At 40.2% G+C, this 72,089-nt stretch overlaps 1 long non-coding RNA gene across 1 annotated transcript; it reads left to right on the top strand.

The window, feature by feature from the left end:
• The first annotated feature begins 39,898 nt into the window (after positions 1 to 39,898).
• On the top strand, positions 39,899 to 59,396 carry LOC118767771. The gene is made up of 4 exons (XR_005003686.1): positions 39,899 to 39,908; positions 51,026 to 51,029; positions 55,689 to 55,699; positions 59,296 to 59,396. It is a non-coding gene; the product is annotated as an uncharacterized LOC118767771 (long non-coding RNA).
• Positions 59,397 to 72,089: the final 12,693 nt, after the last annotated feature.

Here is a 72,089-nt window from a genome sequence, read left to right as displayed (position 1 = left end):
TACACTTGCGTCAGAAATTAATTAGCACTTCTCAAATTTCTACATTAAATAGGTTAAATCAATTAACCTACGAGCTGTTCAAAACGTCTTACGCGATGAGAAAACTTAGTATGGTGTGATTTCGGTCCTTGCGAGGCGCTACCTATATCTATTAAACAAAGGAAGATTTGTCTGCATCCGCACTCCAAGTTGTTGTTGCACTGCTATGTCAACATCATTAGGCTGTAGACTCTCAAACTGCTCTGCAAACAAAGTTACGTCATCGTTCTGCGCAACAGTGATATGGCCACTAGGTGACAGCACATACCTTGAGTGAAGAGCAAATCAAGGGTGCTAATTAATTTCTGACGGTAGTGTATTTCGTCTGCCGTTATGTTCTGAGTCCAAATTCCGCTGAGGTTGACTTTGCCTTTTATCCTTTCGGGGTTGATAAATTAAGTACCAGTTACACACTGGAGTCAATGTAATCGACTCAATCCCTTTGTCTGTCATTGTTTGTCCCCTCTATGTTTAGCCCCTTGTGGGTAATGTTTGATAACCTCATTGAACAATGTATCACTTTATTATTAGCTTTGAAAACAAATTAAAATCAAAGTTATATGATGATACTGTAAGGAAAAAATTATTGTAAAAAAAAATTAGCTTTAGGCGCAGGAGTGGCTGTGTGGTAAGTAGCTTGTTTACCAACCACATGGTTCAGGGTTCAGTCCCACTACGTGGCACCTTGGGCAAGTGTCTTCTGCTAGAGTCTTGGGCCAACCAATGCCTTGTGAGCGGATTTGGTAGACTGAAACTGAAAGAAGCCTGTCGTATATATGTGTATATATGTATATATGTGTGTGTGTATGTTTGTGTGTCTGTGTTTGTCCCCCTAGCATTGCTTGACAACCGATGCTGGTGTGTTTACGTCCCCGTCACTTAGCAGTTCGGCAAAAGTTACCGATAGAATAAGTACTGGGCTTACAAAGAACAAGTCCCGGGGTCGAGTTGCTCAACTAAAGGTGGTGCTCCAGCATGGCCGCAGTCAAATGACTGAGACAAGTAAAAGAGTAAAAGAGAGAGATGGTGCAGAGTCCTGTTGCCAGACATAGGGTCTTCCAGCAGCCACCCTTTTGACCCAGGGCAACATTACCTGCTTCAGGAACTTGATGCAAGCCTCTGTGTTGTGTCTGAGGCCATGTGGGAAGATGAATGGCGGCATAATGTTGTCATCACTAATGATCACTCTAAACACCATGGTGTTTAGAGTGCACCTTGGGCAAGTGTCTTCTACTATAGTGTCGGGCCGACCAAATGCCTTGTGAGTGGATTTGGTAGACGGAAACTGAAAGAAGCCCATAGTATATATATGTATATATATATATATATGTATGTATGTGTGTGTGTGTTTGTGTGTCTGTGTTTGTCCCCCTAGCATTGCTTGACAACCGATGCTGGTGTGTTTACGTCCCCGTAACTTAGCGGTTCGGCAAAAGAGACCGATAGAATAAGTACTAGACTTACAATGAATAAGTCCTAGGGTCGATTTTCTCGACTAAAGGTGGTGTTCCAGCATGGCCACAGTCAAATGACTGAAACAAGTAAAAGAGTAAAGAGTAAAGAGAGTTTAGGAATTTTAAGTTAATTTAAATATACAACTTCTCGCCATGAAAATGAGCATGCAACTACGATGCCAAACCTGGCACACACCCTTTGCCGTTAATTTTTTGCTATTCTCCCATTATCCTACAATTTGCCGGGTGCCAAATTATGATACAATGTGCTGTGAGGTGTGCAGTGTTATTTCAGGACACTGCAACCAAATTTCAATTAAGGGTATAACAAAAGTTTTCCATTATGATTTATGATTAAATTAATGAGTAAGATTAATATTCATAATGAATTTGCCATTTTCAATGGGTATGCAGTGCATACCTAGCACACCCAGAACACATGCCCCTAATATATATATATATCATCATCATCATCATCATTTAGCATCCGCTTTCCATGCTAGCATGGGTTGGATGGTTCAAAGGCGGTGAGCTGGCAGAATCGTTAGCACGTCGGGCGAAATGCTTAGCGGTATTTCGTCTGCCGTTACGTTGTGAGTTCAAATTCCGCCGAGGTGGACTTTGCCTTTCATCATTTCGAGGTCGATAAATTAAGTACCAGTTATGCAGTGGGGTCGATGTAATCGATTTAATACCTATGTCTGTCCTTGTTTGTCCCCTCTATGTTTAGCCCCTTGTGGGTAATAAAGAAATAGGTTCAACTGGGGTCTGAGAAGCCAGAAGGCTGCACCAGGCCCAGTCTGATCTGGCAGTGTTTCTACAGCTGGATGCCCTTTCTAACGCCAACCACTCCGCGAGTGTAGTGGGTGTTTTTTACGTGCCACCGGCACAGGTGCCAGGACTTTTATGTCCCCTTTTATCAGGAACAGCTTGATGTATTGGTGAATAGTCAATGGCATTGGAAAGCATAAAAATTAAAGTTGTAGTTGAGAAAAGTGTCAGCTGACATGGAGGACAAAAAAAAAGACTCCGCCGGTTACGACGACGAGGGTCCCAGCTGATACGATCAACGGAACAGCTTGCTCGTGAAATTAACGTGCAAATGGCTGAGCATTCCACAGACACGTGTACCCTTAACGTAGTTCTCGGGGATAATCAGCATGACACAGAGAGTGACAAGGCTGACCCTTTGAAATACAAGTACAACTCATTTTTGCCAGCTGAGTGGACTGGAGCAACGTGAAATAAAGTGTCTTGCTCAAGGACACAACGCGTCGCCGGGAATCGAACTCACAACCTTACGATCATGAGCCGAATGCCCTAACCCCTAAGCCACGCGCCCTCACACATGGAGGACAGGAAGCTATCTGAATATTAGAAAAGAGTTACCTGTATCGTGATGATTTGCAGTAGGTATCAAAACTCTGACATCATGACCGCTGCTCAATGTTCAATGAACACTGTAAAGACACTGTACTATGATGAGCACGGTAAGATGTGACATGGACAGCTGCAATAGAGACTACGAAGCTGTGGTCAGTTTGAAGGGACACAGCAGGAATTCTGACTATGTCTGCATGCTAGAATTAGAATTCATCCATAAAATACTTATATTTTTGAATAAGATATCGTGTTTTCTTTTCTTTTTAAGGAGTGGCTGTGTGGTAAGTAGCTTGTTTACGAACCACATGGTTCTGGGTTCAGTCCCACTGTGTGGCACCTTGGGCAAGTGTCTTCTACTATAGCCTCGGGCCGACCAAAGCCTTGTGAGTGGATTTGGTAGACGGAAACTGAAAGAAGCCCATAGTATATATATGTATATATATATATATATGTGTGTGTGTGTGTGTGTATGTTTGTGTGTCTGTGTTTGTTCCCCCAACATCGCTTGACAACCGATGCTGGTGTGTTTACCTCACCGTAACTTAGCGGTTCGGCAAAAGAGACCGACAGAATAAGTACAAGGCTTACAAAGAATGAGTCCTGGGGTCGATTTGCTCGACTAAAGGCGGTGCTCCAGCATGGCCACAGCCAAATGACTGAAACAAGTAAAAGAGTAAAGAGTAAACTGTCAAATTTAACCTAAACATCCTGTATGAAACAGAATCTGATCTGGTTTAACTTCCTTTCTAATTAACTGGGTTATAACTCTTTCAGTGACTTTCGTAACCTGGTCCAGTAATTTGATATCGCTATCATTACTTCATCCTAAGGCATCTCTTTACTCTTCTAGCAGTTGGACTATGATGCTACTACACCAGTCATTGGGTATGATGCCTTCCTGTACAACCTGATTAACTTTATTGCCAAGGTCATATCCTACAATACCAGCAGCCTTGTTCCCTCCTCATTTCTAAAGCCATAACTGTGGGATGACGTCAGCAGCTGGGGAGCTGACTGGAACTTGGGGCTGACCGGAAGGGGCCGCAGTGATGCGTGTGCAGGTAGGGCAGGATTCGGGCTTTTTCGAGCATGGTTGCCGAGCGGTTAAGACGTGCCAGCACGTTGTTAAGGTTGGGAGAAGCAGCTGCTATTTCTAGCGTTCGGGTCGGGCTGTGTTGAAGGATCCGTTACTGCTGAAGGGTCTCCATCTGAGCGAAGAGAAGGTAGGTGCCTTTATTTTGAATCTCTCGCATACACCACAATAACCACAGCATCATACTTGGTCTGGTTGGAATTTTGCACCAACTGCAAATCTAGTCTATTGAACTGAGTAGATTTTCTCATAAGAATTTCCAATTGCCCCCTATATGTAAAGAAACCAACACTGGTTGTCAAGTGGTGACGGGGGACAAACACAAACACACATATGAACACACACATGCATACACACACATACACACTTACACACACACACACACTCACACACACACACACACAGACACACACACACACACACATACACACTTACACACACACACACCACTCACACACACACACACACACATACACACTTACACACACACACACACATACACACTTACACACACACACACTCACACACACACACACACTTACACACACACACACACACTTACACACACACACACTCACACACACACACACACACACTTACACACACACACACACACACACACACACACACACACACCACACACTCACACACACTCACAAGCATTTGACAGTTTTATAGATATTTCACAATTCTGATGCTATGATGCTAGGAAGACCATGTCAACAGCAGCCACAACAAACATCAGCATCAAGATCGATAATGAAGAGATCGAAGTGGTTGATGATTTCATCTTCCTTGGCTCCAAAATAAATCGAGATGGTGACTGCACTCCAGAAATAAGACGGCGGAAAGTACTAGGCAGAGAGGCAATGGTCAGCATGAGCAGGGTCTGGAAGAGTAGAGACATCAGACTCGCTACCAAATGCAGATTTGTGAATGCAATTGTCTTCCCAATAGCAACATATGGATGCAAGACCTGGACACTAAAGAAAGCTGACCAGAAGAGAATTAATGCATTCGAGCTTTGGTGTTGGAGAAGACTTTTACAGATTCCATGGACAGCGAGGCTCACCAATGGAGAAGTTCTTAAGCAGATCAGGCCAAAAATGTTGCCTGAAGCTAGGATCACCAAGCATAGATTGGCATATTTCGATCATATTATGCGGAGAAAATCCCTGTAGAAGGACATCATGCTCGGAATGGTCAGTGGCAAGAGAGGAAGAGGCCGACCAAGAACCCGCTGGCTTGACACCATCAAGAGTGATACCAGAATGGACATAGCCAATCTGAAAGAAGCAGCCCAGGATAGAACTGACTGGAGGACACTGATCCAACGAGTAACCGAGAGTCGACTTCGACTGAGCGGATAGATAGATGATGCTAGGTGTTTCCATTATTTTGGACAGAGCTTGGACAGTAATTGAGTCCCAATCATTCGTTGAATATTTTCTTATTTGTTTTCTATTTTATTGATAGATATATATGCACAATATGTTCTCAAGTTCTTTACAAACATTTGCATATACCATGTCACCTTCAATGTCACAGATATTAAATACCACAACTAGTCAGATAGGTAATCCTATTGATCAATAGTTATTATAGATGGTACCAACACTAATGGGATCACTTTGTAACTTGTAACACTATTGATCAACAGAAATTATGTATTTTTGTATGTTATAGCTTGGATTGATTTTTCAGTTTGTTTCTCAAACTTTTATCCTCAGGTTTCTTTTAATTGCATTTTATGGTTATTTTATATTTCATAGTTTGCAGCTGTTATTGAGGAAATAATTTTTCCTGATAATGATATGATGTGGAAAGTTAATCATATCCATATTTAGATGATGTGATATGTATTTGCCTAAATACATACATAAGGGGTTGGAGAGAAAATAATGGAAACACCTAGCATCATAGCATCATAATTTTGAAATATCTATAAAACTGTCAAAAGCTTGTGAGTGTGTGTGTGTGTATGCATGTGTGTGTTCATATGTGTGTTTGTGTCTGTCCCCCGTCACCACTTGACAACCAGTGTTGGTTTCTTTACATCCTTCCATCCTGTCCTCCACTTCTCCTGCACTATCTCCAACACCTGTGTCTCTTTTCTTGACATTTCGGTCAGCATTCATCACTCCACTCTTACCACCTCCATTCACTACAAACACAGACTCACACCCATACCTAAACTTCTCTTCCTCCCACCCCAAACACACCAAGCTATCCATCCCCTATTCCCAATTCCTCCGTCTACGCAGGCTCTGTAGTGATGACCATGACTATGAGACTCAGTCTCAACTCATGGCTCGCCACTTCATCCTACGTGGATACCCCCTCACCACTATCCACACCGCCCTTGCCAGAGCACGTTCCGTAGACCGTGCATCTGCTCTCTCCCACCGAACCCGCCCTGCAGTCTCCCCCTCCCTTTTCCCCTCACTTACCACCCACCATCCTACGCCTCCAACGCACCATTCTTCGAGCTTTCCGGCATCTCCAGTCAGACCCGTCCACTTCACAACTCTTCCTTAAACTGACCCCTCCCCTCCTTCAAATGAGCCCATAACCTACAAGACCTCTTGGTCCACAGCTTCTTCCCCAACTCTACCTCCCAACCTGGCTCGTTCCCTGCTCCCGCCCACGCTGCCGCACTTGCCCATACCTCTCCAACACCACCCTCCTCACCGGCACCCATCATCGACCCTATCGCATCATCTACTCCTTCACCTGCACCTCCAGCAATATCATTTATTGCATCTCCTGCTCTCTCTGCCATTTCCTGTACATCGGACAAACGGGACGCCGCTTGGCTGACCGGTTCGTGGAACACCTCTGAGACATCCACCTCGCCAATGACACTCCAGTCTCACGCCATTTCCGCTCCACCGGTCACTCCTTGCAACACTTGTCTGTGTTCGGATTGTTCTTGCACAGAGGCCATCCGGATTCCTGCTTGCGCCGTGAACAGGGATTAATCTTCTCTCTTTGCTCTTTTACGACATTTGGGCTCAACTCTCCCCCCCTTTTCATCTAACCTCCTCCCCGACTCCTACTTCTCTTCACTCCTACATCTTTTCACCCCTACACCCCTACTCTATTTCCCTCTTCTTCCCCCTCCTCCTCCCCCTCCCCCTCCCCCTCCTCATCCCCTCCCCTCGCCCCCTCATCCACCTCTCTCCCCCATCCACCGTCCCCCTCTCTTCTCTTCTCTCCTTCTCTCTCTCCTCATATGCCCACCTTCCCCTCCCCCTATAAACCCACCTTCCCTATCCTACCCACCCCTTCCCCCCACTCTTCCCCCACACCTCACCCCTATCCCACACCTCTCCCCCACATACCTCACCCCTATCCCATACCCCTCCGCCACATACCTCGCCTATAACCCCACCCTCTACCTACCCACATGTGTGTGTATGTATGTATGTATATGGACACACACATATATATGTCAGTGACTATGGTGATTATTGTCATTGGGTGTGCTGCCTCACTGACCATACTGTGACTAACATTAGTATTACTCAAATTAAGTATAGAAACTGTGTATTTCTATCCAAAATGTGAGATCCAAAATGTAAATAGCCTAAACGTAATCCAGTTGGGATACAGATATGTGGCACTAAAGTAAACTGTATTAATAATACTCTATAAATAGTAACCATTCTAAAACAAGCCATAATCTTTTGATGCACACACAGTGAAGAATAAGAAACTATATAATTTTACTAATTAAGGTGGCGAGCTGGCAGAATCGTTAGCATGCCGGGTGAAATGCGTGGCCGTATTTCGTCTGCCGTTGCGTTCTGAGTTCAAATTCCGCCGAGGTCGACTTTGACTTTCATCCTTTCAGGGTCGATAAATTAAGTACCAGTTGCACACTGGGATCGATGTAATCGACTTAATCCATTTGTCTGTTCTTGTTTGTCCTCTCTGTGTTTAGCCCCTTGTGGGTAATAAAGAAATATATATAATTTTACTGAAATTATCTATATGTAAGTTCTACACTTGCGTCAGAAATTAATTAGCAATTCTCAAATTTCTACATTAAATAGGTTAAATCAATTAACCTACGAGCTGTTCAAAACGTCTTACGCGATGAGAAAACTTAGTATTGGTGTGATTTCGGTCCTTGCGAGGCGCTACCTATATCTATTAAACAAAGGAAGATTTGTCTGCTTCCGCACTCCAAGTTGTTGTTGCACTGCTATGTCAACATCATTAGGCTGTAGACTCTCAAACTGCTCTGCAAACAAAGTTACGTCATCGTTCTGCGCAACAGTGAACTCGCAACAAAGCAATAGTTTGAGATATGGCCACTAGGTGACAGCACATACCTTGAGTGAAGAGCAAATCAAGGGTGCTAATTAATTTCTGACGGTAGTGTATTTCGTCTGCCGTTATGTTCTGAGTCCAAATTCCGCTGAGGTTGACTTTGCCTTTTATCCTTTCGGGGTTGATAAATTAAGTACCAGTTACATACTGGAGTCAATGTAATCAACTCAATCCCTTTGTCTGTCATTGTTTGTCCCCTCTATGTTTAGCCCCTTGTGGGTAATGTTTGATAACCTCATTGAACAATGTATCACTTTATCATTAGCTTTGAAAACAAATTAAAATGAAAGTTATATGATGATACTGTAAGGAAAAAATTATTGTAAAAAAAAATTAGCTTTAGGCGCAGGAGTGGCTGTGTGGTAAGTAGCTTGTTTACCAACCACATGGTTCAGGGTTCAGTCCCACTACGTGGCACCTTGGGCAAGTGTCTTCTGCTAGAGTCTTGGGCCAACCAATGCCTTGTGAGCGGATTTGGTAGACTGAAACTGAAAGAAGCCTGTCGTATATATGTGTATATATGTATATATGTGTGTGTATATGTTTCTGTGTCTGTGTTTGTCCCCCTAGCATTGCTTGACAACCGATGCTGGTGTGTTTACGTCCCCGTCACTTAGCAGTTCGGCAAAAGTTACCGATAGAATAAGTACTGGGCTTACAAAGAACAAGTCCCGGGGTCGAGTTGCTCAACTAAAGGTGGTGCTCCAGCATGGCCGCAGTCAAATGACTGAGACAAGTAAAAGAGTAAAAGAGAGAGATGGTGCAGAGTCCTGTTGCCATATGTAGGGTCTTCCAGCAGCCACCCTTTTGACCCAGGGCAACATTACCTGCTTCAGGAACTTGATGCAAGCCTCTGTGTTGTGTCTGAGGCCATGTGGGAAGATGAATGGTGGCATAATGTTGCCATCACTAATGATCACTCTAAACACCATGGTGTTTAGAGTGCACCTTGGGCAAGTGTCTTCTACTATAGTGTCGGGCCGACCAAATGCCTTGTGAGTGGATTTGGTAGATGGAAACTGAAAGAAGCCTGTCGTATATATGTATATATATATATATATATGTATGTATGCGTGTGTGTGTTTGTGTGTCTGTGTTTGTCCCCCTAGCATTGCTTGACAACTGATGCTGGTGTGTTTACGTCCCCGTAACTTAGCGGTTCGGCAAAAGAGACCGATAGAATAAGTACTAGACTTACAATGAATAAGTCCTAGGGTCGATTTTCTCGACTAAAGGTGGTGCTCCAGCATGGCCACAGTCAAATGACTGAAACAAGTAAAAGAGTAAAGAGTAAAGAGAGTTTAGGAATTTTAAGTTAATTTAAATATACAACTTATCGCCATAAAAATGAGCATGCAACTACGATGCCAAACCTGGCACACACCCTTTGCCGTTAATTTTTTGCTATTCTCCCATTATCCTACGATTTGCCGGGTGCCAAATTACGATACAATGCGCTGTGAGGTGTGCAGTGTTATTTCAGGACACTGCAACCAAATTTCAATTAAGGGTATAACAAAAGTTTTCCATTATGATTTATGATTAAATTAATGAGTAAGATTAATATTCATAATGAATTTGCCATTTTCAATGGGTATGCAGTGCATACCTAGCACACCCAGAACACATGCCCCTAATATATATATATATCATCATCATCATCATCATCATCATCATTTAGCATCCGCTTTCCATGCTAGCATGGGTTGGATGGTTCAAAGGCGGCGAGCTGGCAGAATCGTTAGCACGTCGGGCGAAATGCTTAGCGGTATTTCGTCTGCCGTTACGTTGTGAGTTCAAATTCCGCCGAGGTGGACTTTGCCTTTCATCATTTCGAGGTCGATAAATTAAGTACCAGTTATGCAGTGGGGTTGATGTAATCGATTTAATACCTATGTCTGTCCTTGTTTGACCCCTCTATGTTTAGCCCCTTGTGGGTAATAAAGAAATAGGTTCAACTGGGGTCTGAGAAGCCAGAAGGCTGCACCAGGCCCAGTCTGATCTGGCAGTGTTTCTACAGCTGGATGCCCTTTCTAACGCCAACCACTCCGCGAGTGTAGTGGGTGCTTTTTACGTGCCACTGGCACAGGTGCCAGGACTTTTATGTCCCCTTTTATCAGGAACAGCTTGATGTATTGGTGAATAGTCAATGGCATTGGAAAGCATAAAAATTAAAGTTGTAGTTGAGAAAAGTGTCAGCTGACATGGAGGACAAAAAAAAAAGACTCCGCCGGTTACGACGACGAGGGTCCCAGCTGATACGATCAACGGAACAGCTTGCTCGTGAAATTAACGTGCAAATGGCTGAGCATTCCACAGACACGTGTACCCTTAACGTAGTTCTCGGGGATAATCAGCTTGACACAGAGAGTGACAAGGCTGACCCTTTGAAATACAAGTACAACTCATTTTTGCCAGCTGAGTGGACTGGAGCAACGTGAAATAAAGTGTCTTGCTCAAGGACACAACGCGTCGCCGGGAATCGAACTCACAACCTTACGATCATGAGCCGAATGCCCTAACCACTAAGCCACGCGCCCTCACACATGGAGGACAGGAAGCTATCTGAATATTAGAAAAGAGTTACCTGTATCGTGATGATTTGCAGTAGGTATCAAAACTCTGACATCATGACCGCTGCTCAATGTTCAATGAACACTGTAAAGACACTGTACTATGATGAGCACGGTAAGATGTGACATGGACAGCTGCAATAGAGACTACGAAGCTGTGGTCAGTTTGAAGGGACACAGCAGGAATTCTGACTATGTCTGCATGCTAGAATTAGAATTCATCCATAAAATACTTATATTTTTGAATAAGATATCGTGTTTTCTTTTCTTTTTAAGGAGTGGCTGTGTGGTAAGTAGCTTGTTTACGAACCACATGGTTCTTGGTTCAGTCCCACTGCGTGGCACCTTGGGCAAGTGTCTTCTACTATAGCCTCGGGCCGACCAAAGCCTTGTGAGTGGATTTGGTAGACGGAAACTGAAAGAAGCCCATAGTATATATATGTATATATATATATATATGTGTGTGTGTGTGTGTATGTTTGTGTGTCTGTGTTTGTTCCCCCAACATCGCTTGACAACTGATGCTGGTGTGTTTACCTCACCGTAACTTAGCGGTTCGGCAAAAGAGACCGACAGAATAAGTACAAGGCTTACAAAGAATGAGTCCTGGGGTCGATTTGCTCGACTAAAGGCGGTGCTCCAGCATGGCCACAGCCAAATGACTGAAACAAGTAAAAGAGTAAAGAGTAAACTGTCAAATTTAACCTAAACATCCTGTATAAAACAGAATCTGATCTGGTTTAACTTTCTTTCTAATTAACTGGGTTATAACTCCTTCAGTGACTTTCGTAACCTGGTCCAGTAATTTGATATCGCTATCATTACTTCATCCTAAGGCATCTCTTTACTCTTCTAGCAGTTGGACTATGATGCTACTACACCAGTCATTGGGTATGATGCCTTCCTGTACAACCTGATTAACTTTATTGCCAAGGTCATATCCTACAATACCAGCAGCCTTGTTCCCTCCTCATTTCTAAAGCCATAACTGTGGGATGACGTCAGCAGCTGGGGAGCTGACTGGAACTTGGGGCTGACCGGAAGGGGCCGCAGTGATGCGTGTGCAGGTAGGGCAGGATTCGGGCTTTTTCGAGCATGGTTGCCGAGCGGTTAAGACGTGCCAGCACGTTGTTAAGGTTGGGAGAAGCAGCTGCTATTTCTAGCGTTCGGGTCGGGCTGTGTTGAAGGATCCGTTACTGCTGAAGGGTCTCCATCTGAGCAGAGAATCTAAGAGAAGGTAGGTGCCTTTATTTTGAATCTCTCGCATACACCACAATAACCACAGCATCATACTTGGTCTGGTTGGAATTTTGCACCAACTGCAAATCTAGTCTATTGAACTGAGTAGATTTTCTCATAAGAATTTCCAATTGCCCCCTATATGTAAAGAAACCAACACTGGTTGTCAAGTGGTGACGGGGGACAAACACAAACACACATATGAACACACACATGCATACACACACATACACACTTACACACACACACACTCACACACACACACACACACACACACACACACACACACACACACACACACATACACACTTACACACACACACACACTCACACACACACACACACATACACACTTACACACACACACACACATACACACTTACACACACACACACTCACACACACACACACACTTACACACACACACACACACACTTACACACACACACACTCACACACACACACACACTTACACACACACACTTACACACACACACACACACACACACACACACACACACACACACACTCACACACACTCACAAGCATTTGACAGTTTTATAGATATTTCACAATTCTGATGCTATGATGCTAGGAAGATCATGTCAACAGCAGCCACAACAAACATCAGCATCAAGATCGATAATGAAGAGATCGAAGTGGTTGATGATTTCATCTTCCTTGGCTCCAAAATAAATCGAGATGGTGACTGCACTCCAGAAATAAGACGGCGAAAAGTACTAGGCAGAGAGGCAATGGTCAGCATGAGCAGGGTCTGGAAGAGTAGAGACATCAGACTCGCTACCAAATGCAGATTTGTGAATGCAATTGTCTTCCCAATAGCAACATATGGATGCAAGACCTGGACACTAAAGAAAGCTGACCAGAAGAGAATTAATGCATTCGAGCTTTGGTGTTGGAGAAGACTTTTACAGATTCCATGGACAGCGAGGCTCACCAATGGAGAAGTTCTTAAGCAGATCAGGCCAAAAGTGTTGCCTGAAGCTAGGATCACCAAGCATAGATTGGCATATTTCGATCATATTATGCGGAGAAAATCCCTGTAGAAGGACATCATGCTCGGAATGGTCAGTGGCAAGAGAGGAAGAGGCCGACCAAGAACCCGCTGGCTTGACACCATCAAGAGTGATACCAGAATGGACATAGCCAATCTGAAAGAAGCGGCCCAGGATAGAACTGACTGGAGGACACTGATCCAACGAGTAACCGAGAGTCGACTTCGACTGAGCGGATAGATAGATAGATGATGCTAGGTGTTTCCATTATTTTGGACAGGGCTTGGACAGTAATTGAGTCCCAAATCATTCGTTGAATATTTTCTTATTTGTTTTCTATTTTATTGATAGATATATATGCACAAATATGTTCTCAAGTTCTTTACAAACATTTGCATATACCATGTCACCTTCAATGTCACAGATATTAAATACCACAACTAGTCAGATAGGTAATCCTATTGATCAATAGTTATTATAGATGGTACCAACACTAATGGGATCACTTTGTAACTTGTAACACTATTGATCAACAGAAATTATGTATTTTTGTATGTTATAGCTTGGATTGATTTTTCAGTTTGATTCTCAAACTTTTATCCTCAGGTTTCTTTTAATTGCATTTTATGGTTATTTTATATTTCATAGTTTGCAGCTGTTACTGAGGAAATAATTTTTTCCTGATAATGATATGATGTGGAAAGTTAATCTATATCCATATTTAGATGATGTGATATGTATTTGCCTAAATACATACATAAGGGGTTGGAGAAAATAATGGAAACACCTAGCATCATAGCATCATAATTTTGAAATATCTATAAAACTGTCAAAAGCTTGTGAGTGTGTGTGTGTGTGAGTGTGTGTGTGTGTATGCATGTGTGTGTTCATATGTGTGTTTGTGTCTGTCCCCCGTCACCACTTGACAACCAGTGTTGGTTTCTTTACATCCTTCCATCCTGTCCTCCACTTCTCCTGCACTATCTCCAACACCTGTGTCTCTTTTCTTGACATTTCGGTCAGCATTCATCACTCCACTCTTACCACCTCCATTCACTACAAACACACAGACTCACACCCATACCTAAACTTCTCTTCCTCCCACCCCAAACACACCAAGCTATCCATCCCCTATTCCCAATTCCTCCGTCTACGCAGGCTCTGTAGTGATGACCATGACTATGAGACTCAGTCTCAACTCATGGCTTGCCACTTCATCCTACGTGGATACCCCCTCACCACTATCCACACCGCCCTTGCCAGAGCACGTTCCGTAGACCGTGCATCTGCTCTCTCCCACCGAACCCGCCCTGCAGTCTCCCGCCTCCCTTTCCCCTCACTTACCACCCCACCATCCTACCTCTCCAACGCACCATTCTTCGAGCTTTCCGGCATCTCCAGTCCGACCCGTCCACTTCACACCTCTTCCTTAACTGACCCCTCCCCTCCTTCAAATGAGCCCATAACCTACAAGACCTCTTGGTCCACAGCTTCTTCCCCAACTCTACCTCCCAACCTGGCTCGTTCCCCTGCTCCCGCCCACGCTGCCGCACTTGCCCATACCTCTCCAACACCACCCTCCTCACCGGCACCCATCATCGACCCTATCGCATCATCTACTCCTTCACCTGCACCTCCAGCAATATCATTTATTGCATCTCCTGCTCTCTCTGCCATTTCCTGTACATCGGACAAACGGGACGCCGCTTGGCTGACCGGTTCGTGGAACACCTCTGAGACATCCACCTCGCCAATGACACTCCAGTCTCACGCCATTTCCGCTCCACCGGTCACTCCTTGCAACACCTGTCTGTGTTCGGATTGTTCTTGCACAGAGGCCATCCGGATTCCTGCTTGCGCCGTGAACAGGGATTAATCTTCTCTCTTTGCTCTTTTACGACATTTGGGCTCAACTCTCCCCCCCTTTTCATCTAACCTCCTCCCCGACTCCTACTTCTCTTCACTCCTACATCTTTTCACCCCTACACCCCTACTCTATTTCCCTCTTCTTCCCCCTCCTCCTCCCCCTCCCCCTCCTCATCCCCTCCCCTCTCTTCTCTCCCCTCGCCCCCTCATCCACCTCTCTCCCCCATCCACCGTCCCCCTCTCTTCTCTTCTCTCCTTCTCTCTCTCCTCATATGCCCACCTTCCCCTCCCCCTATAAACCCACCTTCCCTATCCTACCCACCCCTTCCCCCCACTCTTCCCCCACACCTCACCCCTATCCCACACCTCTCCCCCACATACCTCACCCCTATCCCATACCCCTCCCCCACATACCTCGCCTATAACCCCACCCTCTACCTACCCACACCCCCACCCTACCCCAACCCCTAGCCAAACCCACACCCCACCGTTGCTTTCCCCACTCTCGCCTCCCACACTACACTACACCATACAACATTACACATCACAACACACCACCCACACACCCACAACACACCACCCATACACCCATCCCCACATCCCCACACCCACACACACACATGTCCAAACCACCAGCCCTCTTTCACACGCACATACATACTCTCTTATACACACACGCACCTTTGTGTTGGAGGCAACTTCGTATTGGAAGTCACTTGACCCTGTTATCTCCCCTACTGTCCCTCTCGCATCTGACCATTGTCCGAAGTCAAGACGCCGTGATAGATCGCTAGCTCCTACACGCATTTTTTTCTCTCCTTGTTTTTTTATGTGTATCTTTCTGTCGAAGAGCGTAGGCTCGAAACGTAAAAGACTTTTTCTATTCCTGAGCGCTATACTAATACATCTGTTTTTTTGTACTCCACCTACCTTTGTCTTTTGTTTATTTTCGTAATCTTTCCCTTTATATATATATATATATATATATATATATATATATATATATATATATATATATGTATATATGTATATATGTATATATGTATATATATATATATATATATAATATAAGGGACATTAGCCAACTGAATATGGCTAGGGACAGGGCAGGGTGGTGGGGGTGTCACTGTTGCATTTAGCCCCAGGCGAACATCAACGTCACCAGATAGGCCGGAATCAGTAAATGTATTTACTTGAAAATCTTTATATATATCTTGCACGGTGAGTCGTTCGTCGAGAAGCGGTGCCTACCACACGTTGATAATAGGCAATACACCTTGAAACCTAGGTCCGTGTGTGGCATCCGCTTCTTGGGGAATGATCTCCCTTTGCAAGATAGAGGACGCCGTGATGGCGTCGGCCTATCTGGTGACGTTGATGTTCGCCTGGGGCTAAATGCAACAGTGACACCCCCACCATCCTGCCCTGTCCCTAGCCATATTCAGTTGGCTAATGTCCCTTATATTATGGAGCAGTCACTGTCTATATCTCATTTAGAGATTTATTATATATATAATATATATATATATTATATATATATATTAAGGTATGTAGAAAAATACAACATGGACAAGAACGTATAACTCATAGAAGACGATACAATAAACAAGGACAGGACATTCGAACCCCTCAGTCTTCAGTCAAGAACCGGATCATCGTAGTAATTTCGGCTGATTAATCTTGAGATTACTAGATCACGGCCAGCCCTCCAAGAAAAACTAAGCTGGAAGCGTAGATTTCCTGGAAGAAGGATCGAATGCATACGAACACCAGGACAGTAAAAGGGACAGATATAAAAAAAAAAACAAAAAACAATAATGGAATACAGAAGCATTAACGGTGAAAACAACAAGTGTCTTACGACTGATAACAAGCAAACAAATTTTTTCTCTGGCGCATTGGAAAAAGCCTTTATAGCGGCGGACGAGGAACAACGATGTTAACACGACGAAAGTCAGGAGCTGAAAGGCAGATTTCGGCCAACAGTCACATGACAGAGAAGAGGGAAAAGAAAAGAAAGAGAGAGAGAGAAAAGGGGGACAAAACGCAACAAAGAGAGAGAAGAGAGAGAAAGAAGGAATCAGAGAGGAGAAGGGATGGGTGTCGAAGAATGACCTGTGAGTGCAGAGCGAGACAAAGAAATAGGAGGGTAGTGGAAGACTAGACCAAAGGATCAGAAGAGAAGATGAATAGAGAGAAAGTAAAAATGAGAGAGAGAGGGAGACAAACAGGGAGTCGTACCAATTATTAAGAATATGTGTTCACATTAATGATAAAGGGGGTACGGGGCGCCTGGAATATATGTTAAGGTATGTAGAAAAATACAACATGGACAAGAACGTATAACTCATAGAAGACGATACAATAAACAAGGACAGGACATTCGAACCCCTCAGTCTTCAGTCAAGAACCGGATCATCGTAGTAATTTCGGCTGATTAATCTTGAGATTACTAGATCACGGCCAGCCCTCCAAGAAAAACTAAGCTGGAAGCGTAGATTTCCTGGAAGAAGGATCGAATGCATACGAACACCAGGACAGTAAAAGGGACAGATATAAAAAAAAAAACAAAAAACAATAATGGAATACAGAAGCATTAACGGTGAAAACAACAAGTGTCTTACGACTGATAACAAGCAAACAAATTTTTTCTCTGGCGCATTGGAAAAAGCCTTTATAGCGGCGGACGAGGAACAACGATGTTAACACGACGAAAGTCAGGAGCTGAAAGGCAGATTTCGGCCAACAGTCACGTGACAGAGAAGAGGGAAAAGAAAAGAAAGAGAGAGAGAGAAAAGGGGGACAAAACGCAAAACGCAACAAAGAGAGAGAAGAGAGAGAAAGAAGGAATCAGAGAGGAGAAGGGATGGGTGTCGAAGAATGACCTGTGAGTGCAGAGCGAGACAAAGAAATAGGAGGGTAGTGGAAGACTAGACCAAAGGATCAGAAGAGAAGATGAATAGAGAGAAAGTAAAAATGAGAGAGAGAGGGAGACAAACAGAGAGTCGTACCAATTATTAAGAATATGTGTTCACATTAATGATAAAGGGGGTACGGGGCGCCTGGAATATATGTTAAGGTATGTAGAAAAATACAACATGGACAAGAACGTATAACTCATAGAAGACGATACAATAAACAAGGACAGGACATTCGAACCCCTCAGTCTTCAGTCAAGAACCGGATCATCGTAGTAATTTCGGCTGATTAATCTTGAGATTACTAGATCACGGCCAATATATATATATATATATATATGTATATATATATATATATATATATATATATATTATATATATATATATATATATTATATATATATATATAATATATATATATATACAAAATAAGAAAATGGAGGAATACACCTTATTGATTAAGGTCTATTCTTCCATTTTCTTATTTTGTATTATGAATTTGTGGTAAAACATTTTACCTATGCCCATATAATACAATAAATGAATTAATTGCATCGCAATTCTTAACATTTATGTATTAACATTGTTGGGTGCTTTACTGGCAGTATATTGGATATATGTTATCCCATGGTGGGTTGCACTCACAACCCCTATCTCAATTTATATATATATATATACATGGTGCGATGGGTAAATTGTCATCTTTTTATATCTTTGATTTTGTGAATTCCTATTGTTTCTTTTTGATATTGTCAACAGCACAGTGTAGTAGGGTTAGTTGGGTACCATTTGTGAGAAAAACGGCACAATGATGCAATTCACTCTGCCAGAAATTTGGAAATGATATGCTGTACTACTTGGCTTTCAGTACGAATATTTCAGAGTGTTTGGGTATCAATCTGAGGACATATACCGAGAGTGATAAAAATCAAACGTCCAGTCAACACCATGGTGTTTGGAGTGATCATTGGTGATGGCAACATTATGCCGCCATTCATCTTCCCACATGGCCTCAGACACAACACAGAGGCTTGCATCAAGTTCCTGAAGCAGGTAATGTTGCCCTGGGTCAAAAGGGTGGCTGCTGGAAGACCCTATGTCTGGCAACAGGACTCTGCACCATCTCTCTCTTTTACTCTTTTACTTGTCGCAGTCATTTGACTGCGGCCATGCTGGAGCACCGCCTGTAGTTGAGCAACTCGACCCCGGGACTTGTTCTTTGTAAGCCCAGTACTTATTCTATCGGTAACTTTTGCCGAACTGCTAAGTGACGGGGACGTAAACACACCAGCATCGGTTGTCAAGCAATGCTAGGGGGACAAACACAGACACACATATATATATATATATACATATATACGACAGGCAAACATATACACACACATACATATATACATATATACACATATATACGACAGGCTTCTTTCAGTTTCCGTCTACCAAATCCGCTCACAAGGCATTGGTCGGCCCAAGGCTCTAGCAGAAGACACTTGCCCAAGATGCCACACAGTGGGACTGAACCCGGAACCATGTGGTTGGTAAGCAAGCTACTTACCACACAGCCACTCCTGCGCATATGTCACACAAGTAGGAGAACCCAGTCATGGTTGTCAGACAATTTCTGCAACCACATCACCCCTAACATCTGGCCACCTAACTCCTTAATTATTGTGTGTGGGGTGCGCTTGAGAGAGGGATCAACAAAACTCCTTGTACCCCCAAAGATGAACTGAAGGCAAGGATTTATGGCAGCATTCACCAACTTAAACAAGGAAACTGTTCAGAAGAGTTGCAAGGGATTCCGAAGTCATCTGAAGGTCATGGTGGAAGCCAATGAGGATTTAATTGAATAAATTTACTCTTTAGTATTTCAAGATATTTTTATGTAATTTTGGTAAATATTAGGCATAGGAGTGGCTGTGTGGTAAGTAGTTTGCTTATGAGCCACATGGTTCTGGGTTCAGTTCATCTGCATGGCACCTTTGGTAAGTGTCTTCTGCTATAGCCTCAGGCCGACCAAAGCCTTGTGAGTGGACTTGGTAGACGGAAACTGAAAGAAGCCCGTGGTATATATGTATATATATATATGCATGTGTGTGTATATGTTTGTGTGTCTGTGTTTGTTCCCCCAACATCGCTTGACAACTGATGCTGGTGTGCATATGTCTCCGTAACTTAGCAGTTCGGCAAAAGAGACCGATAGAATAAGTACTAGGCTTACAAAGAATAAGTCCTGGGGTCGATTTGCTAGACTAAAGGTGGTGCTCCAGCATGGCCACAGTCAAATGACTGAAGCAAGTAAAAGAGTAAAAGAGTAGGAGTAAATATATGTCTGTTAAAATGAGATGCCAGTATTATTTTAATTTTTGAGTAATTTAGATGACAGGTTATTCACCATACCCTGTGTGTGTGTGTGTGAGTGAGTGTGAGTGTGTGTGTGCATACACATGTGTGTGTGTGTGTGTATGCATATGTATGTATTTATATATGCATTGAGTCGAACCAGGGACAGCTGATGAAGGGGAATTTTCCTTGTATTGTTTGTCCTGTACTCTGTTTTTTCGTTGTTAAAAAAAAGTCCGTTTCCTTGTTTGATTTTATGTTTTCGTTTCTCGTTGTGTTCTACGTTTATTTGTGGTGTCCTGTACTCATATATGCATGTATATATACATATAGATGTAAGTATGTACATATATGTTTGTATATATTCTCTTTTACTCTTTTACTTGTTTCAGTCATTTGACTGCGGCCATGCTGGAGCACCACCTTTAATCGAGCAACTCGACCCCAGGACTTATTCTTTTGCAAGCCCAGTACTTATTCTATCGGTCTCTTTTGCCGAACCGCTAAGTAACGGGGAACATAAACACACCAGCATCGGTTGTCAAGCAATGCTAGGGGGACAAACACAGACACACAAACACACACATGCATATATATATATATATATATATATATATATATAATATATATATATATATATACATATATACGATGGGCTTCTTTCAGTTTCCGTCTACCAAATCCACTCACAAGGCTTTGGTCGGCCCGAGGCTATAGTAGAAGACACTTGCCCAAGGTGCCACGCAGTGGGATTGAACCCGGAACCATGTGGTTGGTAAACAAGCTACTTACCACACATCCACTCCTGCGCCTATGCATATGTTTTATTTATTATATTGTTATTTATATATGCATTTATATATGCATGTATTTATGGTATGTTTGAAAAAAAAAATGAATGTGAATGACTGTTACTGATAATTTTTTCCTATTTTAATGGTTAGCTTTGTTTTCTTTGTGTAACAGTACAATCCTACCTTCCCCAATTCCTGCTCTAATCTTCTCAGCACCTCCTGTGCCTGATCTGTCCTCCCTGTTAGTAATGTCAGGTCATCAGCATAATCTAGGTCAGTTACTGTTACTGCTTGATGCTATCTGCTTCTTTGTCTATGCAGTTTGAATCTCAGGCTTCTCACTTGCCTTTGTATGTTCTACTCATTACATAATAAGTATTCAACCACAAAATATCCAGCTAGCCTCATCCTTCTATGCAGTATCTTCACAAAATGCCTGGTGTCAGTGATAGTAAGAGACAGTAAGTTGCTGGAGGTAGTTGAAAATTTCAAATACCTTAATGTGTGGACACAGAAAAAGACATCGTAGCAAGGAAAGCTCTTGCCTGGACTGCATGCCATAAATTGAGAAATTTCAATGGAAATTGTAGTTGTGATACCAGTGCCGGTGGCACATAAGAGAACCATCGAAACGTGGCCGTTGCCAGTGCGGCCCCGACTGGCCTTCGTGCCGGTGGCACGTAAAAAGCACCATCCAATCATGGCCGTTGCCAGCCTCGTCTGGCCCCCGTGCTGGTGGCACATAAAAAGCACCATCCGATCGTGGCCGTTTGCCAGCCTTGTCTGGCCCCCATGCTAGTGGCACGTAAAAAGCACCATCCGATCGTGGCCGTTTGCCAGCCTCGTCTGGCACTTGTGCAGGTGGCACTTGTGCAGGTGGCACTTGTGTAGGTGGCACTTAAAAGCACCCACTACACTCACGGAGTGGTTGGCATTAGGAAGGGAATCCAGCTGTAGAAACATTGCCAAATCAGACTGGGCCTGGCGCAGCCTACTGGCTCCCCAGACCCCAGTTGAACCGTCCAACCCATGCTAGCATGGAAAACGGACGTTAAACGATGATGATGATGATGATGATGATGATAATGTATGGAGTTCAAAGTTAGCAAGGAAATTGAAAATGCGGTTGTTTCAGGCAACAGTGGAGTCTGTTCTTCTATACAGGGCTGAAACATAGATGCTCGCTAAAGCATTGAAGAAGCAGTTTGACGGTTGTCATACAAGGATGCTTAGAATGGCACTCAATGTCTCCTGAAAGAGTCATACAACAAATGCCGACTTATACCAGGGACTACCGAAAGTAACATTGAAGGTACAGCATAGAAAGATGAGGCTAGCTGGACACTGCATCAGACACACCGAGGAAACTGCTAACAAGCTAGTGCTCTGGGAAACAACGAAAGGAAGAACCAGGAGAGGAAGGAGGAAGACGACCTATCTCTTTCTTACTCTTTTTTCTCTTTGAAAACTTGTTTCAGTCATTTGACTGCCGCCATGCTGGAGCACCGCCTTTAGTTGAGCAAATCGACCCCAGGACTTATTCTTTGTAAGCCCAGTACTTATTCTATCGGTCTCTTTTGCCGAACCACTAAGTGACGGGGACATAAACACACCAGCATCGGTTGTCAAGCAATGCTAGGGGGACAAACACAGACACACCAACATATACACACACATACATATATACATACATATATACAACAGGCTTCTTTCAGTTTCCGTCTACCAAATCCACTCACAAGGCATTGGTCGGCCTGAGGCCATAGCAGAAGACACTTGCCCAAGATGCCACGCAGTGGGACTGAACCCGGAACCATGTGGTTGGTAAGTAAGCTACTTACCACACAGCCACTCCTGCACCTATATCGACAACTTGCTGAAGGATACTTATATGGAAGGGGTACAGGAGCTGAGGACTATTATGGAAGATTAAGATGAATGAGGAAAATGTGCAGAAACAGTCTTTGGGCAACCAAGATAGATAGATTAATGGTTAGATGCTTATAAATCTCTTAAGATGACTGATTTTCTTACACACACACATAGACACAGATATATTTTATATAACAATTCTAGATTTTCTTGGATACTGTATCTCATAATAGCCTCAACCCTGACCCAGAAAGGCTTGCTCCACTCCTCAATCTTCCTACACCAACAAGCCAGAAATCATTAAAATGCATAGTCAGTATGTTTTCTTATTATGCTAAGTGGATCTCCAAATTTTCTGACAAAATATATCTTCTCAATAACGTATTGAAATTTCCTCTGAACAGCCAACAAGTAAAGGCAATTGTGCCATTGAAGATAGTACTAGCTAATGCTGTCGTTAAAATAGTAGATGGGAACATTCCATTTACTGTTGAGATGGATGCTTCAGATTTTACTATATCTGCAACACTAAGCCAAGATGGAAGACCAGTCACATTCCATTCTTGCACGCTACAGGGTAGCAAACAGTACCACTCCTCTGTTGAAAAGGAAGCTCAAGCAATTGTTGAGTCAATTCAACATAGGAGATTCTTTCTTCTCAGAAGACATTTCTTGGTAGACAATTACTGATCAACATTCTATTGCATTCATGTATACTCTTTTACTTGTTTCAGTCATTTGACTGCAGCCATGCTGGAGCACCGCCTTTAGTGGAGCAAATCGACCCCAGGACTTATTCTTTGTAAACCCAGTACTTATTCTATCGGTCTCTTTTGCCGAACCGCTAAGTGACGGGGACGTAAACACACCAGCATCGGTTGTCAAGCAATGCTAGGGGGACAAACACAGGCATACAAACACATACACACACACACACACACACACACACACACACACACACACACACACACATATATACGACAGGCTTTTTTCAGTTTCCGTCTACCAAATCCACTCACAAGGCATTGGTCAGCCCAGGGCTATAGCAGAAGACATTTACCCAATGTGCCACACAGTGGGGCTGAACCCAGAACCATGTGGTTGGTTAGCAAGCTACTTACCACACAGCCATTCCTGCGCCTATGTATAATTATAAAGCAACGAGCAAAGTTAAAAATGATAAAATTATGAGATGGTGCATTGCTTTATCCCCATACTCATATGATATTCACTATCGCCCAGGATCCAGTAACATCACTCCAGATGCATTCACTAGGGTACGCTGTTCAGCAATCAGTTCACATTCACTTTATGAATTACATGCACCACTGTGCCATCCTGGTGTAATATGCCTTCTTCATTTCGTCCGCACTAGAAATCTTCCATATTCATTGGAAAAGGTGGAACAAATTTGTAGGAATTGCTCTATAGGCGCAGAATTGCAATATAGGTGCAGGAGTGGCTGTGTGGTAAGTAGCTTGTTTACCAACCACATGGTTCCGGGTTCAGTCCCACTGCGTGGCACCTTGGGCAAGTGTCTTCTACTATAGCCTCGGGCCGACCAAAGCCTTGTGAGTGGATTTGGTAGGTGGAAACTGAAAGAAGCCCATCGTATATATGTATATATATATGTGTGTGTGTGTGTGTGTGTTTGTATGTCTGCGTTTGTCCCCCTAGCATTGCTTGACAACCGATGCTGGTGTGTTTATGTTCCCCGTCACTTAGCGGTTCGGCAAAAGAGACCAATAGAATAAGTACTGGGCTTACAAAGAATAAGTCCCGGGTCGAGTTGCTCGATTAAAGGTGGTGCTCCAGCATGGCCGCAGTCAAATGACTGAAACAAGTAAAAAAGTAAAAGAGTAAAAGAGAGAGTATATGTCAAGAAGTGAAACCACAATATTATAAACCAAACTTAGTTAGCTACATTAGCAACTGTACATGGATTATGTAAATATCCTCGCCTATCTTCACTCCAGTCCACGTGGCACATGTGTGATGTGTGATTCCAATGATCTGACTTTGAATTTCAATCGATTTCAAAGGCCCGACTCCTTCCACAAAGCATCCTTATCTTCTAACAATCATTGACAAATACTCTCAGTTTCCGTTTGGTTATCCAGCATCTGACACATCAGCTCAGACTGTTAAAAGATGTTTTACAGACTTGTTTTCAGTTTTTGGTGTGCCCGATTATGTAACATTCCAATTGTGGAACTGCCTTCATGTCTACAGAGTTGAGAGAACGGTTCCTTAGTAAGTAGGACAACACTGTACAATCCCACCAGAAATAGTCAAGTAAAAAGATATAATGGTACTATCTGGTACTATTCTCTTTGAAAACTTGTGCTCTTCAAGTATATTCATAAGAAACAGATCTTCCAGATGTGCTGAATTCAATCAGATCTCTACTTTGTACGTCCACCAATGCTACTCCTCATGAACATCTCTCTTTTACTCTTTTACTCTTTTACTTGTTTCAGTCATTTGACTGCGGCCATGCTGGAGCACCGGCTTTTAGTCATGCAAATCGACCCCGGGACTTATTCTTTGTAAGCCCAGTACTTATTCTATCGGTCTCTTTTGCCGAACCCCTAAGTGAAGGGGACGTAAACACACCAGCATCATCGGTTGTCAAGCAATGCTATGGGGACAAACACAGACACACAAACACACACACACACACATATGTATATATATACATATATACGACAGGCTTCTTTCAGTTTCCGTCTACCAAATCCACTCACAAGGCATTGGTCGGCCTGGGGCTATAGCAGAAGACACTTGCCCAAGATGCCACGCAGTGGGACTGAACCCGGAACCTTGTGGTTGGTTAGCAAGCTACTTACCACACAGCCACTCCTGCGCCTTTAACTATCTCTTTAACTATCAAAGATGTTCAGCTTCAGGAACACCTATGTCATCATGGCTGCTCAACCCAGGACTTGTGCTTGTGTAAAGGAACAATGAAACTAGCAAGTATGACCCTATCATTGACCAAGTTGATTTAATCGAAACCAATCCCCAATATGCTCACATTCATTACCCAGACGGTTGTGAAACCACACTATCCATGAAAAACTTGGCGTCACTGGGGAAAATGAACAAAGTAACTATGAAGCAATTGACATCACCAGAAAAAATTAACCCTACTATTGAATTAACCCAAACATTTGTAGTCCCTCAAGAGCTAGACAGAGATGTAACTGAAATGTCTTTATTTCCTAGAGATAACCCTCTAAAGCAGTGCTTTTCAAACTTTTTGCTGGAGCGGAACCCCAAGGAAACATTCCACTGGCTCGAGGAACCCCTGTGCAATAATTTAATAGTATTATGCACACATATCTACACAGGAGAATTAAAAATTACTGCCGATTTTAGCAGTTTTGTAACTTCTTGCGGAACCCCTGGACTGTACTGGCAGAACACTAAGGTTCCGTGGAACCCTGGTTGAAAACCACTGCACTAAAGCAACAAGAATCCCCTCATCTGTGTTGATCTTGTAGTGACGCTATTGTGGAAGTTTCAGCATGCATGTGCAGAGTTGGATTACTTCCGGTAGGCCGCCGGAAGTTCCCTCATGCACATGCACAGGAACTGCAAACTGAAAGTGTCTCGGCTAAATCTGTCTTTTTTGGGAGAGCAGCCCTAACGAACGGACGTGACTAAAACTTCTCTCAGGGAAAACCCTACGCATAGAGAAGCTCTCGTCGAAGTGGGAACGGAGACCGTATCTTCTTGGCTCACCCGAGTGAACATTTGTAAACAGTCCTGTGGACTTGGCTGCCGGTTCGCCCTTAAGAAAAATATATGTATATATTTTACCTGTGAACCCGAAGAATAAAGTGTTATTTATTGTTATCAAAGACAGCCGGATTTTTGGTTCCTTTTCTTTGACTTGTATGTGACAGACACCCCTCAAATGTTCCTGAAACTCTCATCTCATTACAATCTCAAAGAATTTGGAAAGCTCTGGGAAGTGGGGTTGAATGTTATGCAAATTGTGCCATGATTTCAGTGATTTCCCTTGATATAAAGGGTGTGTACATTTGATGATCTGGGAGAGAGAGTGAGCATTTTGAATAACATACATTTAATCAAGACTTTACTGTTTTAGACTATGATTTGTGATTGGTTACTTTGAGCCAGAAATATTAGTCATTCATAACAATAGATCATCTGAGGGTGAAGTGACATATCTATTTCTGTGTGAATAAAAATACATACATTCACACACACACACGTGTATAAATACTCATATGTACATACACACACACATAAATATATAGAGCATTAAATGCAGAAACAGCAATGAGAAGATATAAGGATTGTGAGTTATTCTTAATATGTGAACTTGGCATCTTAGACAATATTTGTGTTTATGTAACGTGAGAAATATACATATAGACAAGTGTACACACCCACATACCCACACCCACACACACACAAACATATACATACATACATATAGATATACACATATACATATACACATACACACACGCACATATATATAATAATAATAATAATAATAATAATAATAATGATAATGATAATAATAATAATAATAATAATAATAATAATAATAACTAGCCATTAACAAAGTAGCACCAACACTAGCCATTAACAAAGTAGCACCAACAATCATAAAATTCATAGAGCACTCTATGAATAAATGGCAAACAGTCCTACACCTCCAAACAAAAGAGGGACTCATGAAAACCAAAGACATCCCCATTAGAAGAGGAATATTCCAGGGAGACACGCTCTCTCCACTCCTTTTCTGCTTGGCACTGTCACCTCTATCTGCTATGCTAAATAGAACTGGATGCGGATATAAATGTTACGGCAAAACGATCAGCCACCTTTTATATATGGAGGACCTAAAACTATACGCTGCAAATGACAAACAGCTGGAAACACTATTAAAGACAGTTCATGGATTTACCAAAGAAATAGATATGAAATTTGGATTAGAAAAATGCGCCAAAGTAACCATGAAAAGAGGAAAACTAGTTAAGAGTAACAACATCACACTAGATAAAACCAATGAAATAAAAGAATTAGACCAAAGCCAAACTTACAAATACTTAGGAATCCATGAACTAGATAAGACACAACACACACAAATGAAAGAAAAAATAAAAAAAGAATATTATAGACGAGTTAGATCAATACTAAAAACAGAGCTCAATGCTAAAAACAAGATAATAGGTATCAACACTTTAGCTGTCCCAGTTATAAGTTACAGCTACAATATCCTTAACTGGACACGAAATGAACTGTCCAAAATAGATAGGAAAACAAGAAAAATACTGACAGGATCTAGGATGCATCACCCAAAATCTGACATAGAAAGACTATATATACAACGTATAGAAGGTGGTAGAGGCCTTATACAGCTGGAAAACTACTATAAAATAACCACCATAGGACTGCAAAAATACCTACTTCAGAAGGAAGGAAAACTGATCCAGATAGCAGCAAAACACGAGCAAAACAAAAAACTGTTCTCAGTATTTAAGGAAGCTGACAAATACAAACAAGAAATCATACCACCTAATAAACACAAAGAAGAAAAAGAAGATGATGAAGAAACAACAAAAGCTATAAAACAAATGAAATCCAAACTAAAAATAGAACAGCAACGAGCCATGATAAAACGATGGCAAGAAAAACCCCTTCATGGTAAATACTGCACTAAACTAAACGCAAAAGAAATAGACAAAGAAAAATCCCAGCAATGGTTGAGAAGCTCAGGACTCAAAGCAGAAACAGAGGGATTTTTAATTGCAGCACAAGACCAAAGCCTCCCCACCAGAAATTACCAAAAACATATAATGAAAAGAAATATTACAAGTAACTGCAGAATATGTGGAGATGGACAAGAAACAATAAATCATATTATCTCTAGCTGCCCAGTCCTGGCTAAGAAGGAATATATTCACAGACATGACAGAGTTGGAACCTACATACATTGGAAGCTATGCCAACATTATGGAATAACAACAGAAAAAAGATGGTATAGGCACACACCAGAAAAGGTCACAGAAAACGAGAAAGCAACCATACTCTGGGATATGCCGATACACACAGATAGAGAAATTAAGGCCAACAGACCAGATATAGTTGTCAGAGATCATGAAGAAAAAAAATGCTTTCTAATTGATGTATCAATACCGGCAGATGACAACGTGTCTCTAAAAGAAATGGAGAAACTCTCAAAATACAAAGACCTGGAAATAGAGGTAACTAGAATGTGGAACCTGAAAACAGAAACAATTCCTATCATAGTAGGTGCATTAGGCATGATAAAAAAATATTCAGACAAATACATAACAAAAACACCAGGACTTACAAACACATATAACATACAGAAAATTGCACTACTAGGCACTGCACACATCCTACGCAGAACACTTTCCATACAATAACCATCAGAGCATCACAACAAATCACAGCACATACCCAAGGCACACAGAGCTGCGCTCGGTAGTGAAGTGAAAGCACGCTATAAAAATAAAACTACTGAATAATAATAATGATAATAACCAGGCAGTGGCTCTCATGGCTTCTGATCTTAACTGATTGGAAGTGTTATCATGTACATTGTTTTGTCTTGGTATAAAAGATGGGCTACAGCAAATATTCTGCTCAATACCACAGATTTGCTTGTCAGTTGTTTGACCTTAACCAGTTGAGCATGTCCCTTAGTGGCTGACGATATGTACATCTCTGATCATGAGCAGAAGTAGTGGGGGAGCATCATAGCCATATGTCAAGAGGGATTCTTTGGGGTTTGAATAATTCACCTCTGGAAACATGGGTGGTTCTTTCAACATCCTTAAACAACCCTTATTCAGGGACCTTTTGAGCGGGATGAGCTACTCAACCTGAAGAAAATTCTAACTGGGCCCCACCTGCAAGGTCATGTGCTGTTTATCTTGATATGAGATCACCATGTCGCACACATATGGTTGTGATGCATGTGCCTGGTGTACCCTTATCAGACGGGTAGTCATGATGGGTATATTGGGCTTCGTATATTTTACCCCAGTGTCACTTTGATGGCATGCACTGCTCTCTCACTCAATAATAATAATAACCAGGCAGTGACTCTCATGGCTTCTGATCTTAACTGATTGGAAGTGTTATCATGTACATTGTTTTGTCTTGGTATAAAAGATGGGCTACAGCAAATATTCTGCTCAATACCACAGATTTGCTTGTCAGTTGTTTGACCTTAACCAGTTGAGCATGTCCCTTAGTGGCTGACGATTTATGCATCTCTGATCATGAGCAGAAGTAGTGGGGGAGCATCATAGCCGTGTGTTGAAAGGAATTCTTAGAGGTTTGGATAATTCACCTTTGGAAACATGGGTGGTTCGTTCAACATCCTTAAACAACCCTTATTCAGAGACCTTTTCAGCAGGATGGGCTACTCAATCAGAAGAAAATTTCTTCAGATCATGAATTGTAGCAGGTGATGATGCTATGTTGTTATTGCCATTGTTGTTGTTGTTGTCATCCATTTAACTTAATGCTATAGCATTACCTATGGACTTTTTGTTCTGTCCAATAAAAAGAGGTGTGAAAAAACACTTGCTAATAAGATTCTGTTTACTCGATGTCCTGAGTGGTCAGTTATTTTGATGACATCAATATTTGAGTGAACTGTGTTTGTGTTGTGTTGTTGTTGTTTTTACATTGGGTTCATTGATCTGGGTTTAATTTCTGGGTGTTTTGTGACTATTTTACTTGTTTCAGTCATTTGACTGTGGCCATGCTGGAGCACTGCCTTTAGTCGAGCAAATCGACCCCAGGACTTATTCTATGTAAGCCTAGTACTTATTCTATTGGTCTCTTATGCCGAACCGCTAAGTTATGTGGATGTAAACACACCAGTATCGGTTGTCAGGTGATGGGGGGGGGGGCAAGCACAGACACACAAACGTATACATACACAAATACACACACATACACATATATACATACATATATATATACATATATATGACAGGCATCTTTCAGTTTCCATCTACCAAATCCACTCACAAGGCTCTGGTCAGTCTGAGGCTATAGTAGAAGACACTTGCCCAAAATGCCATGCAGTGAGACTGAATCCAGAACCATGTGGTTGGTAAGCAAGCTACTTACCACACAGCCACTCCTATGCCTATCAAATATTTGACTCTTTTACTCTTTTACTCTTTTACATGTTTCAGTCATTTGACTGCGGCCATGCTGGAGCACCCCCTTTAGTCGAGCAAATCAACCCCGGGACTTATTCTTTGTAAGCCCAGTACTTATTCTATCGGTCTCTTTTGCCGAACCGCTAAGTGACGGGGACGTAAACACACCAGCATCGGTTGTCAAGCAATGCTAGGGGGACAAACACAGACACACAAACACATACATACATATACATATATACGACAGGCTTCTTTCAGTTTCCGTCTACCAAATCCACTCACACGGCATTGGTCGGCCCGAGGCTATAGCAGAAGACACTTGCCCAAGATGCCACGCAGTGGGACTGAACCTGGAACCATGTGGTTGGTTAGCAAGCTACTTACCACACAGCCACTCCTGCGCCTGTCAAATATTCCTGCTAAAGGATTGCCTTTCCATTGAAATGACCTTAAGCAGTGATTTGAATGAAGTAAGAATAACACAGGAAGTGCAAATGTGAAGTGTGCTTGGGAATATGCATTAGAAACAGAGCATCAGTTAAATCTTATTGATAGCAAGTAGGTGATCTAGCTGAAAAGGACTGGAGTCCTGACAGAAGATATTTTCTGTGCACATTGCTATGCTGCTTATATGTGAAATACGGTACAAACTTGAAGTGCAAAAATTTGCATAGATAAAAGCATTAAAACTATATCTGTTAAAACAGGATTTGATATAACAGTTTTAATCTTTGGCACACTTTTTCTGATAAGGACATCATTTATACATTTGGCATGTTTTAGCCTCTAGCCAGCAGACCAGCAGCAGTGTTCATAACAAGTCAAGAAATGAACAATGATGACAGCGGTGATGACAGCAGTAGATACAACACAGCAACATGACCTATTATTGATAATGGCTTGTGAGAACCATACAAGGTGTATATGAAGGGGCAATCAATAAGGGGAGAGTTGATGAGTTCAGTAGTGAATTTAACATGCTGATAGGAGTCCATCAGGACTCACCCCTCAGCCTTCTCCTGTTTATTATAGTCCTCCAAGCCATGATAGACAAGTTTAAGTCCAGGTGTTCGTGGGAACTCCTGTATGTTGTTCTCACCCGTCTAACACCCGTGGACATATTTACAAAGTCAGAAAGCAGCACAGCTCCCATGACTTTAGGAAACATTTTTTCACGCTAAGAGTTGCTGAAGCATGGAACAAACTGCCGGCATCAGTTGTTAGTTGTCGGAGCACTGCGTCCTTCAAAACTTCCATGCTTCCTGAGATTCGCCAACACTACACCTGATTTTCTCCCCTCCATACACACGCAAGCATGTATCTGACTCATACATTGTTCGCTTTCCAGACATGTGTACATTACTGCATATACTTTATACGCACTTTCTGACAAGTTGTGGTGCACCTGAGCACTGTATACAATAATTTCATTATTATTATTATTATTATTATTATTATTATAGTAGAATCTGTGGAAGAAAAAAATTCCAAACATGGAAGCAAGGTTTAATGAAAGCTTAGCTAAGATTAAAGCTATGCTAAGTAGAAAAGAAGATAGGACACTTGTACCAGCAGGGAAATGACTATGCTTAGTATGTGAAAAAGGAGTTAGTAGAAACTCCGTATAGTGTGCTCAATGTAAACAATAGACACTTAACAGATGTAGTGGGATCACAAGCAAACAGTAAAGACAGGAATTAGATCCTAGCAACTGCTTAGACGGCTCCTTAGAAGCAATATCTTGGTGCTATATCATACCTCATATGTTGATAGTATTTTAATGAAAATGTTAAACAACTACTTATGTTGGTTACAGCTTATGTGTTAAGTTCATAATCTCTATATTAATTTCACATTTTGAAGTCTTATTGTACATCTGTTATCATATCTAATTGTCTTATCTACAAGCTTATTATTGGCGTCATCAAATATTTCATTGTTATTTCCTGTTTCTGAATAGCAAACCTTTAACCCTTCAAAGAAAGAGCTAATATTACAGCTCTTGGTAGAGTGGCCGGCTGGCAGAACTGTGGCATGCAGGGCAAAATGCTTAGTGGCAATTCATTCATCTGTACATTCTGACTTTAAATTCTGCTGGGGTCAACTTCACTTTTCATTCTTTGGGGGTTGATAAAATAAGCCCCAGTTGAACACTGAGATCGATATAATCAACTTAATCCCTTCCCCCAAAATTGCTGGCCTTGTACCAAAATTTGAAACCAGTATTATAGTTGTTGGTCTAAACTTACTTTGATCATCTCTGTTACTGTTACTTAGAATTTTTCTAACAAACATCATCATCATCATCATCTTCGTTTAGCGTCCGCTCTCCATGCTAGCGTGGGTTGGACGGTTCAACTGGTGTCTGGGAAGCCAGAAGGCTGCACCAGGCCCAGTCTGATCTGGCAATGTTTCTATGGCTGGATGCCCTTCCTAACGCCAACCACTCCTTGAATGTAGTGGGTGCTTTTTATGTGCCAGACGAGGCTGGCAAATGGCCACGATCGGATGGTGCTTTTTACGTGCCACCAGTATGAGGCCACTCGGGACAGTGCTGGCAACAGCCACGTTCGGATGGTGCTTTTTACGTACCACCGGCACTGGTATCACAGCTGCAATTTCCATTGATGTTGATCGACTTCGATTTTCACTTGCCTCAACAGGTCTTCACAAGTAGAGTTTTGTGTCCCAAAAAGGAAAGGAAACACCAAACATTATCTTCTGTTGATAAACAGAAGACCTTGTATGTTGTTCTGTTGCGGTGGAGCTGTACAACTATCCTAAGAGTGCATCCCTGGTCATGAGTTAGGGAGTACTTTCTGAGGAGCTTCTCTCTAAATCTCATGATGTTAGCAAACGTCATGTATGCAGATGCGATCAGTCGATGCACTTCGACATTTGCTGGTTTGTAAATGTTATTGAACAGATGTCATGTGACATTCAAAGACTGTTTGAATCCATGTTAAATATCTACTTCATTTGTGTGTGTGTACGTGTGTGTGTACGTGTGTGTGTGTGTGTGTGTGTGTGTGTGTGTGTGTGTGTGTGTGAGTGTTTTAGGTAGAGCCAGTAAATCATTTTGACTTAGAAATCACAGAAATTCATAGACTTGAGGTATTGACATTAATACCGTGGATCTCATCTTGTATCCAACTAAGTAACCAAAATATTGGTGTGACTTGAACTACAGTTAGCACTTGGTAGGCAATGGTACCATTTTATGCAGAGAGTTATGCGGATTTTGTTATTTATTCAGTATAATATTTCCTCTCTGCATATTTTTGCTACAAATGCCTTCACAGGATAGGCTTCCATCTAACCCTAGGTAGTGATAGTGGATACTGGACAAATAGTGTGTGTGTGTGTGTGTGTGGTGTGTGTGCGTGTGTGTGTGTGTGCATGTATGTATGTATGTATGTATGGATCACCATCATCATCATTGTTTAACGTCCGCTTTCCATGCTGGTATGGGTTGGACAGTTTGACGGAGAACTGGTAAGCCAGGAGGCTGCACCGGGCTCCACTCTGATTTAGCATGGTTTCTACAACTGGATGCCCTTCCTAATGCCAACCACTCTGAAAGTGTAGTGGGTGATATTTACATGCCACTGGCACGGGTACCAGTCAGGTGGCACTGGCATTTGCCATGCTCGAATGGTACTTTTTATGTACCACCGGCATGGGTGTCAGTCAGGCAACACTGGCATTTGCCATGCTCGAATGGTACTTTTTATGTACCACCAGCACGGGTGTCAGTCAGGCAACACTGGCATTTGCCATGCTCGAATGGTACTTTTTATGTACCACCGGCATGGGTGTCAGTCAGGCAACACTGGCATTTGCCATGCTCGAATGGTGCATTTTACACGCCACCGGCATGGGTGCCAGTCAAGTGGCACTAGGCAGTGTCTACGCTTGACTGGTGCTTTTTATGTGCCAGTCAGGATGCATTGAGATTTGATCCAGTAGAAAAAAGTTTACATCAAAATTTGTAGGAACGTTGTAGGAGATTAAATAACACCACCAATCAAGTTTAGATCTGAATAACTTTTTTATTTTAAAAGCCAAGTATATTTATCTTAGCTTCAATGATAGAAGAAAGCTAGAAGAATTTCATAGTTTTGTTGCCATGCAACAAAAATTTGTATAAAAAAAGATGTGATGTAAGATATCATTAAAAAAATATAAGTAAGGCAAAAAATTGGATTTAAGTATAATTAATATTTTTATTTTAAAAACAAACTATATTTTAATTAAGCTTAAATGATAGAGCTCAATTCAAGGAATTTCACAGTATCAGTCTCATGCAATGAAGTTTTAAAAAAAAGTTATGAGTGTTTGTTTCTTAAATTTGAGGGTGATAATATAGTTCTATACTTTTTTATGAATATAGTTCTATAAGGGGACTTTTAATATCTGTCACTGGCATCATTGAGGTCAGGAAAAAATTATCAATGACATTGCTAATTGACACAAATTATTAATTATTAATTAGTATATTAGCATAGCCTGGAAAAAACATGGATTACATGGGAAAATGCAAGCATGAGAATTAATATTCTTAAGATTAATTACTGCAAAATTACAGGACAAGTTATTATATCTAGTAAAGTACAAAACAAAAAAATTTTTACTTAAAATATTGCAGCTAAGGATAAAATTTGAATTATTTGATTTTAATTTACAAAGTAACATTATAATTAAAAAGAGGTACCATCATTTTGTTAAAATATTGGCACACTAAATTACTTAAAAAAATGACATCCAAAAGTACCAATATAGATAAAGTTTTATGCAAAGTAGAATAGTATATATAGCAGGCAAATTCATTATGTAAAAAATAGGCATTGGGTCAAGACTAAAAATGTGAAGACTTGATGATAATTTAGGCAATAACTCGAGCGGATTTTACTGTGAATTTGTTTTAATAGATAGATTTTACTATAATACATAACTAATTTTTGTGTTATTCTAACTAATTATGTACTACTATTATTTTTTATAACCTATTTTCAAATTTCTAATTAATAATTAAAAAACTGAATTTTTTAAAGTGCAAAAATATTTTGAGTTATTTTTTTATTTTTAATTCAAATAACAAGTAATAACGTGGAGGCATATAGCCCAGTTGCTAGAGTGTGGACTCACAGTTGAGGGATCACGGGTTCAAATCTCAGACCGGGTAATGTGTGTGTTTATGAGCAAAATACCTAAGCTCCAAGCTTCCCGCAGCTCCAGTAGAAGGTAATGGCAAACTACTGCTGACTCTTTCACCACAACTTTCTCTCACTCTTTCCTCCTGCATCTAGCAACTCACCTGTAATAAACCAGCGTCTCGTCCAGGTAGGGAACCTGTATGCCAATGAAACTGGGAAACAACAACAAGTAATAATAAATAGAAGTAGTAACTTGTAATAAAATTTTTAGCTTTAATAAAAGCTAATATTTTCTATTTCTAAATATTTTATTTGAAATTTTATCCTTAGCTGTAATATTTTAAGTAAAAATTTTCTTTGTTCTGTACATTACCAGATGTAATAAGGTGTCCTGAACTTTTCAAGTGTAATAACTTGTCCTGTCATTTTCTAGGTTTATAATCTTATTATTACTAGGTTTATAATCTTATTATTACTCTGGCTCGCATTTTTCCATGTAATATATATATGTATGTATGTATGTTAGTATTCAGTTTTATTCCAAGATTTCTTGCCAATAGAGAAAGATCCAGTTTCTAACCTAGATCCAAGGCTCCTTCAATGGAATTTCAACAACATCAACAGAGTATTTTTATATGTACACATGTATGTATAAATATGTTCAGATTTGTATGTTTTGTTGTATGTATGTATTCTCATGTGAGGGCGCGTGGCTTAGCGGTTAGGGCATTCGGCTCATGATCGTAAGGTTGTGAGTTCGATTCCCGGCGACGCATTGTGTCCTTGAGCAAGACACTTTATTTCACGTTGCTCCAGTCCACTTAGCTGGCAAAAATGAGTTGTACTTGTATTTCAAAGGGTCAGCCTTGTCACTCTCTGTGTCACGCTGATTATCCCCGAGAACTACGTTAAGGGTACACGTGTCTGTGGAATGCTCAGCCATTTGCACGTTAATTTCACGAGCAAGCTGTTCCGTTGATCGTATCAGCTGGGACCCTCGTCGTCGTAACCGGCGGAGTCTTTTTTTTTTTAATGTATTCTCATTCATTAAGTTGCTCGTCTAGGCATTCTTATATACACTTAAATGATAAACTTCTGGAAAGTTTTACACATTTTTACAGTTCCAGTGATGAATTGGATCTGTAGTCTTTGAATCAGCTTTCTCGTTTCTAGTTTTGAGAAGCCTAATTCCTCAAGACTGGTATTTAAGCAGTGTGTTACATATCCCAGGGCCCCAATAATTACAGGTATAAACCTGAACTTGTAATCTGGATAGAGTAACTGCAGATTTCTCAATAGTTCAGCATAGGTGTTCTCTTTTAACTGATCTTCCACTTTATGTTAAACATCTGCTGGGCAGCTAATTTCCACAACTGTGCACAGTTTCTCTTCTCTTTGTATGTATGTATGTATGAATATATGTATGTATGTATGTATGTATGTATGTATGTATGTATGTATGTATGTATGTGTGTATGTATGCATATGTCAGGTCACTTTCGAGTGCTACTAGTAACATGTAACCCAGTACAACCTGTTGCATGGTCGGGTCGTCAGCGACTAAACCGGCAACCCCACCAAGCTTGCTTAGTGAGGAAGGTGTTTATTGGACACCCTGCAGGATGAAAAACAAAACCCGTCAAAGGGTGGAGGAATTCCTGAGAGTCAACAGCCATCCAATAAATGTCTTAAGGCTGTATCATGCGCAGGGACATAGAAATAATCGGACTGAATACCCGATCGCGCGGTTAAACCATTGGGAGTGAAGGATTCCTAGCCTTTGTTAGGGCATCCTTCTAGGAGACGGTAACTCAGGTAACTGGGATAACTCCGACATAAAACCTGTGGCTCAGTGGTTACCAATGATGTTGACTTGTTCTTCTTTTCAGATTATGGCTGCTGTTGCTTAGTGAGTGGGATTGACTCTGCACAGATTTTCCTCACTTTAAAAAAATCTTCTTGCACAGGCATTGCACGATAACAACATTGATTAAGCTTCGTGCAATGGCCATACTTGATAACGAGGGAGCAGCCACCATGTATGTATGCATGTTACGCAACCATGCATTACGCAACCATGCATTCATATGTACCTATTGCTGATGCTGCTTACAGCAACCTTGACAATGATGGTGATCATGATGATGAGGACAATTTCATTAATTTATGTGTTTTTTTTCTTTTGCATTGAATTCTGATTTTGCTGGTTCTGTTATGAAGGACATGACCTAAATATGAGTGCAGTTATCACTTTAGAAAGACATATGATAGCTAAGCTTCCTCCTTGGGTCCTCAACACTCAACTAACACCCTTTTACTTCATGGCTTGCTGTGAAACTAGTTTCAGAATCTGACCTAAATATTATCCTTATTTTTATAGTAAAGTGAAATCTGCTTGATGTTGTTTGTAGTCACTATATATGATTCTTTGGACTGAAACCTATGTATGTGTATGTGTGTGCATATGTGTGTATGTATATGTATCTGTGTGTATATGTGCATATGGACTATGTATGTGTATGTGTGTGCATATGTGTGTATGTATATGTATCTGCGTGTATATGTGCATATGGACTATGTATGTGTATGTGTGTATGTATATGTATCTGTGTGTATATGTGCATATGGACTATGTATGTGTATGTGTGTGCATATGTGTGTATGTATATGTATCTGTGTGTATATGTGCATATGGACTATGTATGTGTATGTGTGTGCATATGTGTGTATGTATATGTATCTGTGTGTATATGTGCATATGGACTATGTATGTGTATGTGTGTGCATATGTGTGTACGTATATGTATCTGCATGTATATGTGCATATGGACTATGTATGTGTATGTGTGTGCATATGTGTGTATGTATATGTATCTGCGTGTATATGTGCATATGGACTATGTATGTGTATGTGTGTGCATATGTGTGTATGTATATGTATCTGCGTGTATATGTGCATATGGACTATGTATGTGTATGTGTGTGCATATGTGTGTATGTATATGTATCTGCGTGTATATGTGCATATGGACTATGTATGTGTATGTGTGTGCATATGTGTGTATGTATATGTATCTGTGTGTATATGTGCATATGGATATACATGTATGTATTTGTGTATGCATGTATATGTGTACTTATGTGTGATTGTGTATGCATGTGTGTGTATATATATGTGTGTGTGTCTATGTGTATGTACATATGTCTATTTTTATATGTTTATGTGTCTATGTGTATATGTGTATGCATTTATGTACTCATGTATGTATGCGTATGTATACATCTGTATACATGCATATGTATAAGCATGTACATATTTGTGTGTGTATGTATGTATATGTGTATGTAAGTGTTTATGTGTATGTAGATGTGCTTATGTTTATGCGTGTACGTATTCATGTATGTATGTGTGTGTATGTGTATGTATGTGTGTACATGTGCATATTATTTGACGGATATTTGTCCTCATCTTGTTTGGTGTTAACACAATGTTTCAGCTGATATACCCTCATCATCATCGTCATTATTATTATTATTATTATTATTGTTATTATTATTCAGGTCACTGCCTGGAATCGAACTCGAAATCTTGGGGTTAGTAGCCTGCACTCTTAACTACTATGCCATATGAAGTGAATTTTAGGGCTTATAAATCTAATATTTTCCTATCCTTCCTTAATACTGGTTCCTATATGCTATTCATATCTGCACTCGGTCTGCTTAGGAGGTTATTGCGTCCTAGCATATGTGCTGCTTCTTTTAGTTTTTATATTTTCCAGTGGTGTTTTCTGTCTATTATTTTAACTTCATCCCACAGGGGGAGGTGGTCTCCATTTTCCCATACATGATCAGCTATACCCGATTTATCAATATCTCCTCATGTCACAGCTTTGCGATGTTCCTCTACCCTTATTTTGAGGGGGCGGCATGCTTTGCCTTTGTATAACCTACAGTAGCTTCATGGGATGGAGTACATGCAGTTTTTGGTCATATTCTCTTCTATTGGTGGTTTTTACCTGAAGGAGCTATTTGCAAAGTGTTGTATTACTCTTGAATACTGTCCTGATGTTATATGGGCCACATATCTTTTGTATCTTTTTGGAGAGGCCTTTCACATAGGGTAGACAGACTGTAGACAGTTTATCAGTTTCATCCTTTCTTTTCTTCATAATTGGAATAGATAGTATGTTTTTGGAGTAGTTGTTGCTTAATAGATTGTTACTGAGCTTGATCATTTCTTTGTGGTGAGTACCACAACCGCTACTTATATTCTTTGCTCGATGTTTTAGGCACTGAGCAATCCCTCTCTTTACACTGTATGGAAGGTGGAAATTGAAGTCAAGGTATCGTCCAGTGAAGGTCGGCTTGCTGTATACGGATGTCCTGAATCCATACTTGGTGTGTGTTATTAATACGTCCAGGAATGCTGGCTGATTGTCTTTTTCCTTTTCCATTGTGAACTGTATGGATGGCTTTTTTGAGTTCACATGATCTAACAGCACTTGGACATCTTCCTGGTGAGGCCAGAGTATAAAGGTGTCATCAACATATCACAGCCATGGGGTTGGTTTTAGTGGTGTTGATCCTAAAGCCAAATTCTGAAAGTGTTCCATGTATATATTGGCGATTATCGGTGATAATGGCGAACCCTCTTCTTGTCAATATATATCAGTGTCCATACTGAAATAGGTAGTTTCTACACAGAAGGTCAACATTTCCATCAACTCTCTTACTGGTATACTAGTGTGTTCTTCTAAATGGGTGTCTATCACTAGTTTTTCTTGAATCCCCTGTAGTGCCATTATCTGTGAGTTTCTTCAGCGTCATTCTTGCAACATGTGGCTTTGCATTATAATGGAGCAGAATTGGACCATGCCAATTCACCAACGCAGGTTTCATTTTTTGCAAGTGAGCATGCATTTCAGCAAGTTCATTGCAGTAAACCTCTGCTGTAATGCTCTGATTGGCTTCCAGAAAACTGTAATGAACAACACCAATTGCAGACCACCAGACAGTCACCATAATCTTTTGTTGATGCAACTTTGGCTTTGGGAAATGTTTGAGGGACTTGTCACGATCAAGCCATTGACCTGATTGTTTACGGTTATCATAAAGCATCCACTTTTCGTCATAAGTGACTATTCGGTCATGAAAAGGATTATTGGTGTTTCACAGAAAGAGCAGCAAACACACTTCAAAACGCCAAACTTCTTGATTTTCATTGATCCCATGCGGTACCCATTTACTGAGCTTTTTTACCTTACCAATCTTCTGCAGATTGCGTGAGGCTGTTGCAATACCAACACCAAGTGCCTGAGACATTTCTCTGACACTTTGACATGGGTTTTGTCCAACAATTGCTTTCAATTGTTCTCTGTCAAGATTGCATGACCATCCTCTACCTTCTTCATCTTCAAGGCTTTCATCACCACTATGGAATTTCTGAAACCACCTTTGTACTGTGCAATCAATTGTGGACCCCTCTCCCCATACTCTGTTGATATTGGCAGGAGTTTGGGAGGCATTGTGCCCAAGCTTGAACTCATGCAAGAAAAATAAGCGAAGGTCCTTTCTTGTCATGTTCATAATTAAGGTCTCCTATGCTTCACGAATGTTTTCTGTCTGAAATAAGTAGAAAATTATTAAAGAGCATACATCAATTATTAAGTATGTCAAAATTCACCTAAAATATAATTAAAATACTCTGATAAAATTGCGTTTCAAAACACAACACTAAGAGCAGCCATTATTTTTGGAACAACCTAATATTTATGTGTGTCTATGTGTATGTGTGTATGTATATGTGTGCATATACTCTTTACTCTCTTTTACTCTTTTACTTGTTTCAGTCATTTGAATGCGGCCATGCTGGAGCACCGCCTTTAGTCGAGCAAATCGACCCCGGGACTTATTCCTTGTAAGCCCAGTACTTATTCTATCGGTCTCTTTTGCCGAACCACTAAGTGACGGGGACGTAAACACACCAGCATCGGTTGTCAAGCAATGTTAGGGAGACAAACACAGACACAAAAACACATACACACATACATATATATATATATACATATATACGACAGGCTTCTTTCAGTTTCCGTCTACCAGATCCACTCACAAGGCATTGGTCGGCCCGGGGCTATAGCAGAAGACACTTGCCCAAGATGCCACGCAGTGGGACTGAACCCGGAACCATGTGGTAGGTTAGCAAGCTACTTACCACACAGCCACTCCAGCCGCCTATGTGTATGCATGTATGTATTCATGTATATATATATATATATATATATATATATTATATATATATATATAATATATATATATATATATTATATATATATATTATATATGTATATATGTATGTGTATGTGTATGTATATGTGTGTATATGTGCATATGGATATGTGTGTATGTATTCATGTATGTACGCATGTGTATGTGTATGTATGTATGTATATGTACATATGTGTATGCATATATGTAGTTGTGTATGTATGTGTATATATTTGCATATGTGCATGAGTATGCATGTATGCATTTGTGTATGTATGTATGTATATGTGTGTGTATGTTTGTATGTATGTATGTATATGTATGTCTATGTGTGTTTGTATGTGTATATGTGAATGCGTGTATGTATTAGTGTATGTATATGTGTGTGCATGCTTGTATGTATGTAAGTATATATATATGTGTGTGTATGTGTGCGTGCACATGTATATGTGTGTATGTGTACATATGTATGTAAATGTGTGTATGCTTATATGTATACGTGCAATGTTATTACCTGTTCAAATATGTGTGCAGCATGTTCAGACTTGTAAATAAGCCATTGTTTTGTCATGGAGAAAATTTCTCGCTATAGACAAATGATATAAATACACCTAAATTTGCTCGCAGCGCCACCTATCCACACAGTGAGATGCAACCATTTCAGAGAAATTATTTCCCCTTCAGTCACAGCGCCATCAAATGGTGGTGCTGTGAGCTAATAAAAGGGACAATCTCTCTTACATTATTCCAGTCAACACACGTCGGCTGGTAGAGCTAATCAACAGTTCATCATAATTAAGTTACGGGGTGGAACCGCTGAGCAGTGATGTGTATAAATGCAATGTTATAACAAGTTCACGGCACATTTAGACTTGCAAACAAGCCATTCACTGTGTTTTATCATGGAGAAAATTTCTCACAAATGGTGTAACTTCAGCTAAATTAGCTCACAGTGCCACCTCTGTAAACTGTGAAATGCAACCATTTCAGGGACTTTATTTCCCCTTCAGTCACAGACCACCAAATGGTGGTGCTGTGAGCTAATAAAAGAGACTGTGTCTCTCTTGTATTATTCCAGTCAACAGGCGCAGGAGTGGCTGTGTGGTAAGTAGCTTGCTAACCAACCACATGGTTCCGGGTTCAGTCCCACTGCGTGACATCTTGGGCAAGTGTCTTCTGCTATAGCCCCGGGCCGACCAATGCCTGTGAGTGGATTTGGTAGATGGAAACTGAAAGAAGCCTGTCGTATATATGTATATATATATATAATATATATATATATATATATATATGTATGTATGTATGTCTTTGTCCCCCTAGCATTGCTTGACAACCGATGCTGGTGTGTATACGTCCCCGTCACTTAGCGGTTCGGTAAAAGAGACCGATAGAATAAGTACTGGGCTTACAAAGAATAAGTCCCGGGGTCGATTTGCTCGATTAAAGGCGGTGCTCCAGCATGGCCGCAGTCAAATGATTGAAACAAGTAAAAGAGTAAAAGAGTATATGTATGTCTGTGTTTGTCCCCCTAGCATTGCTTGACAACCGATGCTGGTGTGTTTACGTCCCCGTCACTTAGCGGTTCGGCAAAAGAGACCGATAGAATAAGTGCTGGGCTTACAAAGGATAAGTCCCGGGAGCGATTTGCTCGATTAAAGGCGGTGCTCCAGCATGGCCGCAGTCAAAATGACTGAAACAAGTAAAAGAGAAAAGAGAAAGAGAAAAACGTCAGCTTGTAGAGCTAATTATTGGTTCATCATAATTAAATTACAGAGTGGGAAGGCTAAGCAGCGATGTGTATAAATCCAAGGTATTATGCGTTTGAACATGTGAGCGACGAATTAAGACTTGAATAAGAAGCCGTTTACTGTGTTTTGTCATGGAGAAAATTTCAGGATGGGCGGTGCTTGGAGCTTATTTAGATGTATTTACGCCATTTTATTCTTTATTTTTTTTTTATTCTTTTACTTGTTTTAGTCACTTAATTGCGGCCATGTGGAAGCACCGCCCTTAGTTGAACAAATCAATGCCAGGACTTATTCTTTGTAAGCCCAGTACTTAATCTATTGGTCTCTTTTGCCGAACCGCTAAGTTACGGGGATGTAAACACACCAACATTGGCTGTCAAGCGATGGTGGGTGGGGGGACAAATACCGACACACAAATATATTCACACACACACACACACACACACACACATACACATATACACGCACATATACACATATATACAACGAGCCTTTTTCCATTTCTGTCAACCAAATCCATTCACAAGGCTTTGGTTGGCCCGAGGCTATAGTAGAAGACACTTGCCCAAGGTGCTATGCAGTGGGACTGAACTCAGAACCTTGTGGTTGGAAAGCAAGCTTCTTACTACACAGCCACTCCAGCATCCATTTGCCTACGACGAGAAATTTTCTCCATGACAAAACACAATGAATGGCCTGTTTACAAGTCTGAACATGTCACTGGCATATTCAAACTGAAAACAACTTTGTGTATGTGTATATGTGGGTATGTGGGTATATATGAATGGATGTATAAATGTGTGTGTATATGTATGTATGTATGTGTGTATGCATGTATGTGAGTGTGTGCACATGCATGTGTTTATGTGTGTATGTGTGTACCTATATGTTTTTTTTTTTTGTATTTATTTTTAAGTCTTTTCTTTGGCAGAATACCAGACGGTCAATAAAACAATGGCAAGACGAGTCTTTTGTCATTTCCGTTTTCATCCCTTTCATCTTCGATCTCATTGATTGTTTACAGTGTAAGTATTGTCACATAACCAGTGCTGGTAATGATTTCTATAGGGAATTTGTAGGGATGACCTTAACACGTGTCAAGACAATGTGATTATCATTACAATTACTACTATGTACACACACACACTTATATAAATGTGTGTGTGTATGTTTGTGTACACATGTACATATATACATATATCATCATCGTTTAATCATCATCATTTAACCCTTTAGTGTTCGCATTATTCTGCCAAAATTAATGCTTCTTCATCCTCATTGTTTTGAACTAATCATGCATTATCCTGTAGCTATGAGATTTTGATGAGGCAGCTGTTAATTTCTAGAACGATATTGTAGGGTTGGTGTGAGAGACCAGATCTGGTCAGTTTGAACATAAAACAGGCAGAATACTTTTGGCCGGATATGGCCGGTTTAAATGCTAAAGGGTTAATGTCCGTTTTCCGCGCTTTCACAGGTTGGACGGTTCGACTGGGGTCTGGGAAGCCTGGAGGCTGCACCAGGCTCCAGTCTGATCTGGCAGTGTTTCTACAGCTGGATGTCCTTCCTAACGCCAACCACTCCGTGAGTGTAGTGGGTGCTTTTTACGTGCCAGGGGAGTCTGGCAGTGGCCACGATCGGTTGGTGCTTTTTACGTGCCACCGGCACGGAAGCCAGTCAAGGCGGCGCTGGCATCGGCCATATAATAATAATAATAATAATAAATAAATGCACCCCTTTAAAGCCTAGTCAGGCTCATGGGCCTGGTTTCCTGGTTTCAATGGCGTATGTGTTCCCCAGCTGGATGGGACGCCAGTTCATCACAGCATCACGCATTTTTGCCAGCTGAGTGGACTGGAGCAATGTGAAATGAAGTATTTTGCTCAAGAACACAATGTCCAGGAAACGAAACCACGATCTTACGATCATGATGTTGACACCCTAACCATTAAGCCACGTGCCTCCACATATATATATATATATATATATATATATATATATATATATGTGGTGTGTGTGTGTGTGTGTATATATATATATATGTATATATATATAACAAAAGAGGAAGGTGTTTCCACAGGAAAAAACATAGGCAAATTTGTTGTTGAAAATGCACCTAAATTTGGGAAACTTGTAATTGTTTAAGATACATTTATTTACATATATCCGAAACTAGTTTCAACAATATTTTTTATTTATCAATGGTAAAAGTTTAAAATTATGAATTAGGAAAACATCTTTAAAAGTTTCAACGTTGACAAATTAAAATGTTTCAATGTTGACATATTAAAATGTTCATAAGAGACAAATTTAAAATTATGAATTAGAAAAACATGTTCAAAAATTTCGATGTTGACAAGTTTAAATGTTCATAACAGTCAATAATATTAAAACTGTGCATCAATCTTTTTTTAATGTACAAACCTCGTTAATGTTAGTAGTGATCGACAAGAAATGAATATCATCAAAGTTTCAGTCATACTGAGTTAAAAGGGAAATAAAAAGGAAGGAATTTGGTTTACAGTTTCTCTGATCTTCTTCCCGTAGACACTTTCGCTTGTAGCAGTATGTTTTGGAATTAGTTATATTTATAATTTATTCCACAAGCAGATCTGATTTTTGATTCGTTAAAGTACTGGTGATGTCTTGTTTTCCCAGTGGTCAAGTTTGTTGTTCTGCCTGGTTGGCTTCCCTGTGGGGAAAGGTCATCAGTCATTCTGGTTGGTTGATTCTCTTAAAGGGCCATTTTGTTGTATTTGCTAAAGTTCAGTTTTGATTGGTCTAGAGTTAGGTGACATCAGAACTGGTGTTTGTAAAATTTCATTGGACTAGAAGTAGGTGACATCAACAACTGGTGTTTGTATGGTGATTTGGAGTTGTGGTTTCGAAACCCGGGTGGAAGACTGTTACTAAAGTTTTTAAAATTGTTCTCTTGCTTGTGTGGCATGGTGCAAAGTCCTGTTACCAGACAAGGGTCTTCCAGAAGTAGGACGAGCTATAGAGGAGACATGTATAAGCATGTCTTGTCTTTAGGAAGGAAATGGACAGAAAGATAGATTCCCTTTCGTCATGTGTCAGCGACGAGAGAGTCAAGGAGGAAGAGTGAAAAAGAGGGAACAGTGAAGGGGAGTGGAGAAGAATAGGGAAGGCTGGGAGAGAAAACCAGAAAGGATGAAGAACAAGAGAGGGAGAGAGGTAGACAGAGAAGAGATTGGAAAAGGATGCGTGGCATTTGATCATATAATAATATAAATAATATATAAATATATGCATATAAACATACATATATGTACATACCTACATATATATATATATAGACATGCATATATGGATACAGGACATCAAAAAACATTGAGCACAATAAGGAACGAAAACAAAAAAACAAAAACATAGAAAATGAACAATGATAAAAACAAAGAAACGAGACATGCAACATAAAGAATATTCCCCTTCATCATATATTGTCTTTTCTCTTTTACTTGTTTCAGTCATTTGACTGTGGCCATGCTGGAGCACTGCTTTTAGTCGAGCAAATCGACCCCAGGACTGGTTCTTTGTAAACCTAGTACTTATTCTATCGGTCTCTTTTGCCGAACCGCTAAGTTACAGAGACGTAAACACACCAGCATCGGTTGTCAAGCGATGTTGGGGGGACAAACAGACACACAAATACACACACGCATATATATATATATATATATATATATATATATATATATATATATATAATATATATATATATATACACACATATATACGACAGGCTTCTTTCAGTTTCCGTCTACCAAATCCACTCACAAGACTTTGGTCGGCCCGAGGCTATAGTAGAAGACACTTGCCCAAGGTCCCACGCAGTGGGACTGAACCCGGAACCATGTGGTTGGTAAGCGACCTGCTTACCACACAGCCACATATATAATCATCATCATCATCATCGTAATTGTTGTTTAATGTCCACTTTCCATGCTGGTATGGGTTAGATAGTTTGACTGAGAATTGGCAGGCCAGGAGGCTACACCAAAATCCAATCTGATTTAGCAAAGTTTCTACAGATGGATGCCCTTCCTAACACCAACCACTCCAAGAGTGTAGTGGGTACTTTTACATGTCACTGGCACAGGAGCCGGTCAGGTGGTGCTGGCATTGGCCATGCTGGAATAGTGCTTTTTACGAGCCACCAGCATGGGTACCAGTCAGATGGCACTGGCATTGGCCATGCTCGAATGGTGCTTTTTTATGGCCACCAGCATGGGTACCAGTCAGATGGCACTGGCACTGGCCATGCTCGAATGGTGCTTTTTATGGGCACCAGCATGGGTACAGTCAGATGGCACTGGCACTGGCCATGCTCGAATGGTTGCTTTTTATGGGCCACCAGCATGGGTACCAGTCAGATGGCACTGGCACTGGCCATGCTCGAATGGTGCTTTTTATGGGCCACCAGCATGGGTACCAGTCAGATGGCACTGGCACTGGCCATGCTCGAATGGTGCTTTTTATGGGCCACCAGCATGGGTACCAGTCAGATGGCACTGGCATTGGCCATGCTCGAATGGTGCTTTTTATGTGCCACCAGCATGGGTACCAGTCAGATGGCACTGGCACTGGCCATGCTCGAATGGTGCTTTTTATGCGCCACCAGCATGGGTACCAGTCAGATGGCACTGGCATTGGCCATGCTCGAATGGTGCTTTTTATGTGCCACCAACATAGGTGCCAGTCAGGTGACACTGGCATCGACTACAGTTTAATTATGCATTTTACATGTGACCGGCATGGCTTGCCTGTCAGGTGGCACTGGCATCAGCCACACTCAAAGTGTTCTCTTTGCATGACCCTCGGGTGGCACTGGCATTGGCCATGCTCAGATGGTGCCTCTTTAATTCCACTGGCACAGGTACCTATCAGGTGGTACTAACATCGGCCACACTCGAATGCTGTTTTTTACATGCCACTAGCACAAGTGCTAGTCAGACAGCAATGGCATTGGCCATGAGTACGATTTCACTCAGTTCAACAGGTTTTCACCAAAAAGAAGAATTATAATTGCCACTAAATGTTATTAGAGTGTGTTAACTATTGCATTAGAGCATTTTAGCTCATATTTCTAGCAATGTAGGTGTTTCTTAATACTCTATTCACATTTAGTGACAATTATAATTCTCCGTAGCATTTTGGCAAAAGAGACTGATAGAGTAAGTAATAAGCTTACGAAGAATAAGTCCTGGGGTCGATTTGTTTGACTAAAGGTGGTGCTCCAGTATGGCTGCAATCAAATGACTGAAACAAGTAAAAGAATAAAAGAACAAAAGTGAAGTGTTTTTGCTGTGGGAACACAGGACACATTAAATCACACTGCAGAACTAAGATGACAAAAAATTGGACCAAATGAAAAAAAATATATAGTTTGTCATCAGAGAAAAAAATTTATACAATGAACAGAAAATTCATCAAGGTGAGAATCAAAACCACTAGTGTCAAAATGCAATTAGACACAGGTACTCACTTATTTTTCCAAATACTTTTTAATATCTCTCTTTCTCTCTTTTACTTGTTTCAGTCATTTGACTGCGGCCATGCTGGAGCACCGCCTTTAGTCGAGCAAATCAACCCCGGGACTTATTCTTTGTAAGCCCAGTACTTATTCTATCGGTCTCTTTTTGCCAAACCGCTAAGCGACGTAAACACACCAGCATCGGTTGTCAAGCAATGCTAGGGGGACAAACACAGACACACACATACATATATATATATATATATATATATATACATATACGACAGGCTTCTTTCAGTTTCCATCTACCAAATCCACTCACAAGGCATTGGTCGGCCTGGGGCTATAGCAGAAGACACTTGCCCAAGATGCCACGCAGTAGGATTGAACCCGGAACCATGTGGTTGGTTAGCAAGCTACTTACCACACAGCTACTCCTGCGCCTATATGTTTGAAGTGTTGTTTGAAGTGTTGCTCCACTGACTCACTCTTTATCAAAATATCATCAAGATAAGCAATAGCAAAGTCGCAGTCATTTAACATTGCACCATCCGATCGTGGCCGTTTGCCAGAATCGTCTGGCATCTGTGCCGGTGGCACGTAAAAAGCACCCACTACACTCATGGAGTGGTTGGCGTTAGGAAGGGCATCCAGCCGTAGAAACATTGCCAGATCAAACTGGGTCTGGTGCAGCCTTCTGGCTTCCCAGACCCCAGTTGAACCGTCCAACCCATGCTAGCATGGAAAGCGGACACTAAACGATGATGATGATGATGATGATGATGATCCATCATTTTATTCACATCACTATCATAAATGAAGAAACAAGGCAACAAATCAATAAGCTGAAATTATTTAAATCAAATAAAGTAGCATATGGTGTTACAGGAAAGAAATTATATTTCAGCGACGAATGTATTTGCAATGCTGAAATTAATTTAAATTAAATAAAGTAGCATATGGTGTTTTTTGCAGGAAAAAGGTTATATTTCATCGGCGAATGTATTTGCAATGTAACTTTTCAAGGTGCTATTTAACCCTTTCGTTACTGTATTTATTTTGAGATGCTCTGGTGTTTCATTCAATTAATTTTAAATATAACAAAGAATTTAGTAAAATAACTTAGTTATCATTAAGCTAGTGTTAGGAAGATAAACTGTGACTAAGGTTTGGTGCAAGATTTTAATTCGAAACTCATGAAAACAAGACATTTGTACTACAGAGCCAGAGCCAGTTTCAGCTGGGTTGGTAACGAAAGGGTTAAAATGTGGGATACCCCCATTAGTGTGCTCTTTGAAAATGTAGTTGGTGCAGTCGAAATTTGAATGAAGTCAAACAACTGAGACTAAAAAATTTTTTAATTGTTTCCAAATGATTTTTTGGAAGGATTAGGCTGTTGTACTACAACAAAATTGAGGATCACGATAAAAGAAAAGGCAACACCCATTTTTAGGCCCAAATGGAATGTGCCGTTTGTGGCATTAGACCACGTGAATAAAGAGCAGGAAAGACTAGAGAGTCTTGATATAATTGAAAAAGTTGACTATTCAGACTGGGCAGTCCTGACGGGTTATGTAAAGAAAATAATAATAAACTAAGAGTGTGTGCGGACTTTTCAACTGGATTAAATGACTGTTTAGTCAAACACAATTATCCATTACCAAACCCAGAAGAAGTGTTCTCAAAACTAAATGGAGGAAAAAGTTTCTTGAAGTTAGACCTCTCGGGGGCCTATCTACAGAAACAAGTAGAAGAAGATTGCGCACACCTTTTAAGAATCAACACACACTGTGGATTGTATAAATTCAAGCAGCTTCCTTTTGGAGTAAAAATGGCACCCCCGCCATATTCCAACAAGTGATGGATGCAATGTTAAATGACTGCAACTTTGCTGTTGGTTATCTTGATGATATTTTGTTAAAGAGTGAGTCAGTGGAGCAAGACTTCAAACATATTAAAAAAGTATTTGGAAAAATAAGTGAGTACAGGTTTAGACTAACAGGAAAAGTGCGAATATTTGATGATAAAAATCAAATATTTAGGTTAAGTGATTGACAAAAGAGGATGAAGCCCAGACCCATCAAGGGCGATGGCAATACGGAATATGTTTCCCCCAATGAACATCAAATTTTTAGGTTTGGTAAACTACTATCAAGTATATATATTTCTTTATTGCCCACAAGGGGCTAAACATAGAGGGGACAAACAAAGACAGACAAAGGGATTAAGTCGGTTACATTGACCCCAGTGCATAACTGGTACTTTATTTGGTAAACTACTATCAAGTATATATATTTCTTTATTGCCCACAAGGGGCTAAACATAGAGGGGACAAACAAAAACAGACAAAGGGATTAAGTCGGTTACACCGACCCCAGTGCATAACTGGTTCTTTATTTATCGACCCTGAAAGGATGAAAGGCAAAGTCAACCTTTGCAGAATTTGAACTCAGAATGTAACGGCAGACGAAATACCGCTCAGCATTTCGCCCAGCGCGCTAACAGTTCTGCCAGCTCACCGCCTATCAAGTATATTTCCTGAACATACACAACACAAGGGCTTCACTAAATGAGCTGTTAAAAAAAGGATGCCAAATGGTTTTGGTCAGAAAAATGCCAGAAGGCATTTGAGGAATTAAAAAGCATGATCATTTGTCCGTTGCCAGCCTCGCCTGGCCCACGTGCCATTGGCATGTAAAAGCACCATCCGCTCATGTCCGTTGCCAGCCTCGCCTGGCCCCTGTGCCGGTGGCACGTAAAAACACCATCCGTTCGTGGCCGTTTGCCAGCTCTGTCTGGCACCTGTGCAGGTGGCACGTTAAAAGCACCCACTACACTCACGGAGTGGTTGGCGTTAGGAAGGGCATCCAGCCGTAGAAACACTGCCAAATCTGACTGGGCCTGATGAAGCCATCTGGCTTCACAGACCCCAGTTGAACCGTCCAACCCATGCTAGCATGGAGAACGGACGTTAAACGATGATGATGATGATGATGATGATGATGTTAACTTACACACTTCGATCTGATGTTGGAAACAACACTGGCAACAGATGCTGGTTAAAAAAGGATGCCAAATGAAGAGTTGTTGTATGAGTTCTCAATTGGAGTCAGTGACAGTTACATGATATATAGATGTTCGAGTTACTGTCAAGGTAGACCTTTCAAAGTCATTGTCTTGCGGAGCTATCAGCGATAGCATGATAGACGTGTCAAAGATAATAAGACGTGGAATACCACCACAACATAATAGCGGTGACAAGAATATTACAGAGCCAACAATAACATACAAGTGGACGAGGATCCATATTATAATAATATCAATAAAAGTTATTGCTGATGTTGAAAAACAATTCAACAGTTGATGATTTTTTCCAGTCTTCGAAAGATTCATATTGACTAATCTGTGCCAAAGAATTTTTGAAATCTTTCCAAATCACGTATTATCGATGAAAGATCAATGAAATCATTACAAATCAATGTATTATCATTAAAGATCGATTAAATTCTTATAAATTGATGTATTATTATTGGTGAAAGTCACCAAAAATCTTCCTTCTGACATTTTGAAGCAATTTCAGATTTTGATGATTTTCAAAACTTTCAAAGTTTTAAATATTGTTTGGAAACACTGAAATTGTTACTAACCAATACATTATCAAAAACTTCAAACATTTTATATTGATAATTCCTTTGTCAAACCATATTGCAATCTTAAAGATCAATATGTTATTGATGAAAAAGCATACAAATCGTCTCTTATAAGATTACCAAAGCAATTCAATATTCTGTGACTCTCAGAATCATTGGCAGCTTCCTGTCAATGAAATTCCAATAAGAAACATTGAAATCACAACAAATCAATTAGTTCTGGATGAAAATCACAATAAAAGTCACTCCTGATGATTTTCAAAATATTATGTCTAAAATAAAGGAAAATTTACATTTATTCTTCTCAATGTCACTCTGCAGTACTTTTAATTTTCCACAGATTTATAGGTAAGTATAATATAGATATAAAGGTAATGATAATATATATATAAAGATAAATATATATACATACATACATACATACATACATACATACATACATACACACACACACATATATATATATATATATATATATATATATATTATATATATATATAAATAATAATAAATATTAGGGAATAAATCCAAATTTACAGGGAAAATCAGATTTAGGATTGAATCCAATTTTATAGTAAAATATTATATAATATTAATTAGAGACAAAACCACTATTTTGCAAATCAAACAAAGAAAGACTTAATCCAATACATAAAAAAATTTTAATATAAATTAAATAAAATTATATAATTATATAATTAAATAAAATTATATATATAAAATAAGAAAATGGAGGAATAGATTCCTTTGAATCATCAACTTACAGATAATACCAATTCATATAATTTATTAACTAATTAAATAGGAATATCCAAATCCAATGTATATTGTTTTATTCTGTTTTATTCTGTTGGATTTGGATGTTCCTATTTAATTAGTTAATAAATTATATGAATTGATATTATATATATATGTGTGTGTGTGTGTGTGTGTGTGTGTGTATATATATATGTATGTATATATATATAGATAGATAGATAAATAAATATAATATGTACATAAAGATAAATATGATATAAATATATATATATATATATATATATATATATATATAGGAGCACTCTGTTGGTTATGATGATGAGGGTCCCACCTGATACGGTCAACAGAACAGCTTGCTTGTGAAATTAACATACAAGTGGCCGAGCACTCCACAGACACGTGTACCCTTAATGTAGTTCTCAGGGAGATTCAGCGTGACAAGGCTGGCTCTTTGAAATACAGGTACTACTCATTTTTGCCAGCTAAGTGGACTGAAGCAATGTGAAATAAAGTGTCTTGCTCAAGGACACAACATGTTGCTAGGAATTGAACTCACGACTTTACAATCATGAGCTGAACGCTCTAAACACTAAGCCACTTGCCTTCACACACACACATACACATTCTTTACTCTTTTACTCTTTTACTTGTTTCAGTCATTTGACTGCGACCATGCTGGAGCACCGCCTTTAGTCGAGCAAATCGACGTTGGGACTTATTCTTTGTAAGCCCAGTACTTATTCTATCGGTCTCTTTTGCCGAACTGCTAAGTAACAGGGATGTAAACACACCAGCATCGGTTGTCAAGCAATGCTAGGGGGACAAACACAGACACACAAACATATACATACACATACATATATATATATGTATATATATATATATATATATATATATATATATATATATATTATATATATATATATATATATACATATATACGACAGGCTTCTTTCAGTTACCGTCTACCAAATCCACTCACAAGGCATTGGTCGGCCCAAGGCTATAGCAGAAGACACTTGCCCAAGATGCCACGCAGTGGGACTGAACCCGAAACCATGTGGTTGGTAAGCAAGCTACTTACCACACAGCCACTCCTGCGCCTATATATACACACACACATATATTTGAAAAAAGTAAAGGAATAACTTCACTGATAGTTCTAATCGGTTTCATTTATTATTCTTTAATTTTTTAATATAAATTTTAGTTCATAGATCTAGTTTGATACAAGGTCAGCAATTTCTGGAGTGTTGATAAGTCGATTACATCAAACCCGGGTTCGATATAATTGACTTATCCCCACCCTAGAAATTACTGACCTTGCTGACCTGGCCAGAGAGAGAGAGAGACACACAGACAGACAGACAGACAGACAGAGACAGGGAGAGAGGTAACAAGAAAGAGGACAGAAAGAGGTGTAAAGGAGATACTTAGGTACCTAACCAGAGGGAAAAGTAAGAGAAGGAGCAAGAGAGAGTGATCAAGAGTGAGAGCAGAAACAGGTGTGCTACTGTAGAGGAGATACATGGTTCCCCAGCCAGAGGGAAGAGCACATAATGACATTATTTAGAAAGACGCACTTCTTTTCTTGAGTGGGGAATGCACCCTTCAGGCCCCCACCTTGGGCTGCCCCTGGTAGGCATGGCTGACTGGTAGGAAGCTTACTTTCCAACCACATGGTTCCGGATTCAGTACCATCTTGAGCAAGTGTTTTTTTACTATACCCTTGGGCCAACCAAGGTCTTGTGAGTGGATTTGGTAGATGGAAACTGAAAGAAATTCAGAAATTCATTGTGTGTGTGTGCATGTGTGTTTGTGTGTGTGTGTGTGTGTGTGTGTGTGTGTGTGTGTGTGTGTGTGTGGCAAAAGAGAGCATAAGTACCAGGCTTATGAAAACTAAAGTACTGGGAGTACTAAGTACTTAGTTTATTATTATTTGTTCAACTAAAAATCCTGCAAAGCAGTGCTCCAGCATGGCCGCAGTCTAATGACTGAAACAAGTAAAAATTAAACTATAAAAGTATGTAATCTGTTTTAGATTTGATGATAGATTTTTAAATGAAGTGTTGTATAAACTCTGAACAAAATTCAGAAATTAATAAGAATTCAACTGTGTTTGGAAATTTAGTAAAATCTCACAGCAGTGCTGTTTAATATGCTAACATTAGAACTTGACCTTTCATTGTGATCAAATCTTTAGTACAAGTTCTCTTGGTAATATATACAATGATGGACTCTCACGTCGATGTATGTGTGTTCAGCTTTTGCTGAACAACCCACACAGATGGTTTGAACAAGGGCACGGTGCACCATGTGCTAGGTGTCGAAGTGATCATAAAGCAAGATGGGACGAAGTGCTTTGCTCAAGAATATAACACACCAACCAGTCTAGGAATCGAAACTACAATCTCACGATCATGAGTGCAACACGCTAACCACTAGGTCATGTTAACCTTTTTCCTTATATTCAGAGATCTTGTAACTTGAAACTTCCTTTTTGAAGTTTTTAAACAAAGTGTTGAACTTTCAAATGTACAAGCCATATTACATTTCTTGATTCATATTTCAATTCAGTCAGTAGTAAAATAAGTAACTAATATGTCTGTTCTTCTCTAGGCACAAATTCCGGAATTTGGGACAGTGCCAGTCGATTAGATCTCTCCCCAGTACGCAACTGGTACTTAGTTTATCTACTGTCTGCCAAAATACTAAGCTTTTCTTTTCCTTTTGATATTTAAACCATTTTTTGTTGGAAATATCAAAGATCTCAGCCATGGAATTAAATGGTCGGCAATATCAAAAATTAGACAACTATGAGAGAAATTAATAAAAAGGAAAATAACAACAACATCAATCATCATCGTTGTCATCACTGTCATCGTCATCGTTGTCATCGTTATCATCATCATTATCATTACCATCATCATTATCATTACCATCATCGTCATTGCTGTCGATGCCATTGTTGTGGCTGTCATCATCATCCTCATTGCTGTTGTCTTCTTCTTCTTCTTCTTCTTCTTCTTCTTCTTCTTCTTCTTCTTCTTCTTCTTCTTCCAATCAGGACTCATGCCATTAGCCACAAAGAATAATCTCTAGTTCGAGCCTACTCTAAGCTACTAAGAACGCACGTGGCCACTCGAAGATCCACCCACTACACGCAATAGACTGGCGGTTGCACAGGCATGAAAGCTATGTTGTTACCCTCATTCCGTAAACGGTGGCTTTTAACGGGTGGAGAGCTGAACCATCCTGGGGTACAGAGGATTCGCAATCTAGACTAGGGTCTGAAAGTTTACCACTCCATAGTGGGTTACACCATGGTTCCTCTGCTTTGTGGCAGAAGTAGGAAGAAAGAGTAAGAGAAAGTTGTGGTGAAAGAGTACGGCAGGGTTCACCATCACCACCACCACCCCCACTGGCGACTTGTGGAGCTTAGGTGTTTTTGCTCAATGAACATTCACAATGCCTGGTTCGAGAATCGAAACTGCGGTCTTATGATCACGAGTCCGCTGCCCTAACCACTGGGCCATTGTGCCTCCACATTGCTGTTGTCGTCGACTTCGTCGTCACTATCATCATCGTAGTCATTGTCATCATCATCAGTGGAGGCGCAATGGCCCAGTGGTTAGGGCTGCGGACTCACGGTCGTAGGATCGCGGTTTCGATTCCCAGACAGGGCGTTGTGAGTGTTTATTGAGCGAAAACACCTGAAGCTCCACGAGGCTCCGGCAGGGGATGGTGGTGACCCCTGCTGTACTCTTTCACCACAACTTTCTCTCACTCTTACTTCCTGTTTCTGTTGTACCTGTATTTCAAAGGGCCGGCCTTGTCACTCTCTGTGTCATGCTGAATATCCCCGAGAACTACGTTAAGGGTGCACGTGTCTGTGGAGTGCTCAGCCACTTACACGTTAATTTCACGAGCAGGCTGTTCCGTTGTTTCGGATCAATCGGAACCCTCGTCGTCGTAACCGACGGAGTGCTTCTTCTTCTTCATCATCATCATCATCATCGTCATCGCAATCATCACCATCACCATCATCATCATCATCATCATTGTCATCATCATCACCCTAAACATTAGTGTTTTAACATCTGCTTTTCCATACTATCATGGGTTGGGTGAATTTTGTTAGGGGCTGATTTTCTACAGCTAGCTGTCCTTCCTGTTGCCAAACCCGCACCTGTCTCCAAGTAAGGGATTATTTTATAACGAAGAGGAGTAAATCACTTCTGCTACAATGTCTACAAGGCCAGACATGTTTTCACAGTGGATTAAAAATGAGTGGCTTTACTTTCATGATTTCATATCTTGTTTTACAACAATCGTGCAGTGTCAAGATTAGGACACACACACACACACACACACACACACATGTATAGGCACAGGAGTGGCCGTGTGGTAAGTAGCTTGTTTACCAACCACATAGTTTCAGATTCAGTCCCACTGCGTGGCACCTTGGGCAAGTGTCTTCTACTATAGCCTCGGGCCGACCAATGCCTAGTGAGTGGATTTGGTAGACGGAAACTGAAAGAAGCCCATCGTATATATTTATATATATATATATATATATATATATATATGCGTGTGTGTGTTTGTGTGTCTGTGTTTGTACCCCTAGCATTGCTTGACAACCGATGCTAGTGTGTTTATGTCCCCGTTACATAGCAGTTCGGCAAAAGAGACCGATAGAATAAGTACTGGGCTTATGAAAGAATAAGTCCCGGGGTCGAGTTGCTCGATTAAAGCCGGTGCTCCAGCATGGCCGCAGTCAAATGACTGAAACAAGTAAAAGAGTAAAAGAGTAAAGAGAGTATACACATGTGCAAATGAAGACACATACAATAGGAATACAAAATAAAGAATTTTGGACGTAGTGCTGCTTATGGCAGACTTGAGAGATTGTATAGTGTTTTGGGGGTGCTGATTGACCTCTTTTGACTATGCCCCATACATCATAGTCCAGTGGATTGATGTCTGAAGAGCTAGGAGGTCATGTGTTTGGGAGAACATGATCATGGAGATTGGCATGCATCCATGCTTGGGTTGTCTTAGTTTTATAAGACAGCACAGAATCTTGTTGCAAGATATGCAGTCTTCCATTGCATACTCTGTCTATCCAGGGTCTCACAACTTTCTCCAATACGTCTGTGTAGACAGCAGCATTAACTCTTAAGCCTCGTAAAAAAAGGGGGAGGAGGCATGACAGTTCCCTTATTGCTGACGACTCCTAGAACCAGCACAGTTGCTGGGAACTAAATATGCATGAAGATTGGAATCTCATTTAGGTCTCTGCATAACCATCTGTCATTCCTTCAATTTACATTTTAGTCCTGCCTGAAGCTTTTCTCATAGGAGAACCGCTAAGTAACGGGGACATAAACACACCAGCATCGGTTGTCAAGCAATGCTAGGGGTACAAACACACACACGCATATATATATACATATATACGACGGGCTTCTTTCAGTTTCCGTCTACCAAATCCACTCACAAGGCTTTGGTCGGCCCGAGGCTATAGTAGAAGACACTTCCCAAGGTGCCACGCAGTGGGACTGAACCCGGAACCATGTAGTTCGCAAGCAAGCTACTTACCACACAGCCAGTCCTGCGCCTCCTGTTTCAACTTATTTACTAAGTTTTTGCATGGATCGAAAGATTCTCTCTTGCCACATCCAACATAAACTGACCCCTTCACATCACATACGACTTGTACAAGATGTCCTCATGCACAACTCTTCTGATGGTGCATTATGAAACCTTGAGGTCCTTTACAAAGGCTCTGATTGTCTTTCTAGGGGTTTTGTCGATTATTTCTTGGACTTTTTATATATAGCTATGAGTCCTGATGGTATTTGGACACTGTGCATGTATTTTACATTTAGCAGCTGATGCTGGATCCCTATCAGCAGTTTTACAATAAATAATCGGACAAACACCGTTTTGACCCTGTGCTTGAGGAGATCCATTGAGTCAAGGACACCAACATTAAAGATCAATGGAAACTGCAGTTGTGATCCCTGTGCCGGTGGCACGTAAAAAGCACCATCCGAATGTGGCTGATGCCAGCGCCACCTTGACTGGCTTCCATGCTGGTAGCACGTAAAAAGCACCAATCCAATTGTGGCCGTTACCAACCTCACCTGGCATATAAAAAGCAACCACTACACTCTTGGAGTGGTTGGCGTTAGGAAGGGCATCCAGTCGTAGAAACATTGCCAGATCAGACTGGAGTCTGGTGCAGCCTTCTGGCTTTCCAGATCCCCTGTCGAACCGTCCAACCCATGCCAGCATGGAGAATGGACGTTAAACGATGATGATGATGAATCGGACAACTTTCAGAAAGTGAGCTATCTCTGTATCACTATGCTGTGCTTTTAAGTAAACTATTACAGCATGCCTTTTCATTTGTTGAGACAACATGATGTCTGACATTATGTGTGTATATGTACACATACATCCTTGAAGAATGCTAACATTTTAGAAAAAGACTGAGTAAAGTTGCAGCACATTAGGCAAGATGGAGCATATAAATGAAGACAGTTGCATCAAGAAGCACCGAGCTCTAATTGTGGAGGAAATGTGTTGAAGGGGTAGAACCAGGAAGATTTGGGACAAACTGATGAGAAAAGATCTTCAGATGTTGGGCCTCACAAGGGGATGTCAGGGGACCAAGACTTTTGTGATTGAGAAGATACATCAAGCTAAGTAAATGCATGGTAGTCCTAGCATACAGGCATGTCCCCTGCATCCCTTTTCAGCCGAGTTTTCTTAATCTTGCAGACTGGTGGCTGCCAGTGTAGATGTAAAAAGTACCCATGCTAGTGCTATGTAAAAGTCCCAAGTACTCTCTGTAAAGTGGTTGGCATTAGGAAGGGCATCCAGCCATAGAAACTATGTCAAAACAGACATGAAGTTTTAGCAGCTCTCCAGCTGGCCGGCTCCTCTCAAACTTTCCAGCCCTTTTCAGCATGGAAAATGGACATTAAATAATGCTGGTGGTGGTGGTGATGATGATTATGATGATAATATATATATATATATATATCCCCTCTCTCTCTCTTTCGGAGAGGCACAAGCACCTACACGCACATATACACACACGGCAGTAACTTCCACCTACCGAATTCAATCACAAAGCTCCGGTCGGCTCGGGGCTATAGTGGAAGACACCTACTCAAAGTGCCACGCAGTGGGACTGAACTCGAAACTATGTAGCTAAGAAGCAAGCTATATATTTCGTTTTTGGATTTGGTTTGCAAGATTCTTTATATGAGTTCGTGTGTTGAAGCATATTCTGTTGTGTCTGGGGAGAGTCATTCTCTTTTAATTCCTTATTATTTAACACACTCACCAGTAAAATTTCCACTTATTTCTTATTTTTTTATTTTCAAAAATTTTTGCTGCGTCTTGCAACCTTTTCAATAAAAAGAGTCAAGACTATTGAAAAGGTTGCAAGACGCAACGAAAATTTTAGAAAATAAAAAAATAAGAAATAAGTGGAAATTTTACCGGTGAGTGTGTTAAATAATAAGGCACTAAAAGAGAATGACTCTCCCCAGACACAACAGTATATATATATATATATATATATATATAGGCTGTTGCCATTGAATGTGTTGCCACGCTGACTATATTATGACTAACATTAGTATTATTCAAATTAGGCAGACAAGCTGTTACTAATTGTTACTAATTAGATATACAAAATGTTATAATTGTTACTAATTACTATATAATCACTGAAAATTGAACTAAAAGCGTGTATTTTTGCGACTGTAAAAACATTTAAGATTAACACTAATTAATTTTTAAATAAAATGCCTAAGCACACAAAATGCCAAAGAAAATCACAAAATACACTGAACAAAATATCAATGCACAACCTTTGTCATTGAACCATTTTCAGTGACTAACGACAAAAAAGCTGATATTGCCCAAACTTGTAGTGTTTGGTGTGCTAACAGTGTTAGAATTTTACCTGACTTAACCCTTTCGTTACCAACCTGGCTGAAACTGGCTGTGGCTCTGTAGTACAAATGTCTTGTTTTCATAAGTTCTGAATTAAAATCTTCCACCAAACATTAGTCCCAATTTATGTTCCCAACACTAGCTGAATGATAACTAAGTTATTTTATTAAATTCTTTGTTATATTTAAAGTAATTGAAAGAAACACAGAACATCTCAAAATAAATACAGTAATGAAAGGGTTAAGTTTTGTTTCTGACTTCCAAAGTGTTTTATTTACTATGAAAAAATTAAGATCAAAATTATATGCTGACATTTTAAGAAAAAAAGGATCTTTTCCTTTTGAACAGGTATCTTTTTTTCTTCGCAAATGTAAATAAACCCAATCTGTTTCTTAAACGAGAGACATATTCATACAGCACGGAATGTTTTCACCCCAAATGGAGGTCAGCGATTGGTTGAAATTGCCAAAATGCTCGAAATTTCAGATGAAATATCTTACAAACTGTAGAATTTTCTCAATAAAGCCAAGAGAAAATGATGTTTTATAAACACATTCTACCAGTATTCGAAGTCTAAAAGTGTTTAGTTAACTAGAAATTGTGTTGACATGTGCTGTTCAAAAGGAAAAGATCCGAAAAAAATTATTATAAAAAAATTAATTTCAGTTTGGGAATTTTAAATGAATTTAAACGTACAACTTCTCACCATGAAAACGAATATGCGACCATGCTATCAAAGCTGTTACACACCATTCACCATTAATTTTCTACCTTCTCCCATTATCCTACAATATGCCCAATACCACATTATGAGTCAATGCACCACGAGGTGTGCAATTATATTTCAAGACACCCACCACAAAATTTCAAGCAGGGGTATACTCTTTACTCTTTTACTTGTTTCAGGCATTTGACTGTGGCCATGCTGGAGCACCACCTTTTAGCTGAGAAATTGACCCCAGGACTTATTTTTTTGTAAGCTTAGTACTTATTCTATCGGTTTCTTTTGCTGAACCACCAAGTTACGGGGATGTAAACACACCAGCATGTGAATATCTAGCATTTAGTAGACATGCCCTATTAGGCATGTTACTCATGAGATGACGAATATTCTCTTGAGAAATTTTTTGCCAATTTTTGTGTAATAATCTCAAAAGATCTGGCTTTGAGGATGCTTTTTTGTTCTTTTTATGAAGTGTCCTATCCATTATGCTCCAGAGGTGTTCAATAGGATTCATATCTGGTGACTGGCTTGGCCATGGAAGCTTTTTAATTCTTATCCAACCAATCTTGGGTCTTTTTAGCCATGTGACAAGGAGCCACATCTTCCATAAAAAAAGAGTCTTCTTTAATCATTTCACCACTGAAGAAGAGTAGAAGTAGTCCTTTCTTCAATATGGACACATATTTATCTGAGTTTATATTTTCCTCACAGTCCACCAACTCTGATTGACCATTGCTCCAAATTGCTCTCTAGACCATCACAGAATAGCCACCATGTGTCATTGTTGGCTGCAATGTTTTCACATCAAATTCTTCATCACAGAGTCTCCAGACTCACACTCATCCACTGTCAGAAAATACAACAAATCTGGACTCATCAGAGAATATGACAGTGTCCCAGAATGCTAGTGGCCTCTCCACCGTCTCACTGACCCAATCTTTTCTCCACTTGATATTGGCTGGTCAAAGAAATGGCTTCCTTCTTGCTGCAAGGGGCCATAGTAGCCAAGATACCTGACAGCTGTCCTGGGACTGACATCAACTTGTTCTGCTATGTCAGAGGCCTCGCAACAAGGATTATCCTCCACACTTTTCTTAACAAAGTGAAGGGTCAACATGGGCGAGATGATGTGGACTCCTTCCCCTCTCTGGGGAATTGCACAATCACTCTATTAACTATAGAACGTGAAATCCCAAGATTTTCTGCAATTTTATGCCAAGTGTACCTACAAACTGACTCCCAATACAACCTCTTTGAAATTCAGACAGTTCCAAGGCTTTCTTTTGTACTTGGCTTGGATCTCTTTGGTTTGAACGGCAGTTTTTAAAATAATTTCTAGGTAACTAAAAAATTTTAAACTTCGTATACTGGTAGAATGTGTTTATAAAACATCCTTTTCTCTTGGCTTTATTGAGAAAATTCTATAGTTTGTAACATATTTCGTCTTTAATTTCTTGCATTTCGGCAATTTTAACCAATCGCTGATCGTCCATTGAGGTGAAAGCATTCTGTGCATAATGAATATGTCCCTCGTTTAAGAAACAGATTGGGTTTATTTACATTTCTGAAGAAAAAAAGACACCCTTCCCCTAACCCTAACCCTAACTAAATTAAACAGTCATATATAGAACCTAAAATATAAAAATGTCAATTAATAAAAAATATAAACATTCTCGAGTTAAAATAAACATAAAAACGATGTTTTGGGGGATGTCTATTTACTTCCGTCATATCTGTGTGTGTGTTTGTGTGTGTGTGTGTGTATGTATGTGTGTGTGTGTGTGTGTGTATGTATGTGTGTGTGTGTGTGTGTGTGTGTGTGTGTGTGTGTATTCATTTATTCTTTTACTTGTTCCAGTCATCTGACTGCGGCCATGCTGGAACCCCACCTTTAGTCGAACAAATAGACCCTAGGACTAATTCTTTTGGAAGCCTAGTACTTATTCTATCGGCCTCATTTGCCAAACCGCTAAGTCATGGGGGTGTAAACACACCAACATCGGTTGTCAAGCGACAGTGGAAGGGACAAACTCAGACACATACATACATACATACATACGTACACACATACATACATACATACATACGTACACACATACATACATACATACATACATACATACATACACACACACACACACATACACACACACATACATACATACATACATACATAAATACATACATACATACGATGGGCTTCTTTCAATTTCCATCTACCAAATGCCCAAGGTGCCATGCAGTGGGATTGAACCTAGAACCGTGTGGTTGTTAAACAAGCTACTTAGCACAGTCACTCCTGCACCTCTCTCTCTCTCTCTCTCTCGCTCTTTCTCTCTTTCATTATTTTCCTTCTCTCTATCCTTTTTGTCCGTCTGTCTCTCAATATACTCCTGATAAATAAATTCTACAAACTATAGATTACAATTTCGTCCAAGTAACATTCTATTATTTTTTTCTGTTTGTTTGAAGAATTAAGGGTAGAGAATCCGAAACCTATTTTCTAGGGTATATAGCCATTATTTATTTATGATATTTACAATTATGTTATTACTGAGTGGCTGTGTGGTGAGTAGCTTGCTTACCAACCACATGGTTCCGGGTTCAGTCCCACTGCGTGGCACCTTGGGCAAGTGTCTTCTACTATAGCCTCGGGCCGACCAAAGCCTTGTGAGTGGATTTGGTAGACGGAAACTGAAAGAAACCCGTCGTATATATGTATATATGTGTGTGTGTGTGTGTGTGTTTGTGTTTGTCTCCCCAACATCGCTTGACAACCGATGCTGGTGTGTTTATGCGTTTGTGTTTATCCCCCCAACATCGCTTGACAACCGATGCTGGTGTGTTTACGTCCCCGTAACTTAGTGGTTCGGCAAAAGAGACCGGTAGAACAAGTACTAGGCTTACAAAGAATAAGTCCCGGAGTCGGTTTGCTCGACTAAAGGCGGTGCTCCAGCATGGCCACAGTCAAATGACTGAAACAAGTAAAGAGAGTGTTCATATACTGAGTTGAAGAAAAAGAACAGTAACAGAATTCTATCCTGCCCAATTCCCGGGCAAAATCAAAATCATTAGTGCCCCCATTGTGACTCCATAACAAAATCCATGGCCTGGGATCTTTTCCTTTTGAACGGCAGATGTCAACACAATTTCTAGTTAACTAAACACTTTTAAACTTCGTATACTGGTAGAATGTGTTTATAAGAGGTTGTCACAGTTCTAGGACAGCACTCTTCGCCCTATGAGATGACATCTGGTGTGCCGCAGGGATCTGTTCTTGGCCCCCTTTTATTTGTTGCATATGTTAATGACATAGATGCCAACTTAAAGAATGCCACAGTGCTGAAATATGCAGATGACATCAAGCTGTACCTCGAAATAAAGAGGTCAAATCCTATACACTATGGATCTCTATTGCAAGCAGACCTGGACACAATGCAGCAGTGGATCATGGACTGGCAACTCAAGCTGGCTGTGTACAAATGTACCACCATGCATTTTGGGAGGAGAAACCCAGTGTCCACCTACTCCCTCCACAACACTAGTCTCAAAAAGTCTTCAAGTGAACGTGACCTGGGTGTTATTGTCGACAGCGATTTGCGTTGGACAAAACACATCGCTAAAATTGTCAAGAAGGCTGAGGGTGTCTTGGCATCACTCACCAAATCCTTTGTGAGCCGCTCTCCGGCTATCTATCTGCGGCTTTATATAGCTATGGTAAGACCTCACCTGGAGTTTGCATCGCCGGTCTGGAGCCCCTATCTTGCCCAGGACATCAATCGTCTGGAAGCTGTTCAGCGACATGCAACCAAAAGAATACCCTCCATCAGGCATTTGCCATATCCTGAACGCCTTACCTCCCTGGGCATGGACACATTGAAACTCCGACGTCTGGCAGCTGACTTGGCAGACACCCATAAAATTATCAACCATCGCACAAACAATAACTCTGAGCACCTCTTCAAACTCCACCCATCTAACTCCCGTGGACATATTTACAAAGTAAGAAAACAGCACAGCTCCCATGACTTCAGGAAACATTTTTTCACGCTGAGAGTTGCTGAAGCGTGGAACAAACTGCCGACATCGGTTGTTAGTTGTCGGAGCACTGCTTCCTTCAAGACTTCCATGCTTCCTGAGATTCGCCAACACTACACTTGATTTTCTCCCCTCCATACACCCAGACATTTCTACACTACTGCATGTACTTTATATGCACTTTCTGACAAGTTGTGGTGCACCTGAGCACTGTATACAATAATTTCATTATTATTATTATTATAAAACATCATTTTCTCTTGGTTTTATTGAGAAAATTCTATAGTTTGTAAGATATTTTAACCAATCGATTACCTCCATTCAACTAAAATCATTTGCTCCGTCTAAAACTGAGACAACATCCTGTAACTAACCCTAAACCTCCCCCCTAACCCTAATTTTTTTTTTTTAATTGTTAAATTAATTTAATTCCATTGCTTTATTGTTTTTTTACACGCGTAACAATTAATAAAAAAAAATTTAGGGTTAGGGTTAGGGTTATGGGGCGAGGTTTAGGGTTAGTTACAGGGTGTTGTCTCAGTTTTAGACGCAGCAAATGAGTTTAGCTCAAAAGAGAGCATAGGATTGGTTAAAATTCGAAAAATTAAACAAACAAATTACAATTTTCTCAAGAAAGCCAAGAGAAAAAAATGTTTTATTTTGACACATTAAAATAATAATGATAATGAAATTATTGTATACAGTGCTCAGGTGCACCACAACTTGTCAGAAAGTGCATATAAAGTACATGCAGTAATGTAGAAATGTCTGGAAAGCGAACAATGTAGGAGTCAGATACATGCTTGTGTGTGTATGGAGGGGAGAAAATCAAGTGTAGTGTTGGCGAATCTCAGGAAGCATGGAAGTTTTGAAGGATGCAGTGCTCCAACAACTAACAACTGATGCCGGCAGTTTGTTCCACGCTTCAGCAACTCTCAGTGTGAAAAAATGTTTCCTGAAGTCTACCAGTATACGAAGTTTTAAAGTGTTTAGTTAACTACAAATTGTCTGCTGTTCAAAAGGAAAAGATCTCATGCCTAGACTCAAATTACATTCATGCATCCACCGAAAATAGATGTTCTTCCCTTTTTAAAAATTGTTTTTCTCTTTTTCTCACTTTTTATTTTTAATCTTTAAATCCTCTCCTTCAAACATTCATACGTTGGCAACCATCCTTCATAAGGGATTTCCTATACTGTAATGAAATACATATCACATGGAATAAAAATTTTACAAACTTTCCAGTCTTGGATCTTTTCGGTTTGAACGGCAGTTTTTTAAAATAATTTCCACGTAACTAAACACTTTTAAACTTCGTATACTGGTAGAATGTGTTTATCAAACATCTTTTTCTCTTGGCTTTATTGAGAAAATTCTATAGTTTGTAAGATTTTTTTTTTTTTCAATTTCTGCAATTTCAACCAATCAATGACGTCTATTGAGGTAAAAAAAAAAAACACTCTGTGCCGTATGAATATGTCCCGCGTTTAAGAAACAGATTGGGTTTATTTACATTTGCGAAGAAAAAAAGTATACCATACCCCCACTCTAACCCTAACCCTAAAACGGATTGAAATGCAGTAGATCGATACTAGGGTCATAATTATGGGTGACAATTTCATATGACACCGCTCGAAAAAACTGTCGTTCAAACCGAAAAGATCCCCAGTCTTTTCAATACGTGAACTTGCGTGCGCGTGTGTGTTTGTGTGTGCAAGAATGAATATAATTTCCGAATTTTTGCTGTAAATTCGCTGTGAATGATGCAATAATTTGTAGGAATTTCCGTAATTATCTCCCTTGCATTGTTAATTTTTATTTCTGTATACTGGTTTTGCACGAGTTACTTCCCTTGCATGATATTTCGTTCGACTGTTGGGCTTTCCTTGTTTCCATACCTTCATTGCTTTATCTATCATCCTGGTGTTCAACTAGAATGGACGGACATTCTGTCTCGTTCTCACAGAGAGGAAGGCTCTCTGGATCTTTTCGGTTGAACGGCAGTTTGTAGATCCTCTCTGGATCTTTTCGGTTTGAATGTAAATAAACCCAATCTGTTTCTGAAAGGAGGGACATATTCATGCGGCACAGAATGTTTTTTTACCTAAATGGACGTAATTTAGGGTTAGGGGAAGGGTATCTTTTTTTCTTCACAAATGTAAATAAACCCAATCTGTTTCTTAAACGAGGGACATATTCATTATGCACAGAATGCTTTCACCTCAATGGACGGTCAGCGATTGGTTAAAATTGCAGAAATGCAAGAAATTAAAGACGAAATATCTTACAAACTATAGAATTTTCTCAATTAAGCCAAGAGAAAATGATGTTTTATAAACACATTCTACCAGTATACGAAGTTTAACATTTTTTAGTTACCTAGAAATTATGTTACAAACTGCCGTTTAAACCGAAAAGATCCGGCTCTCTTTCTCCCATGCATTCTCCATGTTTAGTAAACTTTAATAACAGAACTTACATGTCTCTTTATTTGAAGAACCAATACGAGAAAATAATAATGAAATTATTGTATACAGTGCTCAGGTGCATCACAACTTGTCAAAAGTATGTATAAAGCATATGCAGTAATGTACAAATGTCTGGAAAGCGAACAGTGTATGAGTCAGATACATGATTGCGTGTGTATAGAGGGGAGAAAATCAGGTGTAGTGTTGGCGAATCTCAGAAAGCATGGAAGTTTTGAAGGATGCAGTGCTCCGACAACTAACAACTGATGCCGGCAGTTTGTTCCATACTTCAGCAACTCTCGGTGTGAAAAAAATGTTTCCAAAAGTCATGGGAGCTGTGCTGTTTTCTGACTTTGTAAACATGTCCACGGGTGTTAGACAGATGGAGTTTGAAAAGCTGCTCAGAGTTATTGTTTGTAAGATGGTTAATAATTTTATGGGTGTCTGCCAAGTCAGTTGCCTGACATCAGAGTTTCAATGTATCCATGCCCAGGGAAGTAAGGTGTTCAGAATATGGCAAATGCCTGATGGAGGGTATTCCCTTGGTTGCACGTCGCTGAACGGCTTCCAGACAATTAATATCCTGGGCAAGATAGGGGTTCCAGACTGGTGATGCAAATTCCAGGTGAGGTCGCACCATAGCTATATAAAGCCACAGATAGATAGTCGGAGAGCGGCTCAATGTATCATTACATTGAAACTCCAACTTCTGGCAGCTGACTTGGCAGACACCCATAAAATGGAGTCCTGTCTAATGTGTCTACTGAAGTCACCAGTCATAAGCATAAAGTAACTATCATTTGTCTTTGAAATAGCAAAAGAGCCTGGTAAAAATGGTCCTTTTATTCATTCTGCTGATCCAATTGAGATGTATAGGCACACACACACACACACACACACAACACACAACACACAACACACACACACACACACACAACACATAACACACACACATACACACACACACACACACACATGCTAATGTTTGTTTTTATGTTCAGTTGTAATAAAAACAATTCTGCATTAATCTGATGAGTTACTTTATACTTTTGTATAATACAAATTTATTATTCTTAAACGAGAATGTTGTTTACATTTGAAGTTTTGGCCAACTGAGCCTTCATTGGAAAGAGGGGGGGAGAGAGTGGTAGTAGTGCAGATAAACACAATTAGGCATGATGTATACTCTCTTTTACTCTTTTACTTGTTTCAGTCACGTGACTGTGGCCATGCTGGAGCACCGCCTTTAGTTGAGCAAATCGACCCCAGGACTTATTCTTTGTAAGCCTAGTACTTATTCTATCAGTCTCTTTTGCCGAACCACTAAGTTACGGAGTCATAAACACACCAGCATCGGTTGTCAAGCGATGTGGGGGGGGGGACAAACACAGACACACAAACATATACACACACATACATATATACATATATATACATATATATACATATATACGACGGGCTTCTTTCAGTTTCCGTCTACCAAATCCACTCACAAGGCTTTGGTCGGCCTGATGCTATAGTAGAAGACACTTGCCCAAGGTGCCACGCAGTGGGACTGAACCCAGAATCATGTGGTTGGTAAACAAGCTACTTACCACACAGCCACTCCTACACCATATATCATCATCACCATCATCATCATTGTTTAATGTCCTCCTTCCATGCCAGAATGGGTTGGATGGTTTGACATACATACACACATACATACATACATACATACATACATACATACATACACACATACATACATACATACATACATACATACATACATACATACATACATACATATATGCATGCATACATATAAACAAAAATAGCCTGTTGTTGATGTTGAACTTCCAATGAAGGAACTTTGGATCTAGGTTAGAAACCAGTTCTTTCTCTACTAGCAAGAAATCTTGAAATAAACTGAATAATGACATGCACACGCACAGAGAGAGAGAGAGTGGGGGCAGATAGACAGACAGACAGACAAATATATCTACTTATATTCAGAAAGATAAATACATACATCCATAAAGACAACTCTGTTCCAGGAAGTGCAAAGATGTGTAATAATTGTAATATCCATAATTTGCAGATGGAATGTGCCAAAACTCTTGTGAATGTAACCAGTAAACAATCACACAGAGGTATTACAATAAGTCCAACTTTCCTCATCAAGTGAAAGTTGGCAAAAGGGATCTTTTCGGTTTGAACGGCAGTTTTTAACATAATTTCTAGGTAACTAAAAAATTTTAAACTTTGTATACTGGTAGAATGTGTTTATAAAACAGCTTTTTCTCTTAGCTTTATTGAGAAAATTCTATAGTTTGTAAGATATTTGTTGTTTTTTTCTCTTCAATTTCTGCAATTTCAACCTATCACTGACGTCTATTGAGGTAAAAGAAACATTCTGTGCCATATGAATATGTCCCTCGTTTAAGAAACAGATTGGGTTTATTTACATTTCTGAAGAAAAAAAAGATACCCTTCCCCCCACCCCTAACCCTAAAACAGATTGAAATGCAACAGATCGATTCAAGGGTCATAATTATAATTGTCACCAAGCTGTTCATTTTTAGGTTTTCAGAGGAAGGCATAACTGGTCCATGTTTTATAAAAAAATCACATTTGGACTCAACAAATTTCATCCCAATGTCTATAGAAAATTGGGTTATAAGGTCCAATTGTTTTTTCATGTAG

This window comes from Octopus sinensis, linkage group LG24 (assembly GCF_006345805.1).
Source record: "Octopus sinensis linkage group LG24, ASM634580v1, whole genome shotgun sequence".
Taxonomy (NCBI): domain Eukaryota; kingdom Metazoa; phylum Mollusca; class Cephalopoda; order Octopoda; family Octopodidae; genus Octopus; species Octopus sinensis.
This window is presented reverse-complemented; position numbering and strand designations above follow the sequence as displayed.